Below are 72,089 nucleotides of genomic sequence, written 5' to 3'. Positions count from 1 at the left end.
TGGAAGGTGGATTCTTAACCTCTGGACCACCAGGGAAGTTCCAGTTGTCTGTTGTTTTAAGGTGTCTGGAAAGAAGGAGAAGAAGGAAGGGAGGAAAGGAAGGAAGGAGAAGAGAAAGAGAAGGGAGGGGAGAGCAGGGGGGAAAGTGTCTGTGTATTTGTGAGGAGAGAGAGAACTACTGTTTACGTACTATGTACAAGCGCTGTTTTGGGCAGTTGAGATACCCTGTTGTTCTTCAGTCATTCAGTTGTGCCCAGCTCCAATGTTATGGACTGCAGCATGCCAGGCATCCCTGTCCCTCAACATCACCCAGAACTTGCTCCAACTCATGTCCATTGAGTCAGTGATGCCATCCAACCATCTCATCCTCTGTCGTCCCCTTCTCCTCCTGCCTTCAGTCTTTCCTAGCATCAGGGTCTTTTCTAATAAGTTGGCTCCTCACATCAGGTGGCCAAAGTATTGGAGCTTCAGCATCAGATCTTCCAATGAATATTCAGGATTAATTTCCTTTAGGATTGACTGGTTTGATCTCCTTGCAGTCTAAGGGACTCTCAAGAGCCTTCTCTAGCAGCACAGTTTGAAAGCATCAGTTCTTCAGTGCCCAGTCTTATTTATGGCCTCACATCCATACATGACTATTGGAAAAACCACAGCTTTAACCATATGGACTTTTGTCGGCAAAGGTACCCTAGGGGACAAAGTAAGCAATACTCCTGCGCTCGAAGCCAAGAAATATCTAGGCAAGAACTCTGGAGGTGGAAGAAGACTTGATCTAATGCCCTAAGGTGGGAACATGCATAGAGCTTTTGACGAAAAGGAGTGGAGCCCAGAGTGGCTGAAAGGGAGTGAAGAGGAGGGAAGCAGAAGAGGTCCAAAAGGCCCAGAGCTCATGGGTCATGATGGGCCTTTTGGCCAGGGTAAGGACTTTGCCTTTCATCTGGGTAAAATGATGAGGTGCTGCAGAGTCTGAGTAGAGGAGAGACAAAATCTGACTTACATTTTAAGAGGATGACTCCAGTTGATGCTGTCCATAGACCCTAATGGGACAAGGTTAGAACCACAGACTTGTTAGAAGGCTACTGTGATGGTCCAGACAAGAGACAGTGGCTCTAAGACAGGTAAAAGAAGTGGAGGCAGGGAGAAGCAGGCCGATTCTGGATATATTTAATATTTAGAAGCACCTCCAGCATGGTTTCCTGATGGATTGAAAGTGGGATATCAGAGAAATAGAGTCACAATTCTAAGATTTTAGGCTCAAGCAACTAGCAAGTGAGATTTGCTGTCACTGAGATGGAGACTTCTGCATAGGGAGCAGGATGTGGGCGGAGGGTCAGGGGTTTGGTTCTAGACACACTCTGAGATGCCTACTGGACATGGGGGTGGAGGTGTCAAGTAAGCAGGTGGCGTGGAGTTTGGGAATTGAGATATTTGAACCAGAGACAAAAAAATTAGCAGTTATCAGCACACTGACAACCTTTAAATCCATTGGGGCTGATGTGCCACCAAACAGTGAGTGTGAACAGAAAAAGTGATCAAAGACTGCGCTCTGCCACCTCCTTAGTGACCTCGACAAGAGTGGTTTTGGGGTGGTAGTGGGGGCGAACCTAGATAGAAGTGGATTTTAGAGAAGATAAATAGAAAACTGTGAATATAAAAATCTCTTTTGAGGAGTTTTGCCAAAGAAATTAAAGAAATCAGCTGGTAAACTCATGAGGAAATTGAGGTCAAAGAACAGGATTATCTTTTAAGATAGGAGAGATAACAGCTGGTTTGAATGCTGAAAGGAGTGAGCCAGAAGGGAGTTAAAAATAAAAATCTGATGCTGCTAGAGAGAGGGGAAGGGTTGCTGGAGTGCTACCTTTTGGTAGGTAATGTGGGGTGGGGTGGGAACAAAGATCCAGACCGAGGAACTGACTTTGTTCAGAAGCATACAGTGCCAATCTATGGTGGCAGGCAGGCAGAATGTATTAATTATGTGGGGGCAGACAGTGATGGTAGAAAGATGTGATGATAGGATTCTGGGGAAATTCACTCGTGACTGTTTCAATTTGCTCAGTGACATTGGAGGCAAAGTCATCATCTGCAGATCATGTCACACTCATTTTTGTGTGGACCACAACTCTGAGATAGAGAAGCAGGAATGCCTTCTCAGAAGGGTGATATTTATCTGAACTGTGGGGGTGGAACGATGAGTGAGAAGGTACTGGAATCCTATGTCCAAAGGCATGTGAACCTAATAGAACAACACTAATTTTCTGCAACTAGAGGATGGCGTGTATGTTTGGACAGCAATGTGAGAGGAAGCTGGAATCACATGTAGGACTGGATAATGTGATAGTTTGAACATCGTTCAAAATTTAACAAATGGCTCAAAGAGGAGAGTGGAATAGTAACATTTGCACTTTACAAAGAAAATGTGTTGGCTTTGTGGAAAGATGAATTCCCCTGGAGAGAGAGGCTCAAGTTAGGAAAACAAGTTAAGAAAATGTTGCAATTATGCAAATAGAACATTAGGAGGACATAAATGAAGGTAGCAAGGGAGAAGCATTGAAAGAGAATTTGTTGATATATATGCAGGAGAAAAGACATGTGGTGGTAGTTATTTAAATGTGTGGGATGAAAGGAAAGAAGAAATCATCCAGGATAGTGAGGCTGTTAAGTTACTAAATAGATGGTGAAAACCCTGATAAGGTTGGGGATAGGATTGGAAGAGAAAGTTGGGGGAGAGGAGGAAAAAACTGAGTTTGGTTTTAAACATTTGCCTTGCTTTCAAGTCATCCACAATAAGAGTGATTTCACCAGAGAGAGATGGGCTAGAGATTTACATGTGGGAGACATAAATATATAACTGAGAACACTCAGAAGAGATTATAGGATGAACTGAGAAATACATCAAGGGGAATACCAACATGTAAGAAGCAGAGATATCAATAAAGGGAAGGAAAGAAGAATGGCTGGAGAGGAAAGGGAAAAACCAAATGTTATAGAGCTCAAGTAAAAGAGAGTGCTAAGGAGTGGAAGCGGGGGTAAAAGAATTTACTGGTGCCAATCTCAAGATGAAGTTGGTCCATCAAACATAGAGATGACACCTGAGAAGTGGGCCAAGAAGAATTATGAAGAGTATTCATTTATAGCATGCTCAGATCTGGATGAAGATATTTTTCTAATTCATCATTCACCCTGAGGTTTAATGCTGATAAGAGATTCAATTGTTAGTTTCCCTAGAAAAGAAGGAATGATGTACTGAGTTCTGAGGTCAGACATTATTCAGCGAAGGTAGGTGGGCTTGGCAGAAGGGGATGGGATCCTAGAAGCTTTCCTAGAGCTCATAACATCACATTACTCACTTATGTTGTAACTCCTCCAGTTTCAGATATAATCAGACAACGAAATTTTTTTTTTTTTTGGTGTGCTGGTGCTTCTTACAATGTTTGCTATCTGTTTATAGGTTTGTAGCCAAAAGACCATTGTGTGGTCAGACTCTTTTTCATGTTGAACACAGGTGCCTGCCAATGTGTGCTTGGCAGAAGCATTCCTGATTTGCACAGACTGTTGCAATTTGTCTCTTATGTCCACAATCTGCCTGTGGATTTTGCTCAGAAATAGCTGTCTCATTCCCTGGAACTGAATCCCAAGACCACTTCTCTGCACTATATTTATTCTTATCACCAAAGGTAATTCACTATATATATAATAGTGTCCAAAGCACTTTCATATTCAATATATTTAATTCAAGCTTCACAGTAACCCTACAAGATAAATGAGTTAGTTGTTAATATTATTTCCATTTTATAGATGAGAAAACCAAGGCTCAAAGAAATTGCATGACTTACTGAAATTTGCATAGTTAATATTTGGAAACATAATAATAGTAGCTGATAAATCTTGTATGTACCATGAGCCAGCACTGTTCTGTGTAGCCTATTATTAAAATACTATAATTTATTTAATCCTTATAACAATCCTGCAAAAGATTCTATTAATTCCCTATTTTGTAGATGTGGAAACTCAAGCACAAAAAGGATAAATATCTTGACCAGCTTAATAAGTAATAGAAGAAGGATTCAAACTCAAGTAGTGTGATTTCCAAACCAGCTATGTTATCCTTGAATCTCATCTCCAGTTAAAATATAGTGTCACCTATTTTGTGCAGTTCTAGGATTAAGTAGCAATAAAGCATTTCTTCTAGCACTGCTGCTTGAGCTAACCCACTTGACTTCATTCCTCAAGTCTCTTCAAATTCCACTTTTCCATTTCCCACATATATTGCGTCTCATGAGACAGACAATGAAGACTATTTTACAACACCTAATTTTGAGACCCCTTTCCTTCCATCAAGTGTTCAGTAGCACCCGAAATGCTCGAGATTCTGGGTATGATACTTGCAGCCGTTCTAGAGCTCATGGATGAGTTCCCTGTCTCTCTGTCACGCAGGCATTTGTAGCATTTGCCAGTTTCCATCGTGGAATTGTTTCAGCCTACCAGCCTACCAAAATGAAATCAGCTGGCTTGCCAGGTTCCTGAAATTTTAATAATTAGCTCTAATTCTGTCTTAAGCGATTTTCTGTAATATACTTGACGTGAAAAACTGGTAAAAAGATTGTATTTATTAGCCACATTTTACATGTGAGAAAACTGTGGCACAAACAGGTTAAGTAACTTAACCAAGATCAATCAATAACCAAGTGACAGTCGGGATTTGGACGTGGCATAGAGCTCCAGTGGCCCTGCTCTTATCCGCTCCACTGCCAGCCTCTCAAACACTGGCTGGGGGTTTCCGATTCATCTTTGCTTTCAAAGGTCCCTGCCTGATTGTCCAGACTCCCATCTCTCCATTCCATCTTACATACTACTAACAAAATTCTCGTTCTAGAGAAAAGAGCTGATTGTATCATCCCCCTACTCAAATACCTTCAAATAGTTTGCTGCTAGAGATAGGATAAAACACAAATTCCTCATCTTAGTATCTATGTCCTCTGAGGTCAGCTCTTGTAGGATTCATTTACAGTGCCCCCTGAATGTTCTGTCTGCTCCAGTTGTATTGAATCAATTGTGATTTCTCAAACTGGCCGTGTGCTCTCCTGCCTCTGGACACATGCAACTCTTTCCATCCATCAAAGTCCTTCCACTTTCAAAGTCCTGAATAAATGCCACTTTCTCCATCAGATCTTCCCACATGCCTCCAGTTGGAATAAATTTATTTTCTGCTTCTTGTTGTCCCACCACATTTGACTTGTACTACTTCCATTACAGCACTTGCAACGATCTGTTTTTTATTACAGTTATATTGCGTGGTGTGGGAGATACGTCTGTCTTCTCAGCCATAAGAATGAGTCTTTGTGGGCAGGGGCCGTGGTCCATTCCTCTTTATATCTCTCCCCCAAAACCCAGGATAGTGTCTTACTAAAGGCAGGAGCTAAATGAGTCTTTGCAATTTTTATTGCTAAGTGAGAACGATGAAAATCTGAGCTTGGTGTGAACTGAGTATTTTCTCTCCTCTTTTCCAGTTCGTGGGACGCTATCCACTTTAGGTCATCTCCTGAGGACAGGATGCCAACCCCACGTCAACTAGGGAAATAACGAATCAACACCTGCACCATGGCCACAGGGGGCATGGTGGGAGGGCAACAACTGACCTAGGGGGGCGGGGGGTCCACAGGGGGCGTGGTGGGAAGGCAACAGCTGACCTGGGGGCGCGGGGGGTCCTGTGTCAGTTTCTGGACCTGCCTTTGCTCTCCTCCACTGATCTGGGACAGCGGCGTGTTCTCCACTGCAGTTCTCGCCTTGGTCACAGACACAGCTGCTTCCCAGACTGGACTCAAATCCATCCTAGAAGGTGGAGTCTCCCACCTTAAGGACCTACAGCCCCAAACATCATCCTTCCCCATCCCTACCCACCTCTGTTGTCTCCGCTTTCACAGTTCTGTTGTTTTAGTCGCTAAGGTGTGTCTGACACTTTTGTGACCCCGTGGACTATAGCCCACCAAGCCCCTCTGCCCTTGGGATTTCCCAGGCAAGAACACTGGAGTGAAGTGAGTTGCCATTTTTTCTCCAGGAGATCTTCCTGACTTGTTTTAGGGCCTCCAGAAATACAATAGAGCCACCTGTCTTCTCTCCTAAGGTGACGACCCAATTACCAGCAAAGTCTGTAGCTCCTGCCCCTATGGCAGAGTAGAGTTAATTGAGTGCCTTCAAGGACTCTCAGGTATGGCCAAATGAATTTCTGGGGCTTTGCTGGGAGAGTGGAAAAGTGAAAACAACACCCTTCCTCCAATGTGTGCACACCAGTCCAATCCCCAGACGGCACTAGTATCTCAACATCAGCACCATTGGTTTTGGGGCCTGCATAAGTCTTTACTGTAAGGGTATCATAAGGGCATTGCAGGATAATTACTAGAATTCTTGATTTCTACCCACTAGATGTCAGTAGCACCATCCCCCCAGTTGTGACACCCCAAAATGTCACCACATGTTGCCAAATACCTTTGGGTGGCAAAATCTCCGCCCAGTTGAGAACCACTGATACAGGTAAAACTGCCATATAAATGAGCCCTGTCATGTTAAGATTACATTGGTCCCAGTCTTCTAATGATCAGTTACATGTTATCTTTGGGGTTGTGCCCAAGCTCCCTCTGGTATGGGAACATTCTTGGGTGGCTGCCTCCAGGATGGGTGGCTATGTTATCATCTTGATATTGGTATTGGTCCCCCCACAGAACAAAAGATGAGAGGGCCATGTTTCCAGCAGATGATTTGTTGAGGTTAGGCATGCTCTTTTGAGACCCCTCTTGCCTCTGAGTCTAGCACTCTGAACCAGGGCCCAGAAACAGGCAAAAAAAAAAAAAAAAGGAAAATAAGGTCAACCCTAAGGCTCTTTTTCTAATTAGGCTGCATTTCTTTGTAAAAAATAGTTTTGGAAGGATCTCATTTTATGGAATCTTGCCCTAAACTCAAGCAACGTAAGACATCCTCCTCAGCTGCTTTAAGAAAACACCTCAAAGGGTCAATAAGGCATTTGGGGGAGGGGAAATATATATAAACTCCTCTACTGTCAAATTTCCATCCTCCTTTAGTACACGCACCCTTTCCTACCCAGATTCTTCTTTTCCCTGTTGAAAGGCTTAATGTATATATTTCCAAAGGAAGATTAAATATCTTGTCATTGAACATTAGAAATGATTCACAAATCTCCCAATAACTTGCTTTTCTGTAAAATGCAAGAGTACACGTTTACATTACATTGGTGTTCAGAATGTTTTTTTATGAAGCTTTTTCCTTGGTGTTAAATGGCCTAAAGTACCATATGTTTCTTAATAAAAAGCCATGTAAAAACCTACATTAATAAACTGAACTCAAAGAAAAGCTGCCCCAAGACGGCTCTAACCAAGCCTTTTTATGGGCTTGCCAACAATTTCAAGATTGTTTTAATGAAAAAAATTTATGTTGCTGTCTTTGTGGACCCCGGCAGGCCAGTTCCCCCAGTTCCCCCTCACCCCACCCCGGGGGCCCAGCCAGTCCTCCAGGGCCCTGCAGAAGGGCTCGCTCAGGCCTTCCTTGGCAAGAAGTTCAGAGAAGGGCTAATCTGTCTGGAAGCTCCTGTGGCACACATGGGCCAGTGGCTGCTTCCGAGTCCTTGCCTGCTAACATTCCCAGGAACCCCACTGCCACCTCTGTGGTCAGTCTGGGGCTACACTGTGCAAGGTAAGCAGGGGAGAGACTTTAAAAGGGAAAATTCTTCAGAACTCAGCCTGAGGAGCCATTGATTTGTTTCCCCGAGTCCAGGTTTCTCAATATGTGGGAGGAGAAAGAGATCCGTTTAGACCAGCATTGTCACTCACCATTGCAACTGCCTTTGTGTGTGCTGGTCTCAGCTACTGAACGGTAAATTCCTTGAAAGTGTGATTGTATTTTCTTGATCAAATGTCATACTTAGCATTGTCTTGGTTTGTCAATAAGCCTTCCATCTCTATGCACTGAGATTTGATTGCTTCCAAATTCTAGCTTGGCCACATGTTGGCTATAGGTTACATAATAAGTGTTTGTTGATTAAAAGAATGAATGGGGTCTTCCCTGGTGACCCAGTGGTTATGAATTTGCCTTGCAATGTCGGGGACACAGGTTCAACCCCTGGGCTGGGAACTAAGACCCCGCATACTGAGCCTGAGCACTCTGGAGCCCACTTGCTGCAACTACTGAAGCCTGCAAGCTCTAGAGCCCATGCTCCACAAGAGAACCCACTGCAATGCGAAGCCAGCACACCACACCTAGAGAGTAGCCCCCGCTCCACGCAACTAAAGAAAGCCTAAGTGCAGCAACAATAAAAATTTTTAAGTTAAATTTAATTTTAAAAAACTAATAAGTCAAAATAAAAGAATGAATGGAAGAGAATGGTAACTGTTTTATGTAACCAGTAACATGACAAATTCAGTAAATGATGTCACTTTTATTTGTATTTGGATTATATGTATTACAGTTACTAATGCTAGCTATGGGTACCTAAAGCAACTTACCCTCTCTGAACCTCCATTTTTCTGTCTGTAAAATGAGTTTCATAATGCCTGTCCTCTTTCTAGGTTACTATGAGGAATAAGCGGAGAAGGCAATGGCAACCCACTCCAGTGCTCTTGACTGGAGAATCCCAGGGACGGAGGAGCCTGGTGGGCTGCCGTCTATGGGGTCGCACAGAGTCGGACACGACTGAAGTGACTTAGTATGCATGCATGCATTGGAGAAAGAAATGGCAACCCACTTAAGTGTTCTTGCCTGAAGAATCCCAAGGACAGAGGAGCCTGGTGGGCTGCCGTCTATGGGGTCGCACAGAGTCGGACACGACTGGAGCGACTTAGCCGCAGCAGCAGCAGGAGAAGTAAGAGCTCCATAGCAGGCACTCAGTAAATGCTGATTCTTCTAGTCCTCCTTGCACGGTAGAAGTAACGACCACTTTGCTTTCCACCACCTATCAGAACACAAAATCACCACAGTTCCCCTTACTCCACACATCGTAACACTGTCATAATCCTACAAACGGAAGATGCGATTCTACTGCACCCTCCTACTCTCCATTCCTGGAGAGAGCATAGAGAGGGAGGTGCTCCGGCTTGAAAGAAACACCAGACAAATCTGTGTCTTATGTCTACTGATCACATGCTATGCTCATCAGCTTTCTTCTGTATTTTTTTTCTCTCTCCTTTCTTCTCTTAATACACTTATTTTTGAGAAGTGCTTGTTTATCTCCATAGGACTAGTAAGAAAAAGAAAGTGCTCTTAACTCTGCATATTCTGCAAAGACAGCAGGGCACTGCTTCAGAATTGGTGTGGTAGTGGGTCTGGGGTGGTGACATTCTCTTGGGATGAAAATTGAAAGTGACAAAGGACTGCTGTTGGGGATGAAATGACATCTCTTCCATCCTGCAGTTCTTTCGCTCATGAGTTCTGGATCTGTTTGCTTGTTTTTTCTTACCTCTTAGAAAATGGTGTGTTTTAGACATTTTTAAACATCTTCATTTTACAGATTGTCAGGTAGAAAAAGGGTAGATGCATTCCTGTGGACCACAGGAGCAGAGTCAGGACAATGGATAGCAGTCAGACAGATCAAATTCTGAGCCTTCATAAATAAGAGCTTTCCAAGAACTGGAACGCCGTAACCAGAGGAAGAATCTGACTAGGCGAGCTCACCACCACTGGAAATGTTTAGGCAGAGATTTGGATCACCTTGTCAGAGACACCATAGAAGAAATTCTTGCTTTGAGTTGGGAAATGAGCTAGAGGACATGCAACAAAAAAAGAAGATTCTTTGACCCCCAAGATTAATTTAAACCAGTTTTTATTTCTGATGTCACATGTCTACTTAAACAACAGGTACTGACATATTTTCTCCTATGATTGGGCCTCATGGGTCCATCATTAAGGTAGTTCCTGTCTCTGATGATGCCAACTGGCCAAGAATGAAAATACCTTTCTGCCAAAGTTTCTCTGTGACTGTGGCCTTTCAATTGTTCTCCTAGCCCCCTTGTTTGTCTAGCCAAGTTTACTTTTTTCCTTTTATTAGACTAGTTTTGACCCCCTCTCTGGTTTTCATCTACATGAAAGGGTTCTGACCCTTGACGTCTCCTGACTCCTGGTTGCTCGGTACATGCCCTGAATTTCGCTTGTCTGCTTGGTGTCTGAATTTCTGCTTCGCCTTGATCTCAATTTACATTTGCCCTCAGTTCCTAACTACCTATAAATTTACTATGATGTTTAAGTGATTGAATTCTGGATTAGCCTGGGTTCAAATCCTACTTATTGCTACCTGGCATACTTTAGACCAGTCACTACAGTCCTCTAAACTTTGCTAAATGGTAATATAGTACCTGTGTGGGAGAGGACACAGTCTGTGTCCAGTAAGTGTTATTACAGCTTTTATTTCATGAAGACTCTGATTCAGCCTTTACTCGCAGGTCCCAGCTTCTTAATCCATGTTGATGCTCTGACACCATCAACCACTATCCCAAGACAAACAGAATCTTAACTTAGACTTCCCTTGTTTAATCAAACAAATATGTTAGAGTTAGATTGGCCACAAATCATTTCCATAAGGTGAGTCTTATTTGTCCATTAAATTGCATTATAACGTTACAAATCTGATTCTTTCAAAAATCAGTTTGGACCCTGAATATAATGAAATTGAGCTTCAGAATTCAGAAAGTATTTTCAAATCAAAAATAGCTTACCAGTAAGTAATTGTCCACATTCAAAACACTGGTTATAATCATATACTCTTTGCACAGTTACAATAGGAGGCAAGACAGCAAGTTCGAGAAGCATCAAACCCCCAAATTCCATGTATCTGTGATGTATGATCCTTTAGAATGAATGTGTGACTAAATTCATGAATTTGTGAGTTTAGAAGTCGATCCAGCAAAATGAGATCATTTGTCAGTGTTGCAAAATCACTGCTCACTACTATGTTTAGTATTATTATTCTGTCTCAGGACAGCCAACTTAAAGAGAACCAGATATCACACGGGTTCAGACAAGAGGGCCGTGGAAATGTTTTTGATGAAACAGGCACAGTGCATTCTTGTTAGCCATTGGCTGTTTCCTGAAAGTGTCCATCAATCTAAAATTCACCAGACTCCTGGAAGCAGAACTTGAACCAAACCTAACTCCAAACCAAAATTCAAATAGAACTGAACCCAAATGTTAATGTTTCACTAAGCTCTGAACTGAAGCAACTTTCACAGGGGAAGGGGGGAAAAAACTACGAAAGCAGTTTGATTTGAAGCCAAATGCTATATGTTTTATAAAACTGTTGAACTGGAACAAAATCAGATCAAAATATCCCCTGAACTAAATTTAAACGAATAAATTTTTATTTCTTTCAAATTGAATCCCTGGCTACACATGAGGCTTGTGTGTTCAGTTGCTCAGTCGTGTCCGGTTCTTTGCAACCCCATGGACTGTAGGCCACCAGGCTCTTTTGTCCATGGGATTTTACAGGCAAGAATACTGGAATGGTTGCCATTTCCTCCTCCAGGGAATCTTCCCTACTCAGGGATCGAACCTTTGTCTCCTGCGTTGGCAGGCTGATTCTTTACCACTGAGCCACCTACAAATAAGGCTTACTTTAGTACATGTGATGTTAATACATGTATAGTTTCTTTTAGGCATTTTTTTTCCTGTGTCAATTTTCTGTTTAATACAAAAATCCCAGAAAATTGAGACAGGAAAAAAAAAAAGTGCCTAAGAGAAATTATACAAGTCAGCTTCCCTGGTGGCTGAGACGGTAAAGCGTCTGCCTGCAATGCGGGTGACTGGGGTTCGATCCCTGGGTCGGGAAGATCTCCTGGCGAAGGCAATGGCAACTTACTCCAGTACTCTTTCCTGGAAAATCCCATGGATTGAGAAGCCTGGTGGGCTACAGTCCATGGGATTGCAAAGAGTCGGACACGACTGGGCGACTTCACTTTCACTTTAATAATCCCTACCTACTTCACTAGAGTTACTGTGAGGATTCAGTTAAATAATAAGCAAGTACTTCCATCACTATCATCCTCATGAAAGTGAAAGTGAAGTCGCTGAGTCGTGTCCGACTCTTTGCGAGACCATGGACTGAAGCCTACCAGGCTCCTCCATCTACAGAATTTTCCAGGCAAGAGTACTAGAGTGGGTTGCCATTTCCTTCTCCAGGGCATCTTCCCAACCCAGGGATCGAACCCAGATCTCCCGCATTGTAGGCAGACGCCTTACCGTCTGAGCCACCAGGGAAGTCATCATCTTCATAATTATTATGTAATCTGCATTGTATCCAGCACACAGGGGGTCAAACTAGAATTTTGAGTCCTCCAATATGCTCACTGGCCACCAGAGGGCAGCAAAAAGGTAGAAACCCTTGCTGGAACAGACTGCGGAACTTGTCTCATTTGTGAAGACAGCACTGAGATCTTACTATGTGCCAAACACTGTTCTAAGCATCTTGCATATATTAATACATTTAGTTCCACGAAGTGGGTTCTGTTATTACTCCCAATGGAGACGATGAGAAAACTGAGGCAAAGAGAGTTCAGGAAATTTGTCCAAGATCACCCAACAGGTGGCAGAGCCAAGATTTGAACCCAGGCAGCCTGGCCACAGAATCCCCACTCTTAACCTACCATCCTACACTGCCATTTGATATTCATTTTGGAACATTCTAACCTGGGAGAGGTTGAAATCCTGGCCTCATTCAAAGACATGGGCGGACCTGCAACCTAGGATGACTTTATAAAGTTCAGGACCCGGAGCAGAAAAGAGTGAAAACTTAAGCCAGGAGAGTGTGATGTGGTCAACAAAAATGTTAGGGACTAATTCAGGGCACAGGCCTCAACCAAGTAAACAGAGGAAAGTTCTGCAAGTGGGGAGGAAGATAGGATTCAAGTACAAATGTAGGAAACGATCAGGACAATTGCCCTTGACAAAAGATAGTTCTTCTCATGGTGGCTGAGTCCAACTGGCTCATCCTTCTGAAGCTGCAGGATGCCTTATGGTTTAAAGCGCCAACACTTAAGAAGACAACAGGGAGCTGACTCGGTTCCATTTGCACAGCAATTTCCAACTCCTGGGTTTGTTTTTTTGGGTTTTTTTTTTTTTTTTTTTAGCAACAAACACAAAACCTACTATCCTGGTCGTCACAGCCAAGCCTCTCAAATTAACAGGTCCTACTAATATCCCAGTGTCTTCATGTCCCATACTCTCCCCACCCGACTGCGGTCAGACCTTTGCCCAGATCACTTCACAGAGACTGACCTCCCCAAGGTCACCAGTCGTCTCCAAACGCCAAATTCACTTAGCATCTGGAGGTGTGTCTGAAGTTTTTTTCTTTCTTGGTCACTCCTTCCGTCATGAATCTCTCCACTCCTGGATTAGAAATGTCTTGTTTGAGGCATACACCCTCAATCCAGATGCAACCCTGCTTCTCTGAACACCACATTGTGGTCTGTTTACTGGCTTCTCTTTTGCACATCTCTTGTCAAAAGCAATGCAATGGCTTTTAACTGGCCTCTCTACCTCCACTTTGGACACCCTGATCCATTCCTTTTGTTTTTTTTTTTTTTAACGTGGACCAGTTTTAATGTTTTTACTGAATTTGTCGCACTATTGCTTCTGTGGTTGATGTTCTGGTTTTTCGGCCACAAGGCATGCAGGATCCTTAGCTCCCTGACCAGGGATTGAACCCACACTCCTTGCATTGGAAGGTGATGTCCCAGCTGCTGAACCATCAGGGAAGTCCCCCTAATCCATTCTTAACATTGCTTTAGAGAGCGCTTCCCCAAATACTGAAACGCTACTCTGATCATGGCTCTCCGTTGCTTCACATCTTTCAGTGGTTCTCACTCCCCCGTTATGAAAAGCTGGCTACTTTTCCACCTGCTTTTCCATGTGATTCTGGCAATACCTTCAGTCGTGCCCTTTGCCACTTACACTACTCAAAAAGTCACTCAAGCTTCCATAGCTCCTCAAGCGCTTGTCCTTTGTATGCTTCAAAATGCAGCTCCGTCATCTCCTTCCTCCTCAACACACTTCCCTGAAATCCTCTCCCCTAGACAGAGCTGTCGGCTTCCCCCAGAGCTCCGTGTACACACAAGTCGTTAGATGATCGTGGCTCACTCACAGTCGCCAATCTCCTGTGCCAGACTCTGCTCCCCTTTTGTGAAGGACCGTGTGGGATTAAGCCCACTGTCCCCAACACCTAGCAGAGAGAGACACTTAATCTATATCTAAGGAATGAGTGGATACTTTTTGAAAGGAAAGAAGCGATAGGAGACTGAAATACAAAACCTGGTGCATCCGTGCTCACCAAATTGTAGGCAATTTGGAACTGGAATCCTGATTTTCAGTGTATCTCGTTAGTGCTTAAAGATCTGAAAGACTAAGGCAATGCTGAAAGCTGCAAATTATAAGTCAAGTGAGAGTCTTCATATTGATTTTATTTCGTTATCAATGACAAGGCCATGAGAATGTTAACGAGAACCAGCAGGGGCGTGCTGAACAGCAGGCTCAGTCCAAGCGGGTCTGCAGGCCCCCAGAGCAGCCCATGGGACTGGCTTTCCTCTCCACATACCACTCAGTGGAACAAGTCCTGACAGCTTAACATGGCGCATAAAACGTGCTCTCCGGGTAACGGGACACTTAGCATATTTGACTAGTATCATGTGGACCAGATTTTTCGTTGGCTTATCTTGCCAGAAGAAGTAGAATCTATTCACCCTGCCTTATTCTTACCCCTCAGTTTCGTACTAATTTAATAATCTAAGAAAATTGGTCTGTGCAGCTTCCCATTTGTTCAGTACAACCTCACAGAAGCATGACCATTTCTCTAATCTGTCATCCCAGCAGAGAATGGGGCCACAGCCAGGAAAGGCAGAGGCTGCCGGAGGTGTCCTTGTGGTGACTGATCATCTGCTGAGTCTAACTTTGATTTTTTTGCCTTGCCTTTGGGGGCTGATCAGCCCGAGGGTGATACCCATGAACTTCCAGTTCTCTGATCTATTCTCTGACTGCAATGGGGGACGGGGAGCGGAGCAGGGCATGCCTTTATCTCGCACTGTAAATCAGCGGTGTGGGTTATCTCATCCTCTCCCACTAGACTCCCCTCCAGTTTCCAAGGTAGCATGGTGATGAGACACGTGCCTTTGCACCCCACATTCTGAGTTCAAATCCTAGCTCTTCAAGCTCTTAGCCATGTGACTTTCAGACAAGTTATTTAACCCCTTGAGTCCTCAGTGCTCTCCATTGTAACATGGGGATAATAACTTCCTCAGAGGGTTGCTCTAATGAGAAAATGCCCGTAAAACACTTGGCATCAAGCCTGAATCAGCACTCTGTAAATGTGAGCTGCTATGATCCTTCGTTTTAAATTCTTAGACGTTGGCTTGGCTTTTCGTGAAGTGCCAGATTGATCCAAGCTCAGTGTGGCTTCACGTCTGGCCTAGAAATGCCTGGAAACCCCAGGATGGCTTCCATGACGCGAATGGCAGAGCTCCACGTCAGCTGACGAGAAAGAGCAGACGCACTCCCTGTGGCAGAAGGTAATCGCTCTTGCAATCACAAGCAATGTTTGCTACTGTCAGCACCACTGAGCCAAACTCGATCTGGGCGAGAAACCTGGATCATTCTGTGTTGGTTTCCCATAGAAGCCAGTCTTATCAACGGAATTCCAAATGCCCCCTCTTCTGAGTAACGATGTAACAAACAAGTTGACAGGCCATCGAGTCTGGAATCCTGCGTCCAGCTGTGTCCTACAGGCTGAATATCAAATCAAAGTGAAAAAGAAGTCAGGAGAGAATTGAGGCAACTCTCCACGTACAAGACTAAACACAGTTTGATATTCAGATTTTAGATTGAGTTCTCAGGACTGACCATCATTGGAAGATTTCCTTCTGAATTTTCTTCTCTAGAGTGACATGTATAAATCACAGGATAAATAAAGATGTGCCCATGGCCACTCTATGAAGCATCATCTCCTTTTTGTAGACAGAAAATAGGCTGGTCAATAGAGGGACACCAGCGGAGAAGAGGATGGAGGAGAGGTTAATAAAAGAGCCTTGGAAAGCTTCCCAGATTTCACAACTGCAGCTCTTTCAAAGTAATCCCTCATGGGAAGTGCTGGAAATCCACTACAAGAGCACTTTTTGCTAACACAGATTACCCAAAATGAAGAATGTATTTCAACAAAAACAATACCAAATCAAAGTCCATCAACTCAAGCCTCAATACTAGTGTGACATAGAGAGATGGTGCGTCAGTCACGATTCCATCAGAGAAGCAGAGCCACAGGCCATACACATATACACACATACAGACGTACGTATTGCTGCTATTCAGTCGACAAGGTCTATCCGACTCTCCGCAGCCCCACGGACAGCAGTACGCCAGGCCTCCCTGTCCCTCACCATCTCCCAGAGTTTGCCCAAGTTAAGGCAACGGCAACCCACTCCAGTGTTCTTACTTGGAGAATCCCAGGGGCGGGGGAGCCTGGAGGGCTGCCGTCTATGGGGTCGCACAGAGTCGGACACGACTGAAGCGACTTAGCAGCAGCAGCAGCAGCAGCATGTCCATTGAGTCGATGATGCCATCCAACCATCTCAGCCTCTGTCACCCTCTTCTGCCTTCAGTCTTTCCCAGCATCAGGGTCTTTTCCAATGAGTTGGCTGTTTGCATCAGGTGGCCAAAGTATTGGAGCTTCAGCTTCAATAATAGATAAATACCCATACATATATACACACACAGACATACATATACATGTGGGTATTATACATACATGTACAGCCTGTGGTTCAGCTTGCTGAGTGAATCCTGACTGATATGTATACTGGTATGTCTGTCTATCTGTTGGTGAAGGCAAGACGGATATACTGTGGGGCAAAGGGTCCATAAGCACTAGCCAGAGCCCCTCAGAGATGGAAAAGCCTGCGTCGGTTCTTGTTGCCTCTGACTTTGGCTGCTGTGTGTTGCTGGGGCCCTTCACCATGGAACTAAACGCACAAACCAGGCCAACGAGTTGGAGAAACTGAAAGAAGATCCCAGGGAAACTGAAGCAGTTACTGTTCTAGCTACTCCCTTACACCTGACTCTTTGCGACCCCGCAGACTATATAGTCCACGGAGTTCTCCAGGCCAGAATACTGGAATGGGTAGCCTTTCCCTTCTCTAGGGGATCTTCCCAACCAAGGGATCGAATCCAGGTCTCCCGCACTGCAGGCAGATTCTTTACCAGCTGAGCCCCAAGGGAAGAAGCCCCTGAGGTGGGGAGCTGACCGACAACAACATGGTGAGTCACAGAAGAGCTGCCGCCTCACCTCCGCGGCCAAATCTCCCATATCTCACTGGAAGCATATAGGAAAGCGGAATCTGGAAAATGTTCAGCCTAGCCAAGTTAGGACTTATAGAGCCGCCACAAACAGGTATTAGTCCTCTCTGCCTGTGGTTACTGCGTAACTCCTCTTTCAGTTCAGTTCAATTGATCACTCATGCCTGGCTCTTTGTGACCCCATGGACTGTAGCACACCAGGCCTCCCTGTCCATCACCAACTCCTGGAGCTTACTCAAACTCATGTCCATTGAGTTGGTGATGCCATCCAACTATCTCATCCTCTGTTGTCCCCTTCTCTCAACTCCTCTTTAGAGAACGCTTTTTCCGGCCTAGAATGGTTTAGAAGTCCATAAAATAAAGACTCTTTACACACCTCATCATATCATTCACAAACTGGAAATACTTACTGTAATTTTGAAAAGTAATTTGGATGTTAAGAAATCTCAAGGCCTAAGACAAACTGTTCTAAGGGCTTTGGTAGAAGTTAATCTATTACATCAAGAAGAGTCCCTTCCATTCTGTGTGTGTGTGTGTGTGTGTGTGTGCACGCGTGCATGGGCGTGTGTACACACACACACTAATCTATAGTTTGTAATCATAATTTCACAAGTTCAAGTTTCATGTATTTTCAATATTCAGTAAACGTCACACTTTAGCAGGGATGTGACATGAGTGGGCCTTTCCTCACTCTCCGTTCTGGGTACCAGTGGCTTTGAGACTGAGAGATCAATGTGCCTGACACCAGGTTTTCTGGAAAACATCAAACCTGGGCTGCCCAGCTGCTCTTTAAAGTGTGTGTGTGCCTCCTAGTTTTATAACCATGGTGTTTTGGGAAGGTAAAGGTGAACATTACCATTTTAACCAACACTTTTAAATAGAAAAAAGAAATTTAGGGAGCAATCACATGGCAATATTAAAATTTTTTTCATTATATTTTCTAATAACTCGCAAGCACTGGTAACCATAAAAGCCTCCATAATGTGTTTATTGAGACCAGTAATCAGTGCAGGATGGAATTTTCAATATAATATGGGCAGGTCTCTATGAAAGTGGCACCGAGAACTCTGTCCCTTTGCTGGAGTATAAACTTGACTCCCTCTTTAGGGCACTGGAGTAGTAAAACACAAGAGAACTTCCTAATGGAAATGAGACTATTCTCATTAAATTAAATGAGACCATTTAATGTGGGTGAAAGTGATTTAAAATTCACGCACCTCCTGCAAATATGTTCTTGATTTACTTTTTAAAGAGTAAAATGGGTTTAGTAAATATTGCCAGGTATAATAAATCATAAAACATTTAACACCGATTTGTCAAATGTAGTTTACATGAACTAGCACTTAGTGTTATTTATACCAGGCTGAATGAAATAGCTGATATGTTAGAAAGGTTTTCAGCCAGTTAGGAAACATGCAGTGAGCAAAACATTATGCTGGGTGGTATGTAGGTTACAGAAATGTTACACATTATCCCCAAAGTGCTTACAGTTTGGATGGGGTACTCAATCAACAATACAAGACAGGATATGAGAAGAGCCTGTCCAAACTAGCTTGGTTTCAATTAAACTAACCAATGAAAACCATCCTTTCTTATCTGATTCTACCCAACCCCCAACCTGGCCACCATCCATTAAGAAGTCCCAGCCTTTTAGGAGTGTTGACCTGAATCTCCTATCCTGAACTAATCTTATATTATCTTGCACTCTTTTTCTAAAACTTTTAGGTTTTCAACATTTGATCTCTTCTCTGGGATGGCTTCACAATCTCTTCTGGGACCAGCCCTTGCTTCAAATATGACTGCTACTTACTGCGTAGATATGTACAACTTTAGCCACTCAGTGTAACATCCTGATGTAATTTAATTCATATGGTGGGGCTCTACCCTTTAGGCTGATTTAGCTAATGTCATTACCTGATCTGTCCCTTCTTGATAATGATATAGATTAATGAAGGTGCCATAGGAGTTTCATGTTCTGATTTTAGGAGAAGCCAAACTGGCACCAATTCTAACTCAGAAAATCTCCTTTTTTATTTCTCAATTACACACACACACACACACACACACACACCCCATATGTGTGCACCCCAAAAGTCAATAGAGGGACATCTACAAACTACCTAAAGAAAAAAAAAACACTAAAACTAGAGTTCTATAGCAGATGAAAATATCTTTTAAAATTGAGGGAGACACAAAGACTTTTTCAGATGTTTGACCAGTACAAGAAACATTAAAGGAAACAGGCAGAAGGATAATGTTACCAGATGGAAACTGGGAGCTATATAAAGTACTGAAGAGAGATGAAATGGTAAATATATGGATAAATACTGTATGCATCTCCTGTTACTTCTGTAACATTACTGCAAGCTCAGTGGCTTACAACAACTTCTTTCCTTAAGTTCTAGCAATCAGAAGACTGAATCCGGTTTCACTGGGCTAAAATCAAGTTGCAGACAGGCCTGCATTCCTTCCTGGAGGCCCTAGGAGAGAAACAGTTCCCGCCCATTTTCCAGCTCCTAAACGCTGCCCACCTTCCTTGGCTCATGGCCCCCTTCCATCTTCAAAGCCAACAAAGACTGATGGCGTTTTTCATGTGTTGCTTTCTCTCTGATTTTGACATTTCTTGCCCATAGGATGGTACTTATGTTTATAATGGGCCCACTTGGGTAATATAAGATACTCTCCCTACTTTAAGATGAGCTAATTAGCAATCTTAATTCAATCCTTAACCTTAATTACACTTTTGCTTATAACATATCATTCATGGATTCTGAATATTAGGATATGGGCCGCTTTGGGGAAATATCATTCTGCCTGCCATAAATACAAATTAAAAGTTCCCCAGTTTTAATCCTTTTAAAAGACAATTCAACTGTTTCAAGAATAAATAATAAGATATTATGAAAAACACAAGCAAAAAGTTAATTTAGATGCAGAATTATCCAATGAAATAAAAGGGGGAAATTTTTAATGCTAAAAGATACATTTCACAATGAAAATAAAACAATCATGACTCTCTTTATACCTGAAAACACCCCTGATCACAACAAAACTACAAATATAACAATATATGTAGATATATAACAATGCATCTAGGAAATATAACAATAAATCTAGGAATTTTAATAATAAAACCTGAAAATGAAGGACACATTCTTCCTGAAAATTAAAAGCAAACAGAAATTTGCAAAAGCAAGAATTGGTTCAAGATAGCAGAGTAGAAGAACGTGAACTCATCTCCTCCTGCCTGAGCACCAGAAGAGCAACTAGCTGTTGAACAGCCATCAACAGGAGGACACTAGAACCCACCAAAAAGAGGTTCCATATCCAAAGACAAAGGAAAAGCCACAGCAAGAAGGTAGGAGGGGTGCAATCACAAGAAAATCAAGTCCCATACCCACCGGGTGGAAGACCTACAAACCACAGAACAATAATATCAAAGAAGTTCTTCCACTCTTAGGAAGGTTCCGAGCCCCATGTCAGGCTTCCCAGGCTGGAGACCCACCGAAGGGACTAAAGAGTCCGCAGGACTGGGGGAAATAGAGATTCCACTCTTGGAGGGCAAAAACAAAATCTTGTGCAGTACCAGGACCCAGGAGAGAGGGGCAGTGACCCCACAAGAGACTGAACCAGACTTACACGCTAGTGTTGGAGGGTCTCCAATGGAGGCATGGGTCTGTACTGACTTGCTGGGGAGGAAATGCCAAATAACACACAAGGGAACTCCTGTAAGGTTAGCAGCTGATTTCTCAACAGAACCTCCACAACAGAAAGGAATGGCATGATATATTTAAAGTGATGAAAGGGAAGAACTACAATCAAGAATACTCTACCCAGCAACACTCTTGTTCAGATGTGAAAAGTGAAAGTGTTAGTCATTCAGTTGTGTCTGACTCTTGGTGACCCCATGGACTATAGCCCACCAGGCACCTCTGTCCATAGGATTTCCCAGGCAAGAATACTGGAGTGTACTGTATTGGATATACTGGAGTTGGATAATACTGGATTTGCCATTTCCTTCTCCAGGGAATCTTCCTGAGGCAGAGATTGAACCCAGGTCTTCTGCATTGCAGGCGGACACTTTACCATCTAAGCCACCAGGGAAGCTCTCAGATATGACAAAGAAATCAAACAGAGAAGCAAAAGTTAAGAGAATTCAGCATCACCAAACCAGCTTTATAACAAATGCTAAAGGAACTTCTCCAGACACGAAACACAAGAGAAGGAAAAGACCTACACAGCATAAACCCAAAGCAATTAAGAAAATGGTAATAGGATCATAGATATAGATAATTACCTTAAACATAAGTGGATTAAATGTGCCAACCCAAAGACTGGCTGAGTGAATGAACACATGTGCGTGTATGTACTTCCACTTACCATGTCACTCTACTTAACCCCCCAGATTGCATGCAACTATTTTGTATTGTTAGGTTAATCATGTTCCCAGTATGGCTTGCAATTGTTCAGCTCAGCTCAGTGGCTCAGTCATGTCTGACTCTTTGCGACCCCATGGACTGTAGCATGCCAGGCTTCCCTGACCCCATGGACTGTAGCATGCCAGGCTTCCCTGTCCTTCATCAACTCCTGGAGCTTGCTCAAACTCATGTCCATTGAGTCAGTGACGCCATCCAACAATCTCATCCTCTCTCATCCCCTTCTCCTGCCATCAATCTTTCCCAGCATCGGGGTCTTTTCTAATGAGTCAGTTCTTCACATCAGGTGGCCAAAGTATTGGAGTTTCAGCTTCAGCATCAGTCCTTCCAATGAATATTCAGGGTTGATTTCCTTTAGGATTGATTGGTTGGATCACCTTGAGGTCCAAGGGACTCTCAAGAGCCTTCTCCAACACCACAGTTCAAAAGCATCAATTCTTTGGCACTCAGCCTTCTTTATGGTCCAACTGTAACATCCATACAACTCTTCACCATACTGGAAAAACCATAGCTTTGACTAGACAGACCTTTGTTGGCAAAGTAATGTCTCTGCTTTTTAATATGCTGTCTAGGTTTGTTACAGCTTTTGTTTCAAGAAGCAAACATCTTTTAATTTCATGGCTTCAGTCACCATCTGCAGTGATTTTGTAGCCCAAGAAAATAAAGTCTGTCACTGTTTCTATTGTTTTCCCGTCTATTTGCCATGAAGTGATGGGACCAGATGCCATGATCTTCATTTTTTTGAATGTTGGGCTTTAAGCCAGTTTTTTCACTCTTCTCTTTTACTTTCAACAAGAGGCTCTTTAGTTCCTCTTTACTTTCTGCCGTAAGGGTGGTGTTATCTGCATATCTGAGGTTATTGATATTTCTCCCAGCAATCTTGATTCCAGCTTGTTCTTCATCCAGCCCAGCATTTCTCATAATAAATTCTGCATATAAGTTAAATAAGCAGGGTGACATCAATAATGCTCAACTTAATATTGCTTCTTGGTATTCGTCAAAGAAATTTTGACAAAGGAAAAAAATTAAAGATATAAAAATTGGAAACAACTAAATATTATCACATTTTGCTGATGGCTGGGTGAAAATGAATATATAATCTATACATTTCACATAGACAACAAGTAAGGAAGATAACATCCCAGTTCCTATAGCAGCAAAAAGGAAAAATACTAGAAAGAACAACATGAAATGTGCAGGTTCTCTAGTTGAATAAATATTTTAAATGCTCCTGAGAGACAGAAAGAAGACTTGAACAAGCAATTCATACCATGTTCTTGGATAGGAAGACTTAACATTCTACAAAGTGCCAGTTCCTGCTAAATTAATCTATAAATACAACATAATCCTAATAAAAATAGCAACACTTTTGTTTCCTGGAACTAGGCAAGCTGATTTTAAAGTTCATATGGAGAAATAAGTAAGTAAAAATATAAAAAATCTGAAAAAAGTAATAAAAATATACTAGAAAGAAAAAAGCATCATTAAGATAAATTTTATAACACATAATTATAGGCTCAAGAATTAAAACAGTGTGATACTGGCTCTTGAATAGAGAGACACATTATTGCACTGTAATAAAAAGCAAAGTAGTTAATATAAATACATTGAGATAGTATCTCAGATTTGTTGGGAAAATAATTACACATAGGTAAATGGTAAGGCAACAAAGGAGCACCTATCTGGAAAACAAACAAACAAAAAAACAGCAGATTCATATCACATACATTATTTAAAATAGACTCCAGAAAGATCAAATATTTGAATAGAAGTATTGAAACCAAAAAAATCATGCACTACAAATTTATGTCAGAAATTAAGGATTAATGTCCCTCATATATAAATCAATAAGAAAAGCCAATAGAAAATGGGCAAAAGGACAGTTCACAGAAAATAAAAATTTTAAGTGAAAAGATGTTTAACTCCATTCATAATAAAAGAATTGCATTTTAAAAATATGCTGAGAAATCATGTTTCACAATCATCAAATTACTGAGTGTCCAAAAGTTTGATAACACTTTCTATTGGTATAGTTTGGAGAAATAGACACACCCGTATATTCTTGGCAGTGTATATTGGTTCAGCCCCTGTGGAGAACAGTTTGCCAACAAATTAAAAGTAGGACATCTATACATCCTTTGACCTTATTAAGTTCATTTGTCAGAGTTTAGCTTAAAAGACAAGCTCATGCACTCAAAATGGCTTAAACATAACTTAACATATGAGTTTACATATGAGTGGCTTACGTATGTGTGAGTGGTTTGTGATAATGAAATTCAGAAGCAATCTAAATGACCATGGATAAAATATCTCTAGAAAACTACTCAAGAAACAGGTGGAAAGGGAAACTGTAAGGCTAGGAAATGATGGTAGAAAAAGATTCACACCTTTTACACCCTTTTCAGTTTTTTTTGAAATTTATTGTTTTCATTTATAGTTTCTTTGAGGTATAACTGATATACCAAGACTGTACACGTTTAATGTACAGATCTTGATGAGTCTGGACATATGCATACTTCCGTGACGCCATCACAACCAAGATGCTGAAATATCCATTACTTCCAAACGCCTCAGAATTTCCTCGTGTTCTGTGGGGTGTCTGTGTGGTTGGTTGGTCTATTTGGGGGGAAGAGCAACTAAGATGAGATCTGTTTTCTTAACATATTTTAAAGTGCACAATAAAGATTTCATTATGCAAGATAAATAAGTTCTAGAGATCTACTGTGCAACATCAGTACCTATAGTTAATTTTTAGAAATTTCAACCATGTGTATGCACTAACTTAAAAAAAAAAACAGTGTATATATATACATATATATATATATACATAGATGTACATGTTAAATATATAAAAACAAGTTATTTGTGTGTATATATGTGTGTGGGATTCCCAGGTGCCTCAGAGGGTAAAGAATTGGCCTGCAATACAGAAGACGTGAGTTTGATCCCTGGGTTGGGAAGATCCCCTGGAGGAGAGCATGGCAACTCATTCCAGTATTCTTAGCTAGACAGTCCCATGGAAAGAGGAGCCTGGTGGGCTACAGTCCACAGGGTCACAAAGAATCAGACGCAACTGAAGTAACTGAGTCCAAACACATGCATGCATGTATATGTTTATGTGAAAAATACAGAATATTAATAGCAAAAATACCTCTGTATGATTATCGGTAATTTTCAGTCTTCTATATTTGCTAGATTCCCTTCAATAACTTTATAACAATAGAACTATAAATGTCATACCTTAAAGATCAGAACGATGATCTTGGTGTATTAAAACTAAGAATCAAAAGACCTAGCCCTTGTTCCAGAATCAACACTTACCAGCTGAGTGTCATTTGTTATATATTCTAACTAAACTGAGGCTTAGTTTTCTCATCTGTAAAATGGGGATAATACTGCTTGCCTTGATTTTCAGAATTTGGGGGAAAATCAAGTGAGAAAATACTCTGTAAATGCTTATAAATCTTCATGCTACAGAAATGTGCAATACTGTTATAGTTAATGATGTAAGAAGCACTACTGAAGTATTAGATGTCTCAGTCTCCTTAAGATACAAACTGACCAATGAGTTAAGTAAAGTCAATCAGGGTCTCAAAGAGCTACAAGGCAACTAAGTTCTGTCCTCCACTGTTATTTCCATTTGCAAAGTGAAAAGAAGAAGGTTAAGAAAGTTCTATAAGAATATTCTAAAGAAAGAAATTCTCACCCAAGGAAGGAGCCCGGCCTTGTGCTCTCCTCAAGCCAGATGTTACCCCAGTAAGACACGTCCAACTCTATCCAGTCTGTTCTACCAGGACCAGTTTGCTTCTGCTACACAAATAGGTTGTGTGGTAAAGATGCTGCTTGGGGTATATCTGCTTTGCTGTCCATACTCTGAAGAATATGAGTGAACACAATGCCCAGTCCAGCGCTCCACAGAGAGACTTTTCTGCTCACTTCCAAACCAACACACATGCATGTGCATATGTGTGAATACATGTATGTCCAGATATTTTTAAAAATTATGCAGAGTTACCAGAGAAGATGCTGAAACCATGAATAATAATAGTTATGTCAGCAGGAATGTGGAATTGAAGCTCAGCACTGCTTGTAAAACAATATATTGTTTCAACAAAAACAAGGCCAAAAAATCAAAAACAGTTCTAAATCGGTGTCCAAAAAGTTCCACTTTTAAGTAATGGTTTCAAAAGATTTTTCCCTTAACATCTGAGGCAACAAACCAGACCAGGGTAAGCAGCTGGATTCCCCTCACCTTGGCCAGCTTGCTGGCTCTCTCTCACTCTCTCTTTTTTCAGCCATCAGAATCTTTCAAAATGTTTTCCGTGGAAAACCTAGCCATTGTAAGTGCTCAGGAAATTCATCCACTTGAGGTCACAGTACACTCCTATCTGCTTCACTTCTCAGCGGGGTATCTCCAAATATCTTGAGGGTGTTGCAAAATGCTAAAAATAAATGGAAAAAAACACCATTAATTGGTTCAAGTTTTTCCCTTTAATTTATTTATACCATACACAGTCCTTTAGGGAAAGTCAAAATGGGTTTTAAAAAATCAGCAACCACAAATATTATAAAAGGCTGGAGATTGTTGCTCTCGGCCTCTTAGGAGATAATTTAGTGGTACTATATATAATGGCTGAAGTGTGGTCCAAGTGTTATATATCTCCTGAGTTCAAATCCCAGTTTCAACACTAGCCATGAGGCTTTGAACTCTTCCACTTTTAACCCTTCCATGTCTCTCTTTCTTATCTCACAGTTACCTTAAAGAATGAATAAAATCATCCCTGAAAAGCGTTGAGCACAATGCTTAGCATGTAATAAGCATTCAATGAATGTTAGCAGTTATTTTAATTATTTGCAGTACTATGACAGAAAATGTCTAACTGGTCCATGAACATCTTGCAAGAGAATGGTCTTCCTTAAACACCTACCCTAAGCATTCACTACTATGGAGATAACTTGGGTACCTTCTCCAGATTACAAGCACCGTATAGCTTCTTGTCTCAATTTCAGATATTCTGCCTCTCAGCATGGACTGTTTAATGTGTACTTCAAAAAAATGCACTCAAGCAGGCCAAAACTATGTCTCCTATCTTACAGTGAAGGATGCTGACGGGTTGGTATGCCACATTCGATTTTTATTAGACTGGCTCTTTGCTAACTGCATTCCAGCTCATTTCTGAGCTTCAACAGACGGGTGGGCAAGGCAGGAGTAGGATGGAACGCACTGCTTTGTTTTGGTGTCTTAACACTTCAGACAGATGAAAAGAATAGTCCTTAAACTGGCCCATCTCTGTAGACTATGTCTTCAGCAGAACATACTTCATTTTTTCCATTAATACGACCAGATGACCTGTTGGTAAATGTTTTAGGGAACAGATCATAGCAAGAAAACTAAAGGCATATTTGAGTTTATGGAGATACCTAATTTTCCATCACTGAGTGATGTTCTTCTTTATCTCCATGTATGTTATTCATCAAGGCATCTTGACACTATTTACTGGAAAGGAATGGCACTGTTTACCAGAAAACTAGCTTAATCTGCTACTCATTGTTTTCATCAGTTAAATAAAACTGACCTTTCATCTTTAGCATTGTGCTTCCAACAAAATCCTGCCAAAATCACTAATGATCTGTGTTCCTCAGACAGCTGCAAGACATTCTCCATGAGCTAAGGAATGGTAGGATCATCACCCCTTCCGGAGATAGAAGGATGCAGCATTTATAGACCATGTTAACAGGTTAGCAGTCCAACCAAGCCACTGGGATCCAGGAGAAAGAGAGAGGGAAGGGAAGGAGCTTCAAAAAGGGAATCCCCAAACCTCGTATGGAACCCCTTAATCAAAAGCACTTAGTAGTCCCTAAGACGGAATTAACCCAGCTCAGAGGCAAGGGCAGAGTTAACAACCAACTGATAAAATCGAGTCTGTAGAGTTTCACACTTAGGAGAGTTAGTATAGATATTCCATAGTGGAGCCTGACTTAACATAATGTGTATTCTTCAGGTATTGAAGAATATCTGAGTGCCTGACAACCTTTTCTTTCGTGAAGAATGATATCAATACGCCCATAAAGTTATTTTGATCTTCACATTGATAACGGTGCTTATGTGAACTTACGCTCACCCTCAATTTATCTCTCAAAGACCAATGTCTACCCATTCATTGGTGGTTGTAGATTGGTTACTCTCAACCTAATTAACGCTCTGGCACACCATGGGTGTTCTTACAGAGCTCAATCAAATTACAGAAGCAAATGAGCATTTCATTTAAACTGGTAAGGTCTCAAATTTTGATTTTGCCTGGTGCTTTTGCTCACCTACCAACCATCCTTGCTGCAGTAATAGCACCTTTTTTTCCCTTTGAGAAACTGTTTCATCCCATTCTCATCTATATATTAGTTTGCACCCCAAGATATATGTATGGAAGTGTTCATTGCAGCAAAAATTTAGGAAAAATCTAAATGTTAGATATTTAATATGGGAATAGTTAAATCATAAGGCATTCATATAAAATATTAGGCAGAATTTTAAAGAATTCCATGGAAGATTTATGAGTACAATCATGGAACAATGTCCACTGTTATTAAGTGAAAGAGCAAGCTACAGGATAATGTATGCAACTTGATTTAATTTATGTAAATGTGTTATAGTCACCTAACCCTTTACCTTTCCCTTCTTCCCTGCAGGCTCAGTAGATAAAGAATCTGCCTGCCAATGCAAGAGACATGGATTTGATCCTTGGGTTGGGAAGATCCCCTGGAGACAGAAATTGCAACCTACTCCAATATTCTTGCCTGGAAAATCCCATGGACAGAGGAGCCTAGTGGGCTTACAGTTCATGGAGTCTCAAGAGAGTCAGTCGAAACTTAATGACGAAATAACAGCAACAACCAACTTGATTTAATTTATGTAAACGTGTTATAGTCACCTAAGTATACATGTAAACGAACAAAAATTGTATCAATAAATACACACAAGGCTGATAACAATGTTTACCTCTGAGGAGAAGCAAAAAACTAGAGGAAGAAGAGGTGAAGGAAAACAGTAACTTCAGTTGTGTTATTCTGTATTATTGGAATTTTTATAAGCATATAACTATAATATAAACTTGCGGAAGGCATAGCAACCCACTCCAGTATTCTTGCCTGGAGAATCCCACGGACAGAGAAGTGTGACAGGCTACAGTCCATGGGGTCACGAAGAGCTGGACACGACTAAAGCAACTTAGCACACACATAACGTAAACAAATAAGATTTAAAATAAAGTTCATGAAAAAAAATCTATCCTCAAAAATGAATCCTTTTTATAGAAGTGAGTTATGTCCTTCAGACTTTGGAAAGGACTTTGGGTTGTTATCAAAAGTGGTAGCTATTAATATGTGAAACCAGAAGTTATATTCGCTTCAGACACAAATAATTGAAAAAGCCAATTTTTACTTGCTTTCGCATCAATATTATCCACTCATGTCTCTTTCAAACAACTGAAATAAAGCTGTGTCTTCCTTGCCTCAATTCCAGTGCCAAAGTAACCATTTTCATGAGTGTGGCCTATATCCTTACAGATTTACAAACACGTATATGAACATTACACATAGGTATAGTTTGGTTACATCTTTAGATTCCTTGGATGGGTATCGAACACCTTGGCTCTCAATCTCCAGGAGATATATTAGCCTCTTCAAGTGACCCTCTTATAGTCTCTCTCACAAAGAAACAACGTCTTCAATGTTCAGTTCCAGAATTCTAATTTTTTTGTACCTTTGAGTTGGGTGAAGGAGCCAAGGGTCACAGAACTGGCTAGCCCTTTATGGGGGATCCAGCACTAACTTTGGAAAGAATTGCCATTTATTGCCTTGGAACCTCAGCCAAAATAGAAAAGTGAATTGCATTTATTTTAATATCTAGTTAGTCAAATTTCTTAAACTAATTGATTTTAGTATGTGGTTCCCATACTTAACCACTTTACTTAACTCTTTCATTAGTTTTATCAGTTTTTTCTCTTCAACTTTTAGTATGAAAATTGTTTTGGCTATAAATGATAACTCCTCCTTTTAATACTTATATCTCATATTTCTTCTTCTTGTCCTAGTACATTGGTTAAAATCTCCAGTACAAAGTTTAGAGTTTCAGCGATAGTAAACTAACCTTGTTTTTTTTCTAACTTAATTTTTAAAATTTCTATTATTTTGCCATTAGGTATGATGTTTGTTCTAGATTTCTGTTAAACGCTTTTTAAAGATTTTTTAAACCTATTATATTTCTAGCTGACTAAAATTGTTTTGATTTATGGGTCACTGAATTGTATCAAACATTTTTTCTGTATCGATTTGAAATGGTGGTAAGTATTTTCTCTTTTAATTCATTTATTAACATACTAAATTATATCAGTAACATTTTCTTGTGTTGACTCATCTCTGCATTCCTAGACCATGTGTTGTATTCTTTAATGTAGATTTGTATTCAATTTGTTGATATTTTATTTTAAAATTTTGCCCTGTATTTTTAAGTAATAATGTTCTATGTTTTCCTTTTCTATTGCTTCCTTTGCCAAGTTTTTGAAATTCAGTTAAGTGAGTGACAAGGCTTTCCATTTTTTTGATGTAGTGGACTAATTTATGGATCATGGAGATTATCTCTTTCTTAAGGTTTTGGTAGAAATGATCCATAAATCAGTTTGGTTCTTCTGCCATTTTTAATATCAGTACTTTGATTTCCTTTTCAATTATATTGTATTATAAAGTTGGTTTTCTACTTTGCTTTGAGATTCATCTCTATGATTTACATTTTCCTAGAGAATAATTCCAGAGAAGGTGATGACACCCCACTCTAGTACTCTTGCCTGGAAAATCCCATGGATGGAGAAGCCTGGTAGGCTACAGTCCACGGGATTGTAAAGAGTCAGACACAACTGAGCTGCAGTCCAGGGGGTCGCAAAGAATCGAACATGATTGAGCGACTTCACTTTCACTTTTCACTTTCATGCATTGGAGAAGGAAATGGCAGCCCACTCCAGTGTTCTTGCCTGGAGAATCCCAGGGACCAGGGAGCCTGGTGGTGTCGCACAGAGTCGGACACGACTGAAGTGACTTAGCAGCAGCAGCAGCAGAGAATAATTCATATCATGCAATCTTTCAAATATATTATTGTAAAATTTTATGTATGTTCTAACATTTACTCTCTTTTCTATTGGTGTTTATGGCTCTATCTCTTTGGTAATGACATTTCCATTGTCTTTTTATTCTTACTAAGATTTTCTAAAATGTTATAGTAATGTTATTAATGTTCTCAAATAAACAATATTTTATGGATTGTGAATTATTATTCATATATTTTAATATGTCTTCCTCCTTTTTCAAGGCTATATTATTATTTTCAAAGATTTTTTGGCTGGAAGATCATTCATTTTCCATCAGTATTACTGTATAATATTTGGCTTTTTAGTTATAACTTTTTCTGTGAGCACAACTTCATATATAGATTTTACTATATTGTGCTTTATCATTTTTAAGAAGTTTCTACAACCCCAAATATACTTGAAATTAATTTTAAATTTCAAAGTCTATATTATGCATTTTGCATAAATTATAACTTAATTGCATTACATATGTAGTGTATTCAGATGCAGGATAAATTATGGTTTTTATACCTTTGGTGGGTTATTGCTATCACTGGTATTTTATTTTATTTATTTTTATTTATTTATTTTTAATGGCTCTTAAGTTTTATTTATTTTTTGATAATCTAATTTTCTTTTTTTTAATTTTACTTTATTTTACTTTATTTTATTTTACTGTATTGGTTTTGCCATACATCAACATGAATCCACCACGGGTGTACATGAGTTCCCAATCCTGAAAACCCCTCCCACCTCCCTCCCCATACCATCTCTCTGGGTCACCCCAGTGCACCAGCCCCAAGCATCCTGTATCCTGCATCAAACCTAGACTGGCAATTTGTTTCTTACATGATAGTATACATGTTTTAATGCCATTCTCCCAAATCATCCCACCCTCTCCCTCTCCCACAGGATCCAAAAGTCTGTTCTATACATCTGTGTCTCTTTTGCTGTCTCGCATACAGGGTTATCGTTACCATCTTTCTAAATTCCATATATATGTGTTAGTATGCTGTATTGGTGTTTTTCTTTCTGGCTTACTTCACTCTGTATAATAGGTTCCAGTTTCATCCACCACATTAGAACTGATTCAAATGTATTCTTTTTAATGGATGAGTAATACTCCATTGTGTATATGTACCACAGCTTTCTTATCCATTCATCTGCTGATGGACATCTAGGTTGCTTCCATGTCCTGGCTATTATAAGTAGTGCTGCGATGAACATTGGGGTACACGTGTCTCTTTCTGGTTTCCTCAGTGTGTATCCCCAGCAGTGAGATTGCTGGGTCATAAGGCAGTTCTATTTCCAGTTTTTTAAGGAATCTCCACACTGTTCTCCATAGTGGCTGTACCAGCTTGCATTCCCACCAACAGTGTAAGAGGGTTCTCTTTTCTCCACACCCTCTCCAGCATTTATTGCTTGTAGACTTTTGGATCGCAGCCATTCTGACTGGTGTGAAATGGTACCTCATTGTGGTCTTGATTTGCATTTCTCTGATAATGAGTGATGTTGAGCATCTTTTCAGGTGTTTGTTAGCCATCCCTACGTCTTCTTTGGAGAAATGTCTATTTAGTTCTTTGGCCCTTGTTTTGTTTGGGTCATTTATTTTTCTGGAATTGAGCTGCATGAGTTGCTTGTATATTTTTGAGATTAGTTGTTTGTCAGTTGCTTCGTTTGCTATTATGTTCTCCTATTCTGAAGGCTGTCTTTTCATCTTGCTTATAGTTTCCTTTGTTGTGCAGAAGCTTTTAATTTTGATTAGATCCCATTTGCTTATTTTTGCTTTTATTTCCAGTATTCTGGGAGGTGGGTCATAGAGGATCCTGCTGGTGATTTATGTCAGAGTGTTTTGTCTATGTTCTCCTCTAGGAGTTTTATAGTTTTCGGTCTTACGTTTAGATCTTTAATCCATTTTGAGTTTATTTTTGTCTATGGTGTTAGAAAGTGTTCTAATTTCATTCTTTTACAAGTGGTTGACCAGTTTTCCCAGCACCACTTGTTAAAGAGATTGTCTTTAATCCATTGTATATTCTTGCCTCCTTTGTTGAAGATAAGGTGTCCATCAGTTCAGTTCAGTTCAGTCACTCAGTCGTGTCCGACTCTTCGAGACCCCATGAATTGCAGCATGCCAGGCCTCCCTGTCCATCACCAACTCCCAGAGCTCACTCAGACTCACGTCCATTGAGTCAGTGATGCCATCCAGCCATCTCATCCTCTGTCGTCCCCTTCTCCTCCTGCCCCTAATCCCTCCCAGCATCAAAGTCTTTTCCAATGAGTCAACACTTTGCATGAAGTGGTAGAAGTACTGGAGTTTCAGCTTCAGCATCAGTCCTTCCAAAGAAGTCCCAGGGCTGATCTCCTTTAGAATGGACTGGTTGGATCTCCTTGCAGTCCAAGGGACTCTCAAGAGTCTTCTCCAACAACACAGCTCAAAAGCATCAGTTCTGCAGTGCTCAGCCTTCTTCACAGTCCAACTCTCACATCCATACAGGAAAAACCATAGCCTTGACTAGAGGGACCTTAGTCGGCAAAGTAACGTCTCTGCTTTTCAATATGCTATCTAGGTTGGTCATAACTTTTCTTTCAAGGAGTAAGCATCTTTTAATTTCATGGCCAACTTTTTCACTCTCCACTTTCACTTTCATCAAGAGGCTTTTTATTCCTCTTCACTTTCTGCCATAAGGGTGGTGTCATCTGCATATCTGAGGTTATTGATATTTCTCCCGGCAATCTTGATTCCAGCTTGTGCTTCTTCCAGCCCAGCATTTCTCATGATGTACTCTGCATATACGTTAAATAAGCAGGGTGACAATATACAGCCTTGATGTACTCCTTTTCCTATTTGGAACCACTCTGTTGTTCCATGTCCAGTTCTAACTGTTGCTTCCTGACCTGTATACAGATTTCTCAAGAGGGAGGTCAGGTGGTCTGGTATTCCCATCTCTCTCAGAATTTTCCACAGTTTATTGCGATCCACACAGTGAAAGGCTTTGGCATAGTCAATAAAGCAGAAATAGATGTTTTTCTGGAACTCTGTTGCTTTTTCGATAATCTAGCGGATGTTGGCAATTTGATCTCTGGTTCCTCTGCCTTTTCTAAAACCAGCTTGAACACCAGGAAGTTAATGGTTCACGTATTGCTGAAGCCTGGCTTGGAGAATTTTGAGCATTACTTTACTAGCATGTGCTGCTGCTACTAAGTCGCTTCAGTCGTGTCCGACGCTGTGCGACCCCATAGACGGCAGCCCACCGGGCTCCCTCATCCCTGGGATTCTCCAGGCAAGAACAGTGGAGTGGGTTGCCATTTCCTTCTCCAATGCATGAAAGTGAAAAGTGAAAGTGAAGTCACTCAGTTATGATGAGTTCAATTGTGCGGTATTTTGAGCATTCTTTGGCATTGCCTTTCTTTGGGATTGGAATGAAAACTGACCTTTTCCAGTCCTGTGGCCACTGCTGAGTTTTCCAAATTTGCTGGCATATTGAGTGCAGCACTTTCACAGCATCATCTTTCAGGATTTGAAATAGCTCAATAGGAATTCCATCACCTCCACCAGCTTTGTTCGTAGTGATGCTTTCTAAGGCCCACTTGACTTCACATTCCAGGATGTCTGGCTCTAGATGGGTAATCATACCATCATGATTATCTGGGTCATGAAGATCTTTTTTGTACAGTTCTTCTGTGTATTCTTGCCACCTCTTCTTAATATCTTCTGCTTCTGTTAGGTCTATACCATTTCTGTCCTTTATAGAGCCCATCTTTGCATGAAATGGTGTGGATTTATCTCTGGGCTTTCTATTTTGTTCCACTGTCTTTGTGCCACTACCATACTGTCTTAATGACTGTAGCTTTGTAGCAGAACCTGAAGTCAGGCAGGTTGATTCCTCCAGTTCCATGTTTCTTTCTCAAGATTGCTTTGGTTATTTGAGGTTTTTTGTATTTCCATACAAATTGTATCACTGGTATTTTAGACTCATATTATTTTTTAACCTTGTTCTTTCATCGTCTTTGTCCTTCCTTGTTTCTTGACTCATTATTTCTTTTGTATTCTTTACTTTCTTTGTGGATTTATTTTTTATTTTGTTGGAATGCATCTTCCATTGACATTTCTTGAAGCTTGGAGGTAAAAATATCTTCAGTAATTGAATGTCCCAAATATCTTTTTTTCTTCAAGTTTAAATAATAATTTGGCTAGATAAGGAATTCTAGGTTCTAATTTTTCTTAGATATTCCAAGATCTTGTCATATTATCTTCTTAGGGCCAGCACAGCTGATGAGGAACAGAGTATCAGTGTATTACTTTCTCCAATATAGGGATTTACTTTCTTTTTTTTTTTTTCTGGCAGGTTTTGGACTTGTTTCTTTAGATTTAGTGTCTCCAAATCAAACCATACTCTGTCCAGATGAGAATCACTTTTTATTCATATTACTCAACAATTAGTAGACAATTTTAGTTTTCCATTTCATTTACATTTTGAAGTCTACAAGTTATTTATTTCACTGACATAAAATCTTTTTCCCTAAGATATATTCTTTTGTTATTTCTTTCATTCCTACATATTTTTACTTATTTTAAGAATATGTCATGTGTGAATACACTCTTGCAAAAAAAAAATTGGACATTTCACAAGCATATTGAGCAAAAACTTTGAATAATTATAATCTTTTTTTCTCCCTATGAAAAATCACTGTTATAAATAAATGTATCCTTCCAGACATTTTAATTTTTCATTTAATTTTTGTCAAATTAATACACATTTATGGTTTACAAAATTCAAAAACAATATGGTTTGTAACAACAGAAATGGCAAAATCCCAACTCTTTGTCCCACTTCCATCTCTGATTCCCACTCCTGGAGACAAACACTTTCTTTATCTTCCTTTTATCAATGGACTTGTGCATCTCCTAGCTGAGCACCCAAAACATCTTGAATTGTCAAGAATCACCCATTTGGAATCACCCCTATTTGAGGCTGAAATTCCCAAGCTTCTTACCCTACTTTCTTCACAACAGACATAAGAATGACTTTATCAGCAGTGGTCCTCCCTTCCTGGAAACCAGTGCAGTGAGCAAATTTGGGGCTCTTTTTCATACAACAAATGTACTCTGTGGTTTTAGCTAGGCTTTGTAACAGAAGAGGTATGCTCAAAAATAAATTAATCACCTACTGTGTTTAAACCTTGGAGTAGGAAATGGCAACCCATTCCAGTATTCTTGCCTGGAAAATCCCATGAACAGAGGAGCCTGGAGGGCTACAGTTGGTGGGGTCACAAAGGGTCGGACACGACTGAACAACTGAGCACATGCGTGAATAAATCTCTAACTAAATTTATTCAGCAGTTGAATTAAATGCAGCAACCAGCTTCAAAGTCATAGTGCCAGTGTGAATTTTACATTAATCAACAAGGCTTCCATCTCAGAGAGTTGGTAAATGCTCTCCAGAAATAATCATCTGTGTCAGTGTCTTCATCATGACGTGCCTTTGGTCCTTTATCAGGTGCATTTCAAAGATGCACAGCAGCTCTCCTCATGAATTTGGCATTCACATATCATAACACTACAACTTTGCTTCTGTCATTGCATCCCCTTAAAAACTCTTCTTTTGCGACCCCATGAACTGCAGCACACCAGACTTCCCGTCTCAGAGAGGGGACATGTATATGCCTGTGGCTGATTCATGTTGATGTATGGCAGAAACCACCACAATATTGTAATGTAATTGTTCTCCAATTAAAAATTAAATAATTTTTTAAAGTACTGATACACAGATTCTAGCTCCAGAGATTCTGATTTAATTGCTCTGGAGTGTGGTCTGGATATGGAGAATCAGCCCGGTAATACTCAAGTGCCTGCAGGTTAAAGAATCATTGAAAACATTTCCCAGAGGAGGTGCCTTTCATAATAAGTGATCATCATTGATTGGCTTCTTTTTAAAATCTGGCTTTGATGCATGCAGTTTTTATAATAAGATGAAAAGTGAAAGTGACTCAGTCGTGTCCAACTCTTTGGCAACTCCATGGACTATACAGTCCAAGGAATTCTCCAGGCAGAATACTGGAGTGGGTAGCTTTTCCCTTCTCCAGGGGATCTTCTCAACCCAGGTATCGAACGCAAGTCTCCCGCACTGCAGGCAGATTCTTGACCAGCTGAGCCACCAGGGGAGCCCAAGAATACTGGACTAGGTAGCTTATCCCTTCTCCAGCAGCTCTTCCCAACCCAGGAATCGAGCCGGGGTCTCCTGCATTGTAGGCAGATTCTTTACCAACTGAGCTACTAGGCAAGCCCTATAATAATAAGGTGAGTCCACAATTAATTCTGTTGTATTTGTGCTATATTTAAAGGAGAGTGGCTGATTAGGCTTATTAGGCTTAATAAGATGGATTGAATTCAGGATCAATTAATCCAACACATTTTATAAATGAAGAGACTATCAAATTCCTGAGCTCCCAGAATAATCACCATTGGTGCTTTTTCCCCTGGTATAGGATTCTCAGCTGCCTGCCTGTCTCACATCTGACTCAACCCAGCTCCGGCTATATTTATACATCCTGGCATCAGCTTGATTACTTGTTTGTATGTGTACCCTGTCCCAATCTCCAGTTCACACACTTCAGACTCCTAACACACTCAGCACAGAACCAACTTCTCCGGCTTCAGCAGAGAACCTTGAGCCCAGCCACCAGCTCATGTCACCCACTGCCCTGGCTCAGCCTTAGGTAGGTACATATCCCCACGTAGGAGATGGAAAATAAGTGTCCCTTCACTTTTTAAAGAGAACTTTGGGTATATTGAAAATAATTCTTTTATTTACTTTCCTTACATTTTATTTATGAAAATAATAGTAGTAGCTAACAGAATTCATCATTGTGTTAAAGGAGGAATATATATTTATTAGACTAAAAGTCAAGTGCTTTCATCCTCAAAGAGATGCAGAGTTGGGAGATTATCTCTTTAGCAGTTTAAATCCCACACACAGACACTGAGTATTTCTATTATAATTGTTTGCACCATTATTATTGCTCTACATATGAAAAAGGATACATTTGGAAAGCAAATCCCCTGTCTCCTTGTCCCTGATTCCAGCTTCTTTTCTCAAAAGGACCCATGTCAGCAATTAATTTATCAGAGGCACTCTCTAAATATTTAAAAATGGCGCCCTCTGACCAGGTTGCTCACATACTTTAGGAAAACAGAAATACCACTGTGTGGGGTGGAGGTGGAACACTGGTAATGCAAAGCATGGCATCCAGCTACTCAAACAGTCACTGGTGGATAAAGTATGGGAGCAGGATGAGGCAGTGAGCCATCAAGAAGTAGCAGTACTAGATTGCTTATGGTGATTATAAACAAGTAGGCTGTTTTCAATGGTCTAGTAAGAATGCAAAAAGAAAAGGAGAAATTGAAGGTGGTGACTATTCCACTCAGAACAGGAAGGAAAACCATAAACCATGAAGGATAGCTCTGAAGAAATCTTTCTTCCTATAGTCACAGAATATGTACAGCTGTGTATCAGGTGTGGTGCCTGGGAGTAAGGGCGGCAGGCCTGCAGCACAAAATAGGTTCTCAACCCTGTCAGATACACCCCACACTAAGGCAAGGGCCTGGTGGGAAAGGTATGGGACCTTGGCATATGGAATAGGGACGTTTGGACAGATGCAACTGAGGCATGAAATGAAAAACCCATATAACCTTCCTGGCCTGTAGAGGCAGGCCCTCCAGCCCCAAGCAGCCTCCCCATACTTGAAGCACCTGTGCAAGTGCCTCACAAGATAATGCCACTCTCCTAGGAGTCCATCCCACCACCAATAATTGCCTCCAAGCAGATTATGAGCCCAACATAAGTCCCCCCAAAACACAAAGCTTGCTCTGGGTTCTGCACCAAGAGACTTGCAGAATCTCACCAACGTGAATCTACAGAAGTCTGAGGAGGGCATGGGAGCAAATTCTAAGGGTGTTTGAAGAAAAAGGATAAATTATAAGGCTTGATTGGGCAGGATTTGTTGGCACACCCATACCTACCCAGAGTTCGGATTTAGTGCACTGGCTCAGGCACCTGTCAGCAGCATTAATTGCCTGCTATATGCAGGTCAGGAAGCAGCAGTTAGAACTGGACATGGAACAACAGACTGGTTCCAAATAGGAAAAGGAGTATGTCAAGGGTGTATATTGTCACCCTGCTTATTTAACTTCTATGCAGAGTACATCATGAGAAATGCTGGACTGGAAGAAATACAAGCTGGAATCAAGATTGACGAGAGAAATATCAATCACCTCAGGTATACAGATGACACCACCCTTATGGCAGAAAGTCAAGAGGAACTAAAAAGCCTCTTGATGAAAGTGAAAGTGGAGAGTGAAAAAGTTGGCCTAAAGCTCAACATTCAGAAAACGAACATCATGGCATCCGGTCCCATCACTTCATAGGAAATGGATGGGGAAACAGTGGAAACAGTGTCAGACTTTATTTTTGGGGGCTCCAAAATCACTGCAGATGGTGACTGCAGCCAGGAAATTAAAAGACACTTACTCCTTGGAAGAAAAGTTATGACCAACCTAGATAGTATATTCAAAAGCAGAGACATTACTTTGCTGACTAAGGTCCGTCTAGTCAAGGCTATGGCTTTTCTTGTGGTCATGTATGGGTGTGAGAGCTGGACTGTGAAGAAGGCTGAGCACCAAAGAATTGATGTATATATCAACTGTGGTGTTGGAGAAGACTCTTGAGAGTCCCTTGGACTGCAAGGAGATCCAACCAGTCCATTCTGAAGGAGATCAGCCCTGGGATTTCTTTGGAAGGACTGATGCTAAAGCTGAAACTCCAGTACTTTGGCCACCTCATGTGAAGAGTTGACTCATTGGAAAAGACTCTGATGCTGGGAGGGATTGAGGGCAGGAGGAGAAGGGGACGACAGAGGGTGAGATGGCTGGATGGCATCACGGACTCGATGGACGTGAGTCTGAGTGAACTCCGGGAGTTGGTGTTGGATAGGGAGGCCTGGCGCGCTGCAGTTCATGGGGTCGCAAAGAGTCGAACATGACTGAGCAACTGAACTGAAGTTAACTGCTAGCAAGGATGAAATGCCAGAACTTCCCTGCATACTCTAGGGGAAGGAGTATGAAAGTGTAAGGAGATAAGACTGCGAGCAGATTGGCTGTGTGCGACCTGCTTGGCCATTCCTCTATGAGACTTCAGTTACCCGCCAACCTCCTTTGCTTACAATCTCACTGAACTGCCAGCAAGATATTCACTCCAAAATATTATTCAGCCTTAAGAAAATGAAATTCTGATACATGCTAAAACATGGTTGAACTTTGAAGACATTATACTAAGTGAAAAGAGCCAGATGCAAAAGGACCAATATTGTATGATCCCACTCAAATCAGGTACCTAAAATGAGAAAATTCAGAGTGACAGAAAGTAAAACAGAGAGTACCGATGGCTGAGAAAGGGGAGAATGGGTAATTATTGCTTAATGGTTACAGAGTTTGTTTGAGATGATGAAAAACTCTAGAAATGAATAGTGATTGATGATGGTTGTACAACACTGTGAATGAACTTTATGCCACCAAACTGTATACTTAAAAATGGTTAAAATGGTAAATTTTTATGTTATGTATATTTAAATACAATAAAGGAGAAACATACCCATTACGCATGACCAAAGGGTGAGCCTATGACCTATGACCCAAGCTAGACCAAGCCAACTAGTTAGCTTGAGCTCATCTCTTTTGCCAAGGACCTCAAAATGGATGTCTTAGTTTGGACAGCTCTAATAATATATCATATCTGAGGTTATTGATATTTCTCCCGGCAATCATGATTCCAGTTTGTGCTTCATCCAGCCTGACATTTCTCATGATGTACTCTGCATATAAGTTAAATAAGCAGGGTGACAATATACAGCCTTGATGTATTCCTCTCCCAATTTTGAGCCAGCCCATTGTTCCATCTATGGTTCTAAATTGTTGCTTCTTGACATGCTTACAGGTTTCTCAGGAGGCAGGTAAGGTGTTCTGGTAATCCCATCTCTTTAAGAATTTTCCACAGTTTATTGTGATCCACACAGTCAAAGGCTTTAGCATAGTCAGTGAAGCAGAAATAGATGTTTTTCTGGAATTTTCTTGCCTTTTCTATGATCCAGCAGATGTTAGCAGTTTGATCTTTGGTTCCTCTGCCTCTTCTAAATCCAGTTTGAACACCCGGAAGTTATCAGTTCATGTACTGTTGAAGGCTAGCTCAGAGAATTTTGAGCATTACTTTGCTAGTGTATGAAATGAGAAATATCAATCACCTCAGATATGCAGATGACACCACCCTTATGGCAGAAAGCAAAGAAGAACTACAGAACCTCTTGAAAGTGAAAGAAGAGCGTGAAAAAGCTGGCTTAAAACTCAACATTCAAAAAACAAAGATCATGGCATCAGGTCCCATCACTTCATGGCAAATAGATGGGGAAACAATGGAAACAGTGACGGATTTTATTTTCTTGGGCTCCAAAATCACTCCAGATTGTGACTGCAGCCATAAAATTACAAGACACTTGCTCCTTGAAAGAAAAGCTATGATCAACCTAGACAGTATATTAAAAAGCAGAGACATTACTTTGCCAACAAAGATCAGTATAGTCAAAGCTGTGGTTTTTCCAATAGTCATGTATGGATGTGAGAGCTGGACCATAAAGAAGGCTGAGCACCAAAGAATTGATGCTTTTGAAGTGTAGTATTGGAGAACATTCTTGAGAGTCCCTTGGACTGCAAGGAGATCCAACCAGTCAATCCTAAAGGAAACCAGCCCTGAAAATTCCTTGGAAGGACTGATGCTGAAGCTGAAACTCCAATACTTTGGCCACCTAATGTAAAGAGCTGACTCATTGGAAAAGACCCTGATGCTGGGAAAGATTGAAGGTGGGAGGAGAAGGGGATGACAGAGGATGAGATGGTTAGATGGCATTACTGACTCAGTGGACATGAATTTGAGCAAGCTCCAGGAGATGGTGAAGGACAGGGAAGCCTGGCATGCTGCAGTTCATGGGGTCTCAATGAATCAGACATGACTGAATGACTGAGCAAAACAAACAATATATCATACACTGGGTGACTTATAAAGAACACAAATTTATTTCTCACATTTTTGGAGGCTAGAAGTTTGAGATCAGTGTCCCAGAATGATGAGAGCTCTCTTCCAGGCTGCACACTGCCCAAAATTGCGTTTATATGGAGTAGAGGGCAGAAAGCAGACTTGAGCTCTCCCTTTGACTATTCTGAGGGTACTAATCCCATCCTCACGACCTCATCCAATCACTGTCTAAAGATACCACTTTCCAATGCAATCACATGGAGTGTTGGGGTTTCAGCACATGAATTTGTGGGAGACACATTCCATCCATAACAATTGGCATAACTTGGAAGGAATTTATTCTGCTTGTTCAGCATTTTTCTTAGATTCTGTAAACCACAAATAGCTTTCAAATAAATTGTTTCAGGAAAAGACATCCGCTCCACTCCCCAACAGCCACGATTGTTGCTCTTTCCCTTTATAGACAAAATTCTCAAGAGCAGACAGCTCTCACAGTCTCTGATTCCTCACGTACTCTGCATTCTTCATTCTACCCTGGTCTAACTTCTGCCTCCACCAATTCCCTGAGATAGCTCTTACAAGGTCACAGTGACCTCCATATCACAAGATCCAGTGCAAATATTTGAGCCTTCTCTCTTCCTCCTGAAACATTTTTTTCATTGTCTTACATGTCATTTTACTTCCTGATTTTCCACCTAATTTTCTAAATTTTTTTCCAGTCTTCTTTGCTGGCCTTTTTCTACTTTTAAAATCTACTTACTTTATGAACTGATCTCAAGTTATTCTATCCCCAACCATGAATGGCTTCAGTCACTGTTTACATGCTGATACCCAAACATGTACTACTTCCAACTCAGACCTCTTTGGGCTTTGGCCCCTAATACCCAACTGCCTTCCTCACATTTCTTTTGGATGACTCATAAGCTCTCCAAATTTAACATACTTCAAATAGAATTTATTATTATGCTCCAAACAAAGTACTGTCCCAGTGATTTTTATTTCAGTGAATAATACTCCTATTGCCCTCTCCCCACCTCCATTCCACCCAGTTATTTAGTCCAAATTTTGGAAGTCATCTTTCATAATCTCTTTGGAAGATCTTTGGACGTCATCTTTCACAATCTCTTTCCCAAGCGATCACCAAGCCTGGTTGACTCTACTTCTTTAATGTCACCTGAATCTACATTGCCCTTATCCCTGTCCAAGTCATTACCTCTCACCTGGATTCTGGCAATTAACCAGTCTTGCCAGGTAATTGAGTGTCTTATGAGTTAAAACTCAGTGTGCTTTAAGTAATGTAGCAGAGAATGCTTCTTTCCTACCTCAATTTGTTTTACCCTTCATATTTTAGATGCTAATTATCTTCAAGACACTGTTGATTTTATTTGAGACTACTGGATGACCACATTTCGCAGCATCTTGGGAGTTTTGGCTATATGACTCCAACAAGGGTAAAGAGGAGAAGCGATATGGGTAAGTTCTTTTCAGTAAGATGATATGTAGGACTTCCGGGAACACTTTCCTGGAAAACGATAATCATCAGAGTGGAAATATTTTATCTGTAAAGTGTATGTTTTTACCCTTCTCCTCTTTACACTTCTTGGAATCAGGAACACAGGTGTGATGACTAACCTTCCGATAGCATTTTATCAGAATCACCGAGCTGATCCCTTCCTGAGTTCCTGATCCACAGAAACCATGATTGATGTCAAAATTTTGCTCCACTTTTAAGCCACTATGTTTTGGGCTGATATTTACACAGCAAGAAATGGCTGGCATCATCCACTGATTAAACGTAGGCCTTCTTAAACAGGTAAATAGTGTCCTATGCTCCCCTTAAGAGGACAGCAAGGATAATATATGTCCTAGGACTCCTCCCAAATGGAATACTCATTGCCCTTTTTTTCAGGAATCCTTCCATGGAGAAGGGGTCAAAATGCTGAACACTTTTCAGAGACTCACTGCCTTTGAGCTCTAGTTGCTTCCTCTCCGAATCTCCCCTCCTTCTAGCTAGTTGAACACAATGCTATTCCCTTTTGGTTAAAACCGACTCTTACATTGTTGGGCAAATTCTTTCCAATCTATTGTTATTGGGTAAACTTTGTGGTCCCATTCTTCAAGTTGTTATTTCCAGTCAAAAGACCTTTATTCTCTCAAGTCTGTTTCCCTTTGAGTTGAGAGTCATGGGTTTCACAATCCGTATGATATTTATAAAAGTTCACATTCTTAAAAATGATTAAGACGGCAAATTTTATATAATGTAGTTTTTAACTATAATGAAAAAAAGTCAACATGGGTGCTCGGAAGACAGGATTTGGAGCCTTTGGACTCTGTGAATTAAATCTTTCCTGAGAACACTGCATACAGAAAAAGTTAAATATAGAAGCAAAAATAATTGAAAAATGAAACTGTACAATTTCCATTGTATGTTCTTTTAAGTGAATTCACATTATTGCAGTGAAATTTTCAATATTTAACCTGACTTATAAAACCCTGTGTAATAGGGCTCTGGCCTACTCTTTAATTTTGTGCTGAATCACTGTTCCCATGACTCAGTACTGTATATGCTAGCTACCTGATTCCTTTCAGAGTTGGTGATGTGTCAGACTTCTAGCTGTGGGCATATAGTTCCCTCAGCCTACATCTGTCTTCTCCACACCCTCACTTCCTCAGAAAAGCCTTTCTTTATTCCCCTAGATAAGGGGACCATTTTTCTTATTAGATGCTCCTTCAGCAATTTGTATTTCTATATGATGAATAACTGACTGTGTAAATAGCTGTTTCATACTGTTTCCCCTTCCTAATCTAGGGGCTCCCCACGGGGCCAAATCTATCCTGTTGACTGCTCTCTCCAGTGCCCCTCATACTATTTTATCCATGATAGCTAATTAATGGAGAAGGCAGTGGCACCCCACTCCAGCACTCTTGCCTGGAAAATCCCATGGACGGAGGAGCCTGGTGGGCTGCAGTCCATGGGGCCGCTAAGAGTCGGGCACAACTGAGCGACTTCACTTTCGCTTTTCACTTTCATGCACTGGAGAAGGAAATGGCAACCCACTCCAGTGTTCCTGCCTGGAGAATTCCAAAGACAGAGGAGCATAGTAGGCTGCCGTCTGTGGGGTCGCACAGAGTCGGACACGACTGAAGAGACTCAGCAGCAGCAGCAGCAGCAGCAGCAGCAGCAGCAGCAGCAGCTAATGAATAAATAGTTATTGAATGAATATATCAGTGACTAAGTCAGCTAGTAGCTTTGTAGTGCTTGGAGCATACTAGGGGTTGAATTGCATGATGTCTAAGATCTATTCTACGTCTAAAATTACATGTTTCAATGATTCTATTCCCATGCCAGTAAAGGCCATTAATCACCAATATAGTCCATATGTATAGCAGTGCAAAATTAGGCTCGTGTAAAGTTTATATTAGTACTTTAGCCACCTCATGCGAAGAGTTGACTCATTGGAAAAGAGTCTGATGCTGGGAGGGATTTGGGGCAGGAGGAAAAGGGGATGACAGAGGATGAGATGGCTGGATGGTATCACTGACTCTATGGACATGAGTCTGAGTGAACTCCAGGAGTTGGTGATGGACAGGGAAGCCTGGCGTGCTGCGATTCATGGGGTCGCAAAGAGTCGGACACGACTGAGCGACTGAACTGAACTGAACTGAACTGAACTGTGTAACTGTGATGTTACACAGATCTTCTCACCAGCACTTGCCTTTCCAGACACTTGGTTGATGCAATGGCTGCAAATAGAGTGAGGGACAAGTGTAAGATGGTCAACCATGCTTACTGCCAGTAGAGCCCACCTTCAGGGCAGTGCAGAAATGGAACTTCAGAGGACCAAGTGACACCAGTCATGTCCTCTTCCTGTTGGGAAATGTTGATTTGTTAGCTTATCAGGGTTGTGGCATATTTTAGGCTCTTGTTTATCCTAGTAAGTTAAGCATCAAAAATAGCACCTGAATGAAATAGAGTAGTTATTCAGTGAATATTTGGTGATGAATGAACAAGAAGCCCGATGCACAGGAAAACATGTGCATGTAGGCCATTCAAATATATTTGTAACCAGTGCATCAAAATTCACAACCTTGTCCAGTTGACCACTGAGGATTTGTGACCCATAGGTCTCTAGAAAATAACTCTTGATCCCCTGACCAAAGTGAAATTGCTTCAGATAAAGGTGCTGACCCAGTTGAAAAACTCTCCAATTAAGATCCTGGACAGGATCATAAGCTATCAAGCTGAAAGGGGCTCAAAGTGTTCAGGTGTGATATTTACACCTAGTGAACTTCAGAAGTAGGGAGTCTCATACTGAGCTTTTCAAAATGAGTCACCTGTTGCTACAAAAGAGAGTGGAGTGGCAGAGGTAAGAAGGATGCTGGGAGATTAAATGGCCCATCACACCCTCAAATTTTACTGTTTGAAATGGTCTTACTTGAAGTCTATTTTAGAGTGTAATTCCTAAGTGGAGTAATAAGACTTTCTGAGTAGCCAGTGGGGAGTGGGCTGGCAACAGGCTTTTTTTTTTTTTTTTTTCTTTCACACAGCCAGAATAACTAGAGAAACCAAGTGCAAATTCTAACACTCACAGTATTACATGGACCGCAGCCGTTCTTCACGGATTTGATTCCATGAAGGTGAATTACGGCAACTCAGCTCAGTAAGATGTTGCTTCCTCGCTCTTAAAGGAGATTATATCTAGAGAAACCTTTCTTCTCTTCCCCCTCTAGCCTCCTTAAATTTCAGCCTCTATGTGATCAAGGAAGAAATGCCTACATAGATCTGTGTCAAACCTCTGGGGTCATAGTTCTGTTAATTTCATTATTCTAATGAGGTGGCAAGGAGCAACCTTGTTCTAGAGTGAAAAGTTCAGGTTTTCTGAAGTGTGCTGATCCATGGAAATAGCTACCTAGCATTCTGGAGCTGGTGCTGAAAATTGGATACATTCCAGAAGGCTGTCTGGAGACACCATAATCCAGGTGTCAGTCCCGGAGGGTACTTCTGGGCTCTGAGAATGAAAGCAAGCCTAGGAATACTAGCTGATTTCATTGGAGAACAAGAGATTTTTCTTTAGGAAAAACACTGAGATCTTAGTCTAGATGGATATGAAACATAAAATGAGATCCTGAAGAACAGAAAAGAATCAAAAAGGAAACGAAAAATAGGTCAAACTGCTCTGGGGGAATAAAGAAATGGCTTCATTATAACTGTATGAGGAAAAGTTACTGGAACCCAAAGATGTCTCACAGAAGAGGAGATGCAATGTCTCAGAGGCAGAGTCTGACATATTTGTCCAGATAGGGACCAAATTCAGATAACCATTGAAAGTCTAAGCTAGAAGTAACAAATCAATGGTGAAAACAATTAGAGAATTGCCCTGTGAAAGCCAGCAGTGATGTTTTAAGTGATTACAGAAAATCTAGACAGATATGAGAAGGGAGGGCCAGGACAATGAGAGAATACTCAAAGCACGATTTGTGAATTTCAAGGTATACAACCATTTTAAGTAGAGACACAGATATTGCCTAAGCTCTAAGAGAATCTGTCCTAGAAATTCATGGAATTGGACTCCAAGGAAAGACACTTATCTAAGCAATAAGCCACAGTAAAGGGGAACCAAGCAGAATTATGATAGCGCACAACCAGGCCTGTGTTCGGTGTTTGTCTAATGCTTAGAAGAGTGTCTCCTGTCATTGCTTTGCTTATAGCCTTCCCAAAGCTCTCACTTTTCAGTCCTCAGATCAGCCTGTACTCCCTAGATTTGTGCCATCCCCTGATACATGCCTGGCTCTTCCTTTACCTCCGGTTAAAGGCTCCACTCAGTGACCTTAGACGAGTGAAATCTTACCCCATTGCCGTCTTAGGAGAGATTTCCTACACGTGAGTTGTGAGATCACAGATTCTGGTGACTGATAACCACCTCTGAAGAGACAGAAAACATTTTTTCTCTCAAATTGCCATGAGTACTTGGCCTTAGCTGGGAATTAGCTTGTTTCCTGAATATGGTAGGTATGAGACCCTCCGCCCCCACTCCCCGCCCCGACCCAGTCATAAACTTGCCTGTCCTTGAGTTCTCTTCAAAGGACAGCAATTTAGAGACATGGCTTCAGAGGTCCTGAAGGAACTCCACTCCAGAGAAACACAGGCCAGTCCAGAGAGCGTTGCTGGACAATTCCAGCTACCCACCCTGCAAATGAGAACCCCTCAGTTGAGAGCAGAATAAGAAATTGGGCAGGAGTTGAATTTTGGACTTAAAGTTTTTTGGGCCTGCCAGAGCAAGATAATTTGATGTTGTTCTTAATTTCTTTGGACTCGAATGTTTTGAGTCTTTAACTTGCAAGAAGAATTAATTTGGGGGCTTTAGCTACTCCAAGGACAGTTGATGATAAGAGAGTTTTTCATATTCAAATTTGGGGCCATTCTATTGATTGGCATCTATTATTAACATGTATTCATGCATTTTGGTATTGATCATCTTAATGTTCCATTTTGACCCTAAAGCACTACTTCTAATTGCCTCCATTGAACACATACTGGAAATAATTTGGAATGGGGATAGGCAATGTGTTTTAGGTCTCAACATAGGTCCAACATAGCATGGTAGTGTATTTAAATAATGCTCTGTTCTGACCCATTTCAGAGCTTTCTGGGACAAAATCTACCCTGTTCTCTAGAGATCCTACAGAGAAAGAGAGCAGCCTCATATAGGTAGAAGAAGGACCGACTTGATAAATGCCCACCTCCTCTTCTGGAGGGAAAGCCACACCCCTAGTTGACCACACACTTGTTGGATAAGCCAGGTATGTCAACAATATTAAAACCTGGGGAACCTTGGAGGGAAAAACCCATTCCCAGTCTCTTTTCCATAAGAAGAAATTTCCCTGAGTGCCTCAGGCCTACTGCTCCCCCCTCCCCTCCCCCTACTCCCTACCCCTCCCCCCCACCACAGCCACCCCCAGCCCCCTTCCCCCCTGACCCCCCGCATGAGGATGGAATGTGACACCTGGTCTGTAATACCTGGTCACTAGCCATGGCTAGACCACATGGAGCTAATCTACTGAAGATCCTGCAAACAGGGGATTTTCTCCCTCTCTCTACTTCAGTGAGAAGTGGTGGCCTGGTTGAGAGTGTTTGTTCTGCAGACTCAAACATTCTCTCAGATGAGTTTTTCCAAGATCGGGATAGGGAATCAGAAATACTATTTGGCTATAGTCCCAAGCTACCTCAACCAACATACCCTTTATCAGGAATAAAAGTCATACTTTGTCACTCCATCTTTTCCTGTATTTTTCTTCTGGTTAGAATCTCAGGCAAAGAAGAGCATGATACACAGAGGGGGGCCAGGTTTATTTGTAAAGTATATAAAATAACACATGGGAAGCTCTTATCCTGGTGTGTTGGTATATTACAAGTGCTCAAAATCTCTGACGACTGTTGCTGTTGACCTCCTGAGCAGAAGTATTCCATGTGCCCTGATCCTGTGCCTTTTGTGTGTTACTTACCTCTTCTTGTTTTGTTTTCTAGTTATCTGTGTTTACACTGTTAGAGATTTTAAACACCTGGAGGTCAGGGATCACATCTTAGTCATCTTTGTATTATCTGAAGCACCTCGCATCATGTGTTTCATGAAGAGTGCTTAATGAATAATTACTTTTTACTGGAGTATAATTGCTTTACAATGCTGTCAGTATGTGTTGTACAAAAAAGTGAGTCGGCTGTATGTATACATATACCCCTCCCTCTTGAACCTTCCTCCCACTCCCCTCATTCCACCCTGCTAGGTCATCACAGGGCACCAAGCTGAGTTCCCCATGCCATCCAGCAGCTTTCTGCTAGCTATCTATTTTACACATGGGAGTGTATATATGTCAATGCTGCTTTCTCAATTCATCCCACTCCTTTTAAAATAAACAATGGAAAGTCCAGTGATTACTATTAACTATTAAACCTAGATTTGCAGATGTAAATAGCCTCACCAAATCAGTGAGTTATTCTCTTGATTCCAGATAGAGTTTCTTCTCTTAACAAAAATTTCTGAAGAAGTAGAAAATGTGCAGTTTAACACAGGGGTCACCCAACCACTAAAAATGAAACCAAATCCCAGTGGAACTGACATAATCTTTTTCCCCAGAGAATCTTGAAACACTTGACCATCAATACACCGCGCAGGCTCACAGCAATCCTGTGAGTGACTGTGCCATCCTTCGTGGGTGCCTAGACACTTTGCACACAATGTGTTTCCCCATTTGAGGTTTTCTTTCAATGCTGGAAGCCATGTAGATGCTTAAGAAATATTATTTTGAAAAACAAATATTATTTATATCATTTTTATATGTAATAATACAAAAAATTATTATATTTATTTGAGGTCCTACAGTGAAACTAAGAAACTGAGCCCACCTAAGAGTTATATCAATACTGCAGTCTCCTTCAGCAAAGCAAGAGATCCTTGTGATGACATTTTCACCATGCCAGGCATTCACCACTATTTTCCAAGTGATTCCCAGACAGGCAACCTCAAGGAAGGAAAACCACAAACTGGAGAAGGAATTTTTTTTTAATATTGAAGAAAATATGGTTCATGGTCTCTCCAGTTGCTATCAGAAGAAAACAGAGAATCTTCCAAAAATAATGCTATATACCATCTGTAGCCTCTTGGCTGCACATAGCTATAATACTACACAATGAAGAAGTCTCATGATCAGGAAACACGGGCTATTTGACCTTTACTTTGCTTTTATATTATCTGATTAGTGTAGTTGTAAGCTTCTTGGTAGAGCAATCATAGTTTTACCATATACAGCTATGTAACCTGGGATTTCCTCTTCTTTTAGCCTCAGCATCACTATCTGTAAAATGGAGATAAGACTGGCACTAACATAATAGGAGCATTGTGAGGGTTAATGAAAATTAATATAAAATGCTTAGCACAGTACCTGTTACACAGGAAGCTCTCAAAATTACTATCACTACCATTTATCTTCTTTCTGCATGTGTCATAAATCTGAATTTGTGGAATCTTGTTTATTTTAATTTTTGCATTCTGGTTATCAACGTAGTATGAATTAACTGCAGAAACTTTAATAAATATAGTATACTATAACTGAGAAAATAAATCTTACACATAATTCTACCACTTATAGATTTAAAAATTAGTTTCACAAAAAGTTTCCAGTTTCTAAGGGTGGGGGCAATTTGTTTCATTTGTGCAAAGTACTTGGCACATGTAGTAGGTGCCCAGTGAGTGAATGTTGGAATATTTCATAGTCAAGATCAAGTGTATGACAATATCACTTGGAAGAGTATTAAAAAGCAGAGACATCACTTTGCTGACAAAGTTAAAGCTGTGGTTTTTCCAGTAGTCATGCATGGATGTGGGAGTTAGGCCATAAAGAAGACTGAGCGCCAAAGAATTGATGCTTTCAAACCGTGGTGCTGGAGAAGACTCTTGAGACTCTCTTGGACAGCAAAGATGTCAAACCAGTCAATCCTAAAGGAAATCAACCCTGAATATTCACTGGAAGGACTTATACTGAAGCTCCAGTACTTTGGCCGCCTGTTGCGAAGAGCTGACTCATTGGAAAAGACATTGATATTGGGAGGTTGAGGGCAAGAGGATAAGGGGGTGGCAGAGGATGAGATGGTTGGACGGCATCACCGACTCAATGGACATGAGCTTACACAAACACTGGGAGATAGTGGAGGACAGGGAATCCTGGCGTGCTGCAGTCCACGGGATTGCAAAGAGTCGGACACACCTGAGGGACTGAACAACTGCAAAAAGAGAACTTTTCTTTGAGGATGATCTCTGGGCACCTTTCAAGGTAAAAAAAAAAAAAAAAAAATCCAGAATCAGCTGAAGAACAATATAAAAACATATTCCCTAGGTTATGTGTAGGACTCCCACTAAACAATCCTACCTGCATCTTCATAAGTATGAACATTATACTTGTTCTGTATAAACTGTAGGAATTTTCTCTCCTCTGTATAATGAATATTATATATCCTTATTCTTTTCCATTTACTTTTCAATTCTTCTACACAAATAGATTGAAAACTACACAAGCAAGTATTTGTATCTCCTCTTTCTTTTGGATTCTCTGTTATCTCCTAGTTCCAGGCTTGGTACTCCGTGATTACACTCTGAATTTTACAGACTGCTAAACTGAGTCAGCACCCATTCCAGATTCTTGATTTATCCCAACCAGATAGGGGCAGTTGTGGAAAGCAAAATTTTTTTGTTTTGGGTCCATCTTCACTTCCACTTAATTTCATCTCTAAAATGTAGGAGACAGCCCAGTTGGCCATTATTGGTTACTTCTACAATATGTTGTCTCCTGTGTTGTATTGAAAGCATCTCTTGAGAAACTGAGTGGCTGAGCGAGTGCCTCATGTTGGATCTACAAAACCCCACTTTGCTGATTCTCTTTCATGATCACGGTAGCGTTAAGAAAGAACGGAGCCTTTGGAGCCCCATTACTGGGCTCAAGTCCAGGGCACACTGACTCTTCTCCAGTGTATGAATTATTGAACCCCTCCAAGTTGATTTCCTCATGTACCTGGCACATGGCAAGCACTGAAGTGAAGTAAAGTGAAGTGAAAGTCACTCTGTTGTATCTGACTCTTTGCGACCCCCTGGACTATACAGTCCATGGGATTCTCTAGGCCAGAATACCGGAGTGGGTAGCCTTTCCTTTCTCCAGGGGATCTTCCCAACCCAGGGATTGAACCCAGGTCTCCCACATTGCAGGCTGTTTTTTTTTTTTACCAGCTGAGCCAGCAGGGAAGCCCAAGAATACTAGAGTGGGTAGCCTATCCCTTCTCCAGCAGATCTTCCCAACCCAGGAATTGAACTGTGGTCTCCTGCATTGCAGGCAGATTCTTTACCAACTGAGCTATCAGGGAAGCCCCTGATATTTAACGGCAAGCATTAAATAAATGTAAATTGCCATTATTAGTACTAGTCGAAATAGTCATCAAATCAACTCCAATGACTGGTGGCCTAGCAATGTCCCCAGCCAAATACAAGTGCATGTAATAAAAGGTTACATGGGTATAATCTGAACCTCTACACATTGCATAGCTAGTCACTCACTCATTTGGTCATTACACATTTTTAAAAAAAAATACTGGTGATATTCAGATCACTGCATTAAGAACTACAGGGAACTAACAGATGAATAAAACATACATCTTGCCTTAAAAGTTTCATAAGACAGTAATAGAAGGCCCAAAGACTCAAAATTCCAGATTTCATTAGGAAATGTCTTTTTGAAATGGATAGTTCTATTAGTTCCATATGACTAGATATATAAAACACCACCTAAGATTAAAGTAATCAGGGAAATGGGCTCCCTTCCACCTCTGCAATAGTGGTCAATTTCCAACTCACTAGTGTCATAAAGTTTTTCTCAAAAAACTGAATGCCCAAAGTGTTAAAAGCATACATGTGCTATAAAAAAGGACATAATCAACATTGTTATTAAGTGTGTTAAGAACAGACATATTCAGCACTGCTACATCAAAAGCGGTTTTTATATTTTTTTGCCCTCAGTGGGAAGAGAAAAGAAACTAAGAACATGCAGTCACAGTGTATATATATTTAGATATGGAATACAGAGACAGTCACACACTGAGGGGCTCGTAAAACATTAGGCTCTGATGTCTCTGTGGGCTTCCAAGTGAGATTCACATGCTTTCAAATTTTAATCTTATCAGGTACAACCTTCTTGAACAAGTATAAATTCCTGAAGTTCTCTGAGCTTTTCTTCATCTGTGCAATGGAAGAGATGGGAAGATTGCAAGAGACCAGGTGTATGTATGCAAATTACCTAAAGTAGTATATAGTGAGTCATTGTGTCTAGTCGCTCAGTTGTGTCTGACTCTTTGTGACCCCCATGGACTGTGGCCCGCCAGCTCCACTGTCTATGGGGATTCTCCAGGCAAGAAAACTGGAGAGGGTTGCCATTTCCATCTCCAGGGGTACTTCCCAACCCAGGGATCAAACCCAGGGATCGAACCAAGGTCTTCTGCATTGCAGGCGGATTCTTTATTGTCTTAGCCACCAGGAAGCCCTGTAGCATTAGCCAGCCCTGGAGCGAGTCATTGAAGTGAAGTGAAATCAAGTCAAGTTGCTCAGTCGTATCCAACTCTCTGCAACCCCGTGGACTGTAGCCTACCAGGCTCCTCCATCCATGGGATTCTCCAGGCAAGAATACTGGAGTGGGTTACCATTTCCTTCTCCAGGGGATCTTCCTGACCCAGGGATTGAACCTAGGTCTCCCACATTGGAGGCAGACGCTTTAACCTCTGAGCCACCAGGGAAGCCTGGCGTTATTAGTGTTCAATAAAAAGGAGCAATGATATCGATGATTTTATCATGAATGGTCATTTTCAAGCATTGACTCCAAAATGACTGGCCATTCTATTTACTTCATCCTTAGATCAGAGCAGACATGCTCAGGGGCTTCATCTCAGACAAGAGCAGCAACGTGGCCAAGATGCCCTGTGCTTGCACGAACACTCCCCTTTTGCTGCTGCTAAGTTGCTTCAGTCATGTCCAACTCTGTGCGACCCCATAGACGGTAGCCCACCAGGCTCCCCCGTCCCTGGGATTCTCCAGGTAAGAGTACTGGAGTGGGGTGCCATTGCCTTCTCCACCTCTTCTACCTGCTTACAAATCAACGTCTAGATTTCTAACTAGAGGTCTGAGGTCTGAGCTTTTATCCCTGGTAATTACCCAGTTCCTACCTAGACTCCCTCTCTGTCCTACCCTCTTTGCTCCACATCCCAGGAGAAAAGACTATGGGAGGTTCTGATGGGATCCACAATAGATAAAGCCCCATGAAATGGCAACCTACTCCAGTATTCTTGCCAAGATAACCCCATGGCTGCAGCCCTTGGGATAGCAGAGTCAGACTGAAGTGACTGAGCGTGCACACAATGCCTGATGGCTTGACAACCTGGGTTCCTGTATTGCTGAAAACATCTTGACTACAGGCTTATATTTGAACATAAACCCATTCCTAACCTTTTGCTTCATTTCTCTGTACTTATGACCTTGCAACACAAAGGGGAAGGAAGTGATGGAGGAGGGAACCAGGCATAATTGGCAATTCCTGCCCAAACCAATAGACTCACACTGTTTGCTTTGGAAGGGAAATGACTGGAATGTTTTCCCCAGGGTCTGTATGAACCTACAAAGCATCTGATCCTTCCAATTTCATCCCATAGTGAAGGTTAATGGATATTAAAATTACATGGGTCAGGGCTCAAATACACGAGTAGTTTGCTCGGCTTGACTTAAATCAAGTATTTACTTTGAGACCAAAAGTACAAACTGTGGGCTATTGAATCAGCTGGAGTGCTTAAAATAGAACTTGACCTGAATGGAGATAATTCCATGAAAACACTACTGGAAACCAAAAGGCTAATCTAATCTGTGAGTCTGGCAACATGTACAGCATTACTGATCTCTCATATTGGTGAACGAGTCTTAATTTTTATGTCTAGAGGAAATTAAGCCAAGAAAAAGAGGACCATTTAGTTCAGAGGAAAGATGTTCATACATTTTATATTTTAAGTGATTCCATTTGAGCACTTGGAAAATTAAAGGGCCTTTAGCCAAAAGCAGTTGTATGTCACTCGGCTATGTGGAGCTTAACTAAAGCTTGGCCTTATCTAACTTCTCAGAAATACACTAACCAGAGCCTCTGTGTCAGGGTTCCAGATCTAGCAGATGCCTACAAGGGATTAGAGAGAAACCAAAGTGAAGAAAAGCAATTTACTCATAAAGGAGAATATAATGGTTATAGATATCAACTATGAGACAGCCCATTCCAGATTGTCAAAAAGAGCTTCAGGCTCACCACCACTAAAAGACCGTTCCCAGAGTGGGCAGGAAAGAACTCTGGTAATTCCTAATAATAGCAAGAAATGGGATTCCCCTTGGGACTTGTAAAAGCCCACCTTTCTAACAGTGAGAGTCACACAGTTCCAATGAAGAGAGCAGCTATTACTTTTCAGAAAACTATGTATATTCTTTGCCCTATTAACAGAGTCCCCAAATTTAATATTATTAGAGTGGATTTTTCAGACAAGCAACTAGCTGAGATGTATGACTTCAAGAATACCTAGAATGCTTTCCTGTGATCTCCATCCTGTGTGGTGCATATTCTCCATCCAGGGGATCAGTGCCTAAAACTCTATCCCACTTGAACGTAAGTTTCCCTTGTCTAAGTGAAAAAGGAAATTGGTCACTAGAAGGGGACCCTCACTGACCTTTATCAGTCATTTACACCTCAATGGGAAGGGCATTCTTGGCTGTTTTTGAAAGAGCTAGTGTGAGTCATGGATGGGAAGCCAGAGTTGAGGGCCATTGGTAAGCTAAATTCAAACGTTTAAACTATGAGTGGGGGAAAGGGGGATTGAAAGGAGAGGCTGATAGACAGAAAACTAACACAGCCTTTGAATAATTCTGACAGAGGCCAGTGTACACATAGCAGTCAGCTTGAAGCCAAAAGAATCCCATTATTCAGAAAAAGCTGCAAATCTCTAAACTACAAAGAAAATATTACCATATATATATATATAATAGACTTGTATGTATATATAATGTATGTGTATATGTATGTACACATAGATTCAAGGGATTAGATCTGATAGACAGAGTGCCTGAAGAACCTTGGATGGAGATTCATGACATTATACAGGAGGTAGTGATCAAAACCATCCCCAAAAAAAGAAATGCAAAAAGGTAAAATGGTTGCCGGTGGAGGCCTTACAAATAGCTGAGAAAAGAAGAGAAACAAAAGGCAAAAGAGAAAAGGAAAGATATACCCATCTGAATGCAGAGTTCCAAAGAATAGCAAGGAAAGATTTAAAAAAATGCCTTCCTACATGAACAATGCAAAGAAATAGAGGAAAATAATACAATGGGAAAGACTAGCGATCTCTTCAAGAGAATTAGAGATACCAAGGGAACATTTCCTGCAAAGATGGGCACAATAAAGGACAGAAATGGTATGGACCTAACAGAAGCAGAAGAGATTTTAAAAAGGCGGCAAGAATGCACAGAAGAACTATACTAAAAAGATCTTCATGACCCAGATAACCGCAGTGGTGTGATCACTCATGTAAGAGCCAGACATCCTGGAGTGCAAAGGCAAGTGGGCCTTAGGAAGCATCACTAAGAACAAAGCTAGTGGAGGTGACGGAATTCCAGTTGAGCTATTTCAAATTCTAAAAAAAAAAGAAAAAGAAAAAAAAAGATGTTGTGAAAGTGCTGCACCCAATATGCCAGCAAATTTGGAAAACTCAGCAGTGGCCACAGGACTGGAAAAGGTCATTTTTCATTCCAGTCCCAAAGAAAGGCAATGCCAAAGAATACTCAATCTACCGCACAATTGCACTCATCTCATGTGCTAGCAAAGTAATGCTCAAAATTCTCCAAGCCAGGCTTCAACAGTACATGAACCAAGAACTTCCAGATGTTCAAGCTGGATTTAGAAAAGGCAGAGGAACCAGAGATCAAATTGCAACATCTGTTGGATCATAGAAAAATCAAGAGAATTCTGGAAAAACATCTGCTTCATTGATTATGCTAAAACCTTTGACTGTGTGGATCACAACAGACTGGAAAATTCTTGAAGAAATGGGAATACCAGACCACCTTACCAGCCTCCTGAGAAACCTGTATGCAGGTCAAGAAGCAACAGTTAGAACCGGACAAGGAACAATAGGCTGTTTCAAAATTGGGAAAGGAGCAATCAAGGTTTATGTTGTCACTCTGTTTATTTAACTTATATGCAGAGTACATCTTTCAAAATGGATGATGCATTTCGCTGGATGTGCAAGATTGCCAGAATCAAGCTAGAATCAAGATTGCCTGGAAAAATATCAATAACCTCAAATATGCAGATGACACCACCCTTAAGCAGAAGGCAAAGAGAAACTAAAGAGCCTCCTGATGAAGGTAAAGAGGAGAGCTGAAAAAGCTGGCTTAAAACTCAACATTCAAAAAACAAAGATCATGGCATCCCATCCCTCCACTTCATGGGGAAACAATGGAAACAGTGATGGACTTTATTTTCTTGGGCTCCAAAACCACTGCAGATGGTGACTGCAGCCATGAAATTACAAGACACTTGCTCTTTGGAAGAAAGATGTGACCAACCTAGACAGCATATTCAAAAGCAGAGACATTACTTTGCCAACAAAGTTCCATCTCGTCAAAGCTATGGTTTTTCCAGCGTGATGAAGAGTTGTATGGATGTAAGAGTTGGACCATAAAGAAGGCTGAGTGCCAAAGAATTGATGCTTTTGAACTGTGGTGTTGGAGGAGATTCTTGAATGTCCCTTGGACATCAAGGAGATCAAACCAGTCAATCCTAAAGGAAATCAATCCTGAATGTTTCTTGGAAGGACTGATGCTGAAACTGAAACTCCAATATTTTGGCCACCTGATGTGAAGAACTGACTCATTAGGAAAGACCCGGATGTTGGGAAAGATTGAAAGCAGGAGGAGAAGGGGACGACAGAGCATGAGATGGTTGGATGGCATCACTGAATAAATGCACATGAGTTGGAGTAAACTCTGGGAGTTGGTGATGGACAAGGAAGCCTGGTGTGCTGCAGTCTAAGGGGTCACAAAGAGTTGAACACGACTGAGCAACTGAACAAGAACAAATATGTATGTATGTGTGTCTATATGTATATATGTGTGTGTGCATTTACAAGTATAGAGACATATGAAGACATATACAATCAGTCCTTATTACTCTCAGAGTCCATATTTGCTAATTCACCTGATCACTAAAATTTATTTGTAATCTCAAAGTCAACACTCATGGTTCTTTTGTAGTCATTTGTGGACATGGGCAGAGCAGCAAAAAACAAAAAAAAATTCAAGTTGCTGTACACACACTTCCCCAACTGAGATCAGAAAAGGCAAGGCTTTGCTTTTTTGTTTCAATTCTCATATTGTCATACTGTAAACAAGGGTCCTTTTGCCATCTGTTTAACTAGTTTTTCAAATTTCTGTGCTTTTTGTTGGTGATCTCACTGTTTAAAATGGCCTCAAGTGTAATGTTGCTGCAGTCCTGTCTAGTGTTCCTAAATGCAAGAAAACTGTGACATGCCTTAGGGAGAAAATATGTTTTTAGATACGCTTTGTTCAGTAATGAGTTATAATCCTGTTGGCTGGGAATTTAATGTCAATGAATCAACAGTAGATATTAAATAAAACATCTTTAAGCAGAAATACATATAACACAAACTTCTGTACTGATCACCTGCTGAAATGTTATGACCAGAGGCCTGCAAGCACCTAACCTTGTACTTTCCCTAGGTGCAATAGATCAGTATCACGAATTCAGTGTTCACAGAAAATTTAAAGAAGACAACTATTCTAAATGATAAGAATTGGCCATATATAATTTTTATGTGGAAATAGTTTAAGATTAAAAAGAAGTTGCAAAAATAGGAGCATCTGTGTGTATGCTTCATTTAGCTATCTCAAATGAATATCTTATTTTCAAAACCAGAAAATTAATGTGGAAATAATGCTGTTAACTTAAGTACAGATGTTATTAGGACATCACCAGTTTTTATATGTACTTTATATATATATATATATATATAAGAAATTTTATGATGTATGGATTCATGTAACCATCACCACAAAGAAACTCCCGCTTAAAAATCACACCGCCCCCCTTACCCTAGCCCCTAACCCCTGGCGTCCACTGATCTGTTCTCCATCATCAGCATTTTATTACTTTGAAAGTTTATATAAATGAAATTACAGTGTGTAATCCTCTGATATTAGCTTTTTCACTTAGTATAATGCCCTTTATGTCCATCCAAGTTGCTGAATCTATTAATGGTTCATTTCTTTTTTATTGTTGAGTATTACTCTGTTGTATGGAGGTACTTCAGTCTGGTTATCCATTCATGCACTGATGAATCCATTTAGTTTGTTTCCAGTTTTTGGTTATTACATATAAACCTGCTCACAGTATCTTTTAAGGTCTAGTTAAAATTGATTCAAACACCATTTCCAGTGTAGTAAGGAAAACCTTTATTTCTCCCCAGGGACAGTTGAGGTACAAGGTGCGACTCAGCATTTGAATTTCTATTAATTGCTTTTATCCCCAAGATTCTACTGATTTGTTGATTTGCTTCTCATATTTCTGGTATACTAGTTTTCTTCATTTCATGTTGCCCTACTCAATACTGCAATACCTTTTTACTCTTCAAAGTATTAATACTACCTGCCACTGAAGGCTGTTTGTGAGGGGGCTTGGCTGGAGGTTCCAGACAAGGATTTTATCACTATGAATGGTAGCAATAAGGTACATATCGTAGCCGTAAATGTCCTTGCATCATTTCTGCATGGAGGATGTTGAGTGGTCAAGGCTTTAATTCCTGTGTGTCTCCACGCATGCCTCTTTCCCCCTCTCTGAAGTGAAAGATGTCTTTGGACATACAGGTGGGGACAGGGAGTGGTGGATGTTCAGAAGGCAGTCACATCGGATGGACACATATCAAGGACTCAATAATTGTTAGCTGAATAAAGTACTGTTTAGAACTCTTAAGAGGACTGGAGAGATAACAGGAATGTGGAGTTGCAAATATGATCAGTTTTCATCCAAGAATCTTTTTGTCCCCAAATTACATCATAATCCTTTCCTTCTTCTTTCCATGCCCCTTTACAAATCCTTCTTACCTGTGTTCAGGTGGCGCTAGTGGTAAAGAACCCACCTGCCAATGCAGGAGACATAAGAGGCGCAGGTTCGATCCCTGGGTCAGGAAGATCCTCTGGAGGAGGGCATGGCAATCCATTTCAATATTCTTGCCTGGAGAATCCCATGGACAGAGGAGCCTGGAGGGCTATTGTCCATGGGGTTACAAAGAGTCAGCATGACTGAAGCAACTGAGCATGCATTAGGAGAATTCCTGATAATGATACCTGAAATTCTTAGAAGTCACACAAGCATCTGTAATTTAATTTCTTGTATTATTTTTATGTAACTGTACATCTCTATATCATTGCATTTTTAAAAATATTATGCTGAGAAAAACTGTTCTTGAATTTTTATTCCATTCTTATCTTTTCTTGCTGAAGTTATTTTTATATATTAGAATCCTCTAATACAAAACAGTAGGACTTCTCCATCTATGTATCCTGTCAGGATGCCTAGTCACTTGACACCTTTATTTTGATAAGTGCTGAAATTAGCTATTTATAATCTTTTTCTCTCACTGTTTCTCAGACAAATCAGCTAGAACCAAATACAATATGAAATAAAATTTATATTTCAAAAGAAAGAAAAGAAAACAAAAAGCAACACCAAAAAAAATCTTTTAACAGTTTTGTTACTCAATAGCTAGAGTCAACAGTAAAAGTAATTTTGGATGAAATTGTGTATTAACCAGAAGTTTCCACTTTCTTCAAAATCATACTTTTAAAGTTTGCCTATTGTTTGACTACTTTCTCTATTATTGATATTCTTATACATTCTCATGTTTAGAATGACTTCTCTGCTAAAGAATAGCTACTGTATTTTGGGGGGCTCCAAAATCACTGCAGATGGTGACTGCAGCCATGAAATTAAAAGATGCTTGCTCCTTGGAAGAAAAGCTATGACCAACCTAGACAGCATATTAAAAAGCAGAGACATTACTTTGCCAACAAAGGTCCATCTCGTCAAGGCTATGGTTTTTCCAGTAGTCATGTATGGATTGAGAGTTGGACTACAAAGAAAGCTGAGCATCGAAGAATTGATGCTTTTGAACTGTGGTGTTGGAGAAGACTCTTGAGAGTCCCTTGGACGGCAAGGAGATCCAACCAGTCCCTCCTAAAGGAAATCAGTCCTGAATGTTTCTTGGAAAGACTGATGCTGAAGCTGAAACTCCAGTACTTTGGCCACCTTGTACGATGAGCTGACTCATTGGAAAAGACCCTGATGCTGGGAAAGATTGAAGGCTGGAGGAGAAGGGGACGACAGAGGATGAGATGGCTGGATGGCATCACCGATTCAATGGACATGGGTTTGAGTAAACTCCAGGAGTTAGTGATGGACAGGGAGGCCTGGTGTGCTGCAGTTCATGGGGTCGCAAAGAGTCAGACACGACTGAGCGACTGAACAGCACTGAACTGTACACCTGTTAATCCTTTCAGAGGCATTTACCTGAATGAAGCTTTCTTTTGTGACATCTCAGTTAGCATGAAGAAATCCCTTCGAGTAAGTAGAAGTTCCTTCCATTGCGACCCATAGCCTAGTCTCTGGTAAGAAGTACTTGGGAGCCTCTACCATCCCAGCTGAAGGGAGCAGTTGGCTCCTGGCTGAAGAGAAGGGAGAACCAGGTCTCTGCTCCAGAAGGTCTGAGGAGACTCTACCTCCTGGAACCCCCCCCACCCCAGCAAAAGAGACCATGACCACCGGCCGGCCCAGGGCCTCTCTGACCATCTGGCTCACCCTGAGAGACTGGAAATCAATAGTAATTTGGATCCTTGGGGCTATTTGGCCTGATCATAGACAGAAAGGAACAGCAGTTAATTCCTCCCTTCTCTTGGGGAGAAACAAGCCAGGAACCACAATTTGTTTTTTCTTCCCACTTCACAAGCCTATGGCTTACCCAAGTTAACTCTAGAAATGCTTGTTTTATTCTAGAAAAGGAAATCCTTATACAATGTTCACACACTCTTTACTAAGTTTATTGTGAATTTTATTTGATGACAACTTGAATTTTTCTTTACTTTTGTTTGGTCTCTACTTGTTTGCTGTGGATATATGTCTATTTAGTACTTTTAAAAAATAGAAATGTTGAGACAGTAAAATCAACCCAAAGGTTTTATTTACAGTACCCATAAAATAAGAAGATTCTTCTTTTATGACTTAAGTTTAAAAGTTTTGAAAGCTGCATATACAGTATTGCTTAATTAATTTTAAAGTAAAGCAAAGGGGTTAAAATGTGCATGGAGAAAAAGAAGTTAATAAAACCTATGAAACTCTTTGATAATTGTCTTTGGGGAGGGGCGGGTAGACTTCGGGTTAGTTTTTTTCCCTCTCTTGCTATGTTTCTCCATTTTTCACTTTTTCTTTAATGAGCATGTGTTTCCAAAGTTTCTGCCTCCCATTTGCTTGGTAAGTAATGACATTCATGTGCCCTTTTGACTCTCTTGTAATGTGTTGGAATCGCCCCCAGGTTCCTCCAAAGCCTGGTTTCTCACTGTTGCTGGGATAATGTGGGAAAGCCACGATTCAGATGAGGGTCTGACCTTACGCTTCTGTAGTTAAGAATGAGGGTGAGTGTGAGCCTGAGTCACAAAGATGTTGATAAAGAAGAAAAGTGATTCAGAAACTACCTAGATAGCTTCTATTGCTCACTTCTAACCCCTCCACATTTTAGCTTCAGTTCACATCTCATGTTTTCCCCTGAGGGGTTCGCACTACTGAGGTCAGCTCCACACTTTCCAAGTCTTTGAAACAAGCCGCATCACATCCTTAGTCCGAGAGTGTATACTGTTCTTTAACAGAATCCAGAGGCCTTTGGAGTCCAAATACATTTGCTTTATTGCCCGTTTTCTGCCACTCCTGTTGCCTTCTGCCCTCTTTTACTAAAGAAAATATTTCATCCATGTATTCCTAAGAAAAAAAATTAGAAAGATACAGACAAGAGCTCTAAGGTCAACTTCAGCGACTCGCTGCTACATTCACTGTGTTATGTCCAAGAACTGGATGTAAATACAAAAGATGGCTCACGCCTTCAATAAGATCCAGGTCTACAATTAAAATAGCCTCTAGAAATAAGGTCTACAATGAAAAATCCTCCTTCAATAAGATCAAGGAAGATCAGTTAAAATATCCTCTAGAAAGTGACATGTGGGTAAACACAGGGGCTTTAAGAAGACATGGGAAACCTAATTCAGCTAAAGTCAGGACAGGGCTAGAGGAGACTTCCCAGAAGATGCAGAGAAAGGGGAAAATAAGAGTTTAGAGATGGGGAGATGAGATTAGGCATTCTAAGCAGATGGAATGGCATGTTCAGAGACCAGAATCAAGAGAGAGAAAGATTGTGATTACTTCAGGATGGCGTGGATACTGAAAGAAAGGAGAGGGGAAAGACATAGCTGAAGATGTAGAGGGGGATCTACCACAGTATGCTAAGTGTAAGCAGATAAAAGATTGGACCCAATTTTGTACAGTTTTAAAGCTAGGAAAAAAAAAATCTTAGAATTTAATGTACCATCTTACAGTTCAAGATACTGAGCTCCAGAGAGGTCAAATGACTTGCATCGTGTCATACAGCTTATTAAGGGGGGAGTTGAGTCTAGAACCCTCTTCACTCTTTCCACTCCCTCTCACTGACTCTCCCAAAAGGGAGATGACTGATCGAGCCACTTATCCCGTGCACCGGAACTACTGAGCCTGGGCTCTAGAGCCAGGGAGCAGCAAATACTGAGCCCACGTGTCCCAGCTACGGAAGCCCGAGCACCCTGGAGCCCTTGCTCCACAACAAGAAAAGCAACCACAATGAGAAGCCCTCACACTGAAATTAGAGAGCAGGCACCACTCGTCACAAGTAGAGAAAACCCTGCACAGCAGCAAAGACCTAGCACAGCCAAAAATAAATACATAAATAAAATTTAAAAAAAAAAAGAATGAAGGTCAGCTGTTCGTGTGACAGTTATAAGGCCACATTTCCAAAATCAATGCAGTGTTTGAGACAAAGAAATGGGATTTGAGCAAAGAATAAAAAGTGGGTTCAGCAGGACAGGGGTCCAATTCTTGTAGTATCTTCTGCTCCAGCTTTCTGCCCAAATGACCTCAACCCGTCCCATCCCCCTGACCTTCCTACGTGCCTTTGATCTCCCCTCATCTCCTATTTCATCCTTCCCCTCCCATTGCTCCCAGTCTCCTTTGCTCTGTCCTAAATGGTGGACAGACACGCTAGAAATCAAGTACTGAGGAAGTGGTTAGAATCATCAAGACAAAATTCAAAATGTCCTAGGTCCCTTTCTTTTCCCAATTTGAACTCTTAAGCTAAAAATTAACCTTCTTCTGACCACTCTGCCATCATGCAGTGGGAACGCCAACAGTGCTGGGTAAAACCCATGATCAGTGCAGACAGGGTTTGATCAGTCCTCCTGATCCTCCCACCAGAGATGAAAGGCCATCCCAACACTAAGCAGAGCAGAATTCCAGCTTATTCTGAGCCATCTAGGTGGGGTGAGTGGAAAGAAGCACTTGGAAGTCAGCCACTCCCAGCCCAGTGGGCTCGGGCTGCTGGGCCTTGCTAAGCAATGCCAGAGAGAGCCTGAAGCCGCTACACCCGCCTCCAGGGCCAGCCTGGACTTCCAGGATGGACTAGTCGGGGGAACACAGGCAGCGTCCGCCTTATCCCTCTGCCCTTTTGAACTTGTTTGGTTGCCAGCAGGAAGGCCGCCAAGGGATCAGGGCACCTCGAGAGAGAGAAGATGACGCTCCTTGGGAGGGAGTCGCTCTGTCTCTGCATGATGTATCGGCCTGCGGAAGCCAATCTGACTTGCAGATAAAGCGCATTTGTTCTGTCCAGCGCCGAGCTGACAAGAGGAGGGTTGCTGGCGGGATGGTTTCCGGCCTATTCATCCTTCTTCTGGTAAAACCACCTCTTAGGGGAAGGCGTCTAGATTGTTTCCTCTCCTCTGGGGCTTCTGGGCACCTGCTGGCTGTGGGGGCCTTCTGCTCACTCCAAACAGCCTCAGTCTCCAATGGGACTTTACCCGCCCCCACCCCCACCCCCCCCCCACCCCCCCCCCACCCCCACCCCACCCCCACCCCCCCCACCCCCCCCCCACCCCCCCCACCCCCCCCACCCCCCACCCCCCCAGCCACCTGAGCCACAGCAGGCTTCTAGCAGCAGGCCTGTTGACAGAGAGCAAATGACTGATGAGACGAGACGATCTCATCCCTGTCCAGGAGGAAGATGAAAGCAACATGGGGTTCAAATCCCATGGTGCGGACGTCTGCTCAGGCTGGCAGCATGGGTGGGCCCTGGTGGAGGGCAGGAGAAGGAATGTGCCAGAGAAGCCGAATGGAGGAGGGGCAGTAGTGGGGTAGGAGGGGCGGTCGTGGAGTGGGAGGGGTGCTTTCAAAGTCCACAGTCCATCACTTTCAAAGCCCGGCACTCTCAAAGTCTACAAATTGATCAGGAAAATTGACTCATTTATTTCCTGATCTGACACTTACAGCATTAAGTCTTGGGTCTTCCTACATTTGCATCCATGAAATGGCCGGATAAACATGGCATTCTTTCGTATACCACTCTAGTTTTACTTCACGTGAGTTCGTATTTGAGGATCACGTACTTCATCCTTTGGTGGTTCTATTAAGACTATTGAGTGCCTGCTGTCTGCGGCATCTGAGGACACAGCGACGAGGGAGGTCAGGTCCTATATGTGAAGAGTCCACAGTGCAGAAAGAAGATGGAATAACTAAATGAACACCTTAAACTGCAGCAGGACAAAGACCTTCAGCAGGCGTTGAATCAAATTCTTTGTCACTCGGGGTAAACTAGAGACGGTTCAGAAAAGATAATACTGAAACTTTGAATGAAAGGATGAGTAGGCAGAGAGAACAAAGTCAAAGGCAGATGGGCTTGAATGGTGAGGTATTGTAGAAAGTGAAAAGCGAAAGTGAAGTTGCTCAGTTGTGTCCAACTCTTTGTGACCCCATGGACTATAGCCTACCAGGCTCCTCCCTCCGTGGGATTCTCCAGGCAAGAGTACTGGAATGGGTTGCCATTTCCTTCTCCAGGGGATCTTCCCGACCCAGGGATCAAAGCCAGGTCTCCTGCATTGTAGGCAGATGCTTTTGCTGGAAAGAGCAAGTTAGCCAAGATGGCGCGATCAGGCTCTCTTCCCCCACAGCCTCTTGCTCTTACCCCACATTTTGTAAATAATGATTTGTACCAGCTGAGAGCACTTTCAGCACTGTGCACACTCATCACCAGGTACCTGCTTGGTCGTAAGCTACTGTGCTGCTACTGCTAAGTCACTGCAGTCGTGTCTGACTCTTAGCTATCCCATGGATTGCAACCCACCAGGCTCCTCCGTCCATGGAATTTTCCAGGCAAGAGTACTGGAGTGGGGTGCCATTGCCTTCTCCAGGCTACTGTGAGGGGTACGCATACATGAGCTCCGCCTAAGAAAGTGGCGGCATTTACTGCTGCTTCACGGTTGGGTCTGTTGGGTCAGCCACACCAGGAGAGAATATAGCCTCTGCTGCTGAGAGGGTTAACAGCCTCTGTGGGGAGGCCAGAGGTCTCCCTCCTTTTTAAAAATTTTACTTATTTTATTTATTTATTTATTTTATTGTAGGAGGAAATAAACTTCAAGTGGCAGACATTTTTTCCTTCTCTACACAAAATTAAAGGAGGTTTTCTTCTAAGTTATCATTGTGACACCTGGTTCCCCCTGAACTTAACTTTATCTCAAACCTTGAGCTAACCAAAGCATTTTTCTTATGGAAATGTTTTCTTAAGCTCTTTAATGAGGTATGTATTTACCTGGAAATCTGTCTTTCTTTAAGATTCCTGTCAATTATTTTATGGCCCTGGATGACTCACCTTGCACCAATGCTATCTCAAAATGCATGTTGTGGGTGAGGGGCCTAGTGCAACTCTCTCAGTTTGGAGGAGTTTCCTTTCTCTAATTAGCAGCTTGCTAATAGGGGTGTGTGTGTGTGTGTGTGTGTGTGTGTGTGTGTGTGTGTTAGTCACTCAGTCATGTGCGACTCTCTGTGACCCCATGGACTGCAGCCCGCCAGGCTCCTCTGTCTGGAGTGGGTTGCCATTTCCTGCTCCAATGCGAATTTGTTAGTTGCTACTAGCAAGGGGGCACTCTTTCTCTCCTCTTCTGATGTCTATGTCAGAAGCTTTCTTGGTCTCTTTTATACTTTAATAAAACTTTATTACGCAAAAACTTCGAGTGTTCAAACCTCATCTCTGGCCCCAATTGAATTCCTCTCCTCCAGAGGCCACAAATCCCAGCATCACACACTTGTCATAGCAGCAAACGTTCACTGCCATGGCTACTGTGTCAGCCTGGAGAGAGGCTGTGTTACGGCTGCTGTGCCAGCTGGGAGAGAATGAATGTTTGCAGTTCATACAGCCCCTCAAATCTCCTTCTAACCTCTTGGCTCGAGCCTCGCCTACCCTGGGTTCAGCAAACTATGCACACAGTGAGATATAGCAAGACAACTGGCATCACGAACAGGATCAGCAGGACAGTTATGTTCAAGAGATGTAACAAGTCCATTTGGACCAAAGCAAGGATTTCTCATGGAGCCACATTGGGAGATGGCTCTAGAGAGGAAAATTGGGACACCTTCCCCTCAAGAAGGTGGTGTCTGCTATGGGACTGGCATTCACATTTTGTCTTATTTCCCAGAGCTTTCCAAAGTTTTTAAACGTGAGGATCCCTTTTTGAACATCAAAAAGTTAGCAAATTGGGAGAAAACTGAAAGGTCTTTTTGTTTAAACAAAAGGAGGCTGACTGACATGAATTGGGATCCTTAGAGCTGTTGGTAAATTTATCTAAGTACCACAGTTAATACCAGAAACATGATGAGCGCTTAATATATGTTTGACAAAGATAAGGAAGGCAGCTTCCTTCCGCAAAGCTCTGCCTCTAAAGGATGTATTCATTCCCTGTGGCTGCTGTAACAAATTACAAACTGGGTAGTTTAAAACTAAAGAAATGTGCTCTTTCACAGTTCTGAAGGATAGAAGTCTAAATTGAAAGTGCCAGAACAGGGTTGTCTCTTCCTGAATACTCTGAGGAAAAATCTATTCATGCTTCTCTCCAAGCTTCTGGTGGGTGCCAGCAACCCATGGCATTCCTCAGCTTGTAGAGACGTCACTCCAGTCTCTGTGTCTTCATGTAGTTCTTGTTGTCTGCGTCTTTACTCATATTTCTTATAGGAAACTTATTATAGGATTAATGGCCCAGCCAGATAATCCAGGATAATATTATCTTGAGATCCTTAACTTAATTACATCTGCAAAAATCCTCTTTCCAAGTAAGTTCACTCTCACAAGTTCCAGGGGTTAGGATAAGGACATAACTATCCCAGTGATTGGGAGATCACCATTCAACCCACTACAAGGGAGTCTGGGAGAGTGTGCCCCACCTTAACTGGGCCGTTAGTTGCCACAACTCTGTCACCTGTGACTCAAGTCCTCCAGGCTAGAGGCATGAAGAACAACCAGATGAAAAGAGTTGTGCAGTGCATGCCCCTGCCTCCAGGACCAGGGGATTCTGAGCATAAGTGACTTCAACTTTTACCATTGTGACAGAAGTTCCAGGAGAGAAGGGATCATGTCTCGGGCTCAGCACTGGGTCCCTCCATCCTAGCCTGATGCATAGTAGGCATTTACCATTTTTTAACAAATAAATGATTCAATATAAAAAGAAGTCTCACCACTGCCCTTGCTCATCCAAATGTTTCATGTCACCTTACAGTCCACATAAAAGCTAATTTTATCTTTATGCAGCAACCCTAGAGCCTCCAAGTGACTGTCAAGATAGGATACAATACAGGTAAGCCCTGCAATTTGTAGGAAATAAGACAAATTCTTAAAAATTATAGCTATTGTCTTCAGAACAGCAGATCACTGGGAAATAAAAAGATTTTTATCACACAAAATTAGCCCAATGGGCCTATCTCTAGTTCCAGTTTAAAGGACCCTGTAAATGATTAAACTTCTCTCTGCTGGTCAGAACAATAAGTTGACATATTTTCTAGAAGCTGATTTCTAGAGATTTTCTAGAAACTCACCTAGAGAGTTTCTAATCTGAAAGACAATAGGGATAGAAGAAAGATTTACTCTTCCTTCTTAGTCTGATAGCTAGTCATACATGGCTATTGAGCACTTGAAATATGACTAATCTGAATTGATATGAAATGTAAATACAAAATGCACATCAGATTTTTAAAGCTTATTATGAAAATAATGAAAAATATATCACTAATAAAATTTCATCTTCAGTTCAGTTCAGTTCAGTCGCTCAGTCATGTCCAACTCTTTGTGACCCCATGAATCGCAGCATGCCAGGCCTCCCTGTCTATCACCAACTCCCGGAGTTCACTCAGACTCACGTCCATCGAGTCAGTGATGCCATCCAGCCATCTCAACCTCTGTCGTCCCCTTCTCCTCCTGTCCCCAATCCCTCCCAGCATCAGAGTCTTTTCCAATGAGTCAACTCTTCACATAAGGTGGCCGAAGTACTGGAGCTTCAGCTTTAGAATCATTCCTTCCAAAGAAATCACAGGGTTGATCTCCTTCAGAATGGACGGGTTGGATCTCCTTGCAGTCCAAGGGACTCTCAAGAGTCTTCTCCAACACCACAGTTCAAAAGCATCAATTCTTCAGCACTCAGCCTTCTTCACAGTCCAACTCTCATATCCATACATGACCACAGGAAAAACCATAGCCTTGACTAGACGGACCTTAGTCAGCAAAGTAATGTCTCTGCTTTTGAATATGCTATCTATCTAGGTTGGTCATAACTTTTCTTCCAAGGAGTAAGCGTCTTAGTTATAGGTAAAAATAATAATATTTTGATATATTGAGTTAAATAAACTTCATTATTAAAAGTAATGTTACCTATTGCTTTTTACTCTGACTATTAGAAAATTTGAAATGACATATGTGGCTTGCATTTGTAGCTTGCATTATATTTCTGCTGGAGAGTTCTGGTCTAAAGCATTGTAAATTCTGAGGATGGAATGAGACTCTATGGGAAACAACTCTAATGTAAGCCTGGTTCCTTTCACCTGCTCCAGTATGGTCCTAGGTGAGGAATTGTCTCTTCCAGTTCAGTAGTCAATGCAGAAACCTCCCAACTACTCTCTTTGCCTTCACTCTCACTTCCAATTCTTGCCCATGGAACTGCCACAGACATCTTTCTAAAGCAAAACTCTGACTATACTTTAAAAGCTGTGGTGCTGCACATGACCACCAGAAGCTTTTAAATTAATCTGGTGGATAAGACCTCTACAGTCTTTCTTCAGTATTCATTGCTAGGCATCCTAATGCAGGTCATGCTGAACTACTAATTTTTTCCTGAATATAATAAAGATAGCAACACATTGAGAGTTTACTGTGTGCTGGTGATTCATTTAATCATTACAAACAACTCTTTGGAGGTAGACTTCTCATTTCACAGAAAAAGCAACTGAAGTGCTAAGAGAGTAAGTAACAGTCATGGGGATTTAAGTCATAAATGGCAGAATTTAAACCAAGCAATCTACCCCAGAGTCTGTGTTTTCAACCACCAAACTATTGTTCCCTCTGTTCCCTCTGCTGTTTCTCATCTTGTCAGTCCAGCTCACACAGATGCAGGCTTTAATACCCAGATCAACTATCTTAAGGTGAAGTCCATCAGTCGTGTCTGACTCTTTGCAACCCCATGGACTGTAGCCTACCAGGCTCTTCCATCCATGGGATTTTCCAGGCAAGAGTACTGGAGCGGGTTGCCATTTCCTTCTTCAGAGGATCTTCCTGACCCAGGGATTGAACCCATGTCTCCCACGTTGGAGACAGACACTTTACTGTCTGAGCCACCAGGGAAGACATCTGCTATGAAAACTTCATCACACCCGCAGACAATTACACAGTTTCTCCTCTCAGCAAGGGTGTGTCACGTTATTTTATTACTGCACTCAAGTTGGATTCTTCTACCCTCTTGCCCTCTAGATAACATTGGCTCATGCCTCCAGTTTTTCAGGTGATGGAAAGCCATACCCTGTCTCTCATATTTCTCTGCGTGAAGACTTTCATGTTCATAATCAACTCAACCTCTGGATTCCTGTTACTGTGTTTGTTGTCTTTGCTCCTGACAGTCTTAATCCAAACAGGAATTCAGGCTGTGTCTCCAATTTTTACAAAAAATATTCCTTCCTTAAAGTATTTGTATTTAAAGCAACTTAATGAATGCCTGGGCATCATGGTTAGGAATTACATTACACTCTTCTGAAAAACAAATGACTATTTTGTAATATTTACTTCTGTTTTTAAAATTCATTTTAGATACCAAAGAACTACTTACAGTCCCTTTAAGTATCTGGGCTTTTGCTATTTCATT

Source organism: Ovis canadensis, chromosome 9 (genome assembly GCF_042477335.2).
Source record: "Ovis canadensis isolate MfBH-ARS-UI-01 breed Bighorn chromosome 9, ARS-UI_OviCan_v2, whole genome shotgun sequence".
NCBI classification, from domain to species: Eukaryota; Metazoa; Chordata; class Mammalia; order Artiodactyla; family Bovidae; genus Ovis; species Ovis canadensis.
This window is presented reverse-complemented; position numbering follows the sequence as displayed.